Genomic DNA, 71,059 nt, shown 5'->3' with positions numbered 1-71,059 from the left:
AATATCTTCTGTCTCTTGGAGAATCATGATCCACCTTCCTTAATTGATTAAGGCCATGATATGCACGTAAACAGGACAACCATGAATCCCAGTGAAATACAACCATGAGGCCATCTTTGATGCAAAGATCAACCAAGTAAACCACTATTAATTATCAAATATCTTGATTATTAATAGTAAACCGATAAGATCACGATTTGCCTTAATATTACTTAGTCTCCAAGTAGGCTTGATTTAGCCTCTAAATAATATATTCCGAACTTGTCGGAAATAAATAACTTGGGCCACGTATATTGGCCTGGTTTTCTTCAAGTCCCCCTTGCCGGGAAAAAATGTTATTTTGGGCTCAAACACATATGAAGAAAAAACAGATACCTGCATAATCTTTTAGGGATAAGAACTTCAGTTGTTGGAACATTTGTTTTCTTAGGATTCTAAGGTTCCTGCAATCCTAAACTTCTTTATGTGATTAAAATTTTCTTTTAAGTCTTCTTAGATTAAGCAAACAGCAATCAAGAAACAACTATCAATCCAATCACAACAATGTATCACAATAACCAACAACAGAAACACAATCCCATAAATTTGCAGAAAATATCAAATTGAAATCTAAGTTTAGTTTGTGTACCTTAAGCACAGCAACCTGCAATCAAGGTTATGGTTGACAAAATTCGACATCGCATTCATTAATCAAGCAAGGAACAATCGGGTTTTGATTTGAAAAACTTTCCGAGGAAAGGAATTCCTCAGCCTCTCTTTCTTTTGTTGTCAACGGTCAAGAAAAATAAAAACGAAAAACGCAATTTTGCCATTGTTCTTGATTAAGGCTGAGATTTTGGGTTTAAGGTTGATGGTGGGCTTGCGGATTTTTTTGTTTTTTTAATTCTTCACAGACCCAACACAAAAAATCTTTCCTCCCTTTTTTTTTTTTCTTGACAAAAACTTTAGGCATGCTTAAAGATTATTTTGGATGGTTCCTAGGCAAACATGCTAGGGCTCTGATACCAAATGTAAAATAATCCTTTAGACATAGCATATCACCATAAGAACACAAACATAGATATATCAAATAGAGGCCAATGATTCTGCAATACTTACTTGATGAAGAAGATGTCATTGTGTTGATGCCGATAACTTGATCTTCTGCCTTTCTCTAGTACTCTCGATAATGGGGATAGTATATTGCTTGTGTGTATTGTGAAGGCAGGGACCATGTTATTTATAGGAGACAATGCTGAAGGATCCTTTTTAATTGAGGAATCCTAATTGCATATGGTTAGTCTCTAATCTGCAAACATTACCAGATATTATGCTTATGTGAATATTACTTCACATCTTAATTAGATTTCCACACATTACAATATTTATTCACTTTCCTAATTGTAATATGATCCGAATAGTAGTCAATGTACAAACTTTAATTCTTGTTCTTAAGTAACCTTTAAATGCATGTGCTTGATGAATTCTGTGTTATATGCAAGTCCAAATAAAAGCTTACATGTACTACATGCATGGAGAAAGTTGCGAAAGATGAGGACATTCCCAAGAAACTCAGCAGGAATGACATTTTGAAATATCAAGCTCATGTATTCAAGACATTTGTCGAACATAGGCACAGTTGGAACTCTGCAAATTTAGAATTTTAGAAATTTGTTTAAAGCATTAGGATGTAAGTCACTGGACATGTTACTGTTATATTTGTTAGTTCCAGATTACTAAAACAATTAGATTTTTGTATCTTTTCACTGTGTCACTATTATGTTTAGTAGGTCCTTAGTGAAACATCACTTTCATAAATCTTCTGCATTAATTCAAGTTTTATGCATCTTCTAAATTCACCAAGTCAATGTAACTGGCCAGGACACTAGCCAAGTCAATGTCGAAGGCTTAGGTCACTGGTCATGTCATTGTCAAAGACTCAAGTCATTGGCAATGTCACTATCAAAGACAGGAACACTTATGAAATTTGAAAGGCAACATAATGACACATATAATCTCACATACACAACAAAAATTATCCAAAAAAAAAAAAATCAAAGATCCTACTTTCCACATACATAAATTCTAATGACAACATGTCACTGGCCATATCACTGGACATGTCACTGTCAATACCTCAAGTTACTGGCCAAGTCACTGTCAAAGACTCGAGTCACTGGCAAAGTCATTATCAAAGCCTCATGTAACTGGCCAAGCCACTATCAAAGCCTCAAGGTCCCTGACTAGTGAAGTCATTAGTCATGTCACTGTCAAAGACTCAAGTCACTGACCATGTCACTGCGAAAGACTCAAGTCACTGGCCATGTCACTATCAAATACTCAAGTCACTGGCCATGTCAATGTTAACATTAAGTCATTGGCCATGTCACTGTCAAAGACTCAGGTCACTGGCCATGTCACTATTAAAGCCTGTAGACAAGAAAAGTTATGAAATTTAAAAGTCAATACAATAGCACATATAATATCACACACATAATAAAAATGATCCAGAGAAATAATCAAAGATCACACTTGCACATACATACACTATAGAAATACTAAACACAATATGTCACTGGCCATGTCACTGTTAAGGCTCTGTAGACAGAAACACTGGTGCAAGATTTTAAAAGTTAAACACAATCTCATAAAGCCAACAAAACTATCCAATGGGGTAAAAGATCAAATTAGTACAAATCTGCGATATCATCTATAAAAATAACAATGTTAAAACAACTTGTAACAAATCTGCAAACTTCAAACTATATTGGAGCTGTATAGCTCTTCTTGTTGTGACCGGTGTCCATTCCACACCTGCTGCACTTGATAACCCTTGTTGTTTTGCTCCTCTTCTTGAACCTCTTAGTTCTTGGCCTCCCAGGTGGCCTTCTTGTCAAATTTGGCTTCAAAATCATCGGATCCTTGAAAAATCATGTTGCGGCTTGGCAATTGAGGGGACTAGATTGATGGAAAAAGAATAGGTTTCTCTGTGCTTCTCCACTTTATACAGCTCATTCACATAAGAATAGAGGGAAGCACCATGCTGTTGAATAAGAACAAGTGTGTGGGAACATGGAAAGCCATGAACCTTCCATTCCCCACACGAACAAATGCGCATCTCCAAATTAACTATGACAGAATATTTTTGGCACTAGACTTCATACACATCCATATCAGACCTGCTCACTCTCCAATGTCTGCTAACTTCCAAATTCTCTTTTAGCTTCTTTTTCATGATTGGGCACAACTCAGTGAATCATGACTTTACATCTTCCTTCTGATCAGCAATCAAACCCATAGTCTTCACTATAATCCCATCAACAATATTAAGAATCAGAAGAGTACGCAAGGGCAAAACCCAACTGTTGAAGCGCTTTACCAAATTGTTAGTCATCTCACCAAACCTTTCACCACTGAAATACTCAATGAGCCAGTTTTCCTTCTAAAGATCTTTAAGAAATTCATCAATTGGGACACAAACCGTCATTCCTCAAAATTTCCATATTGTACTCATATATCTCCGTTGTCCGAGAATAAGCACAACACATGAATAAGAAAGGAATATTGTGATTGCGAAGGTAAGAACCTCCCAGATATTTATCCATTAAGTTAGCTATCAAGTGTTTGAAACAAAACAACTTCAATAGTGAGAAGAGTTGAGATACTATCTTCATAGTTGTATTCTTATATGCAATTCCAGAAGAAGCGCGAGAGAGAGTGAGTGAGACTCTTGGAGCCTCCGCCGCCTCGACCGAAGATCAAGGATTTCTTGATCAACCGAGACTCCGGCTGCCTCAGCGCTGGCTGTCCGTTCATCCTGACCTCTAAACGAGGGAGGATCCTATTTGGGCGTTGCTTCATCGCGCGTCTACCGCCATCTCGCTACTTGTCGGCGACGTTTTTTTCGAACCGGCGCTTGTCGGTAGAGCAGTCTATCAGTGACGTTTCCGGCTGGTTTTCTCAATTTCGCTGTCTGCACGGCTTTGCTCGACAGGTTACAGCTTCTGTCTTGGTAGATCGCTTCTCTTGAATCCAAGATATTGGTCTGGAATTGTCAGGGCCTCAATAACTTGGAAACACAAGATGCTTTGGTGAATATTGTTCGACAAAGAAACCCCAATTTTATATTTTTATCAGAAACACTAGCTACTCCAAGTTTGGTGAACGCAGTCAGATTGCGTTTGGATTTTGCGGGTTGTGAATGCCAGCCTTGTTCACAGGACTCTCGGGGACTGGCTTTTCTCTGGCGTCAGGGAATTCCGGTATGCATTCGGAATTATTTCAGCAACCATATAGATGTGGAAATTGGTGAAAAGGGCTCCCCAGATGAATTTCGCTTCACCGGTATATACGACTTCGCATCCAATGCAGATCGTGTTAGAACCTGGGATCTCCTGTGCACTTTAGCTTCTCAATCTACTCTGCCTTGGTTGGTTGCAGGAGATTTTAATGAAATTCTCAGCAATGCTGACAAGTCTGGTGGTGCTCGGAGTGCATATGTACCTATGGCACAATTCAGGCAGGCTTTTGTTAATTGTGCTCTTATTGATATGAAGCTTGTTGGCTCTAGATTTACTTGGGCTAACAGATTTACAAAAGAAAGACTAGATCATGCTTGTCACACGGTGGAATGGAGAGATAATTTTCCACATTCTCGGGTTGTTACCCTTCCCCTAAGCCGGTCTGAACACAATCCTCTCCTTGTAGAGGTTAACTCAACAGCAGTTCTTAATCATAGAGCCCCAAAACATTTCCGGTTTGAAGAGATGTGGTCTCAGCATAAAGATTGCCCAAATTTAATACAACAAGGTTGGATGATGCCTTCCACTGGTGATCCAATGTTACAAGTTGGGAGGAAAATTCAAAATACAGGAAAGTTGTTAATGAAATGGCATGTAGGAGTCTTTCAGCAGAGGCATACAGAGATGAGAGTGGTCCAAAATAAACTTGAGCAGCTTATGAGTAAGCCTTATGATCCAGAGCAGTTTGAGGAGCAGAAAGCATTACAATTTAGGCTCAATGAGCTATTGTCTTTAAATGAGACATACTGGAGGCAACGCTCTAGGGTGCAATGGTTAAAAGAAGGTGATAGGAATACAACGATTTTTCATAGGAAGGCTTCCAACCGTAAATGCAGAAACTCTATCAAGGGACTCTCTGATTCTGCAGGTAATTAGCACACTTCTCCTTCTGATATAGCTGCTGTTCTTACTACTCACTATGAGCACATCTTTAAATCAGAGGGCTATGATCCCCTTGCTTCTAATAGATTTTGGAAGCTGTTCAACCTCGAGTTACTTCACAGGTGAACGCAGATTTAGTTGCTCCTTTTATGTTTGATGAAATTAAAGTCGCTCTCTTTCAAATGCATCCCTCTAAGTCCCCGGGCCCTGATGGTATGTCACCTCATTTTTTTCAGAAATATTGGTCTATTGTACATGTTGATGTCTGTCTGGCTGTGAGAACTGTGCTTGTAACCGGTCAATTACCACATGAGTCTAACTTTACTCATTTAGTTCTCATTCCCAAAGTGAAGGATCCAAAGACAGCTTCTAATCTCTGCCCCATTGTCCTGTGCAATGTGGTGTATAAGATTGCATCAAAAGTGTTAGCTAACAAACTGAAAGTGATATTACCTCAGATTATCTCCCCATTACAAAGTGCGTTTGTGCCAGGAAGAATTATTTCTGATAACTCTTTGGTGGCTACAAAGATTACTCACTTTATGAAGAAGCTCCGTACTCAAGCGGAGGGTTTCTTCTCCCTTAAGCTAGACATAAGCAAGGCTTATGATCGTCTTGAATGGACTTTTCTAGAAGCTATTTTGGTAAGGTTGGGTTTCTGTTCTAAATGGGTGGAGGTCGTTTTGTCTTCACTGAAATCTGTGAGTTACTCTCTCATTATTAATGGTGAATCTACTGGTTTCATTACTTCAACTAGGGGAATTTTACAAGGAGACCCTTTATCCCCCTATTTGTTTATACTATGTGCAGAAGGATTTTCATCTTTTATCACTGCTTCAGTTGCTCAAGGCACCCTTAAGGGTTTGTTGATGAATCTTTCAGCTCCCGTTATTCATCATCTGTTATTTGCTGACGATAGCCTTATGTTTGGTGAAGCTTCGGAGCATGAGTGCTTGAGTGTCAAGGCTATTCTGGATATTTATGGACGAGCTTCTGGTCAGCACATAAATCTTCAAAAGAGTAGTGTTGTGTTCAGTTCTAATGTTGGTATGGATTCCCAACTCTTTTTGGCTAGTATCTTGGGTGTTCAAAGAGTTTTTGATCATGGTTAGTACCTTGGCTTACCACTTCATGTAGGGAGATCAAAGGTGGCTGTTTTTGCTTATTTAAAAGAAAGGTTAACAAAGAAGCTTGTCAGTTGGAGGGCTAAAACCCTTAGTATTGGAGGGAAGGAAACATTGATCAAGGCAGTGGCTCAATCAGTGCCTCAGTATGTGATGAATTGCTACTTGCTTCCAAAATCTCTTTGTGATGATCTTCAGCAATTATGTGCACAATTTTTTTGGGGCAGTACGGATGATCAAAAGAAGATTCATTGGCGCTCTTGGGAGCGAATGTGCTTGTCTAAACAGGAGGGTGGTATGGGTTTCAAGAGCTTACATGCACATAACCTTGCCATGCTTGCTAAAAAAGGGTGGCATTTCATGTCTAATCCAGCCTCACTAGTGAGCCGTTTATTCAAATCAATCTACTTTCCCGATGGGAGTTTTTTGACTGCTGATATGGGAGAGAGACCATCCTATGCATGGAGGAGCATCATGGAGGCTAGGCTTGTTATCAAAGCTGGTCTCCTTTGGAACGTTGGAGATGGCAGTCACATTAGTATTTGGGAAGATGATTGGATTCCCTCAATCTCTTCTCACTCTTTATCTAAACCGGCTAATACTATTTTTGATAAAGTTGCAGACCATATTGATATTAGCTCACACTCTTGGAATGTGGCATGTTTTCCCCCTGAAGTTGTGACACAGGTTATGTGCATCCCTCTAAGTCGGAGAAGAGCACTAGATACCATCACATGGAAGCCGGACAAGAAAGGTTTCTTTTCAGTAAAGTCTGCTTATAAAGTTGCTAGAGATTTTACTTTGAGTCATATTATGTCTTCTTCTTCTGGAGGCGACCCATGTGCTCCATTGTGGCTTTGTGGAAAGCTAAAGTTCCAGGTAAGGTTGCAATTTTTGGGTGGAGAGCTTCACACAATTTGTTGCCAACTCATGCTTGTTTATCTTTGAAAGGTTATCTGGGCAATCTTCATTGTTTACATTGTCAGTTTCCTTGGGAAGATTTGGGCCGTATCTTATGTCAATGCCCTATAGCTCATAATATTTGGGGTGCTCACCCTTTCAATCTTGTTCTTGATGTTTCATCTCATTTGGATTTCAAAAACTGGCTACTTGAGAGAGCTACTTCCTTGTCTTCCAGATTGTTTGACAAAATGTTGGTTCTTTTATGGAGCCTATGGAAGAACCGGAATGATAAGTTGTGGAATGAGAAACACAAAGATGGTCCAATTCTTGTAGCCACTGCAATGGGATGGTATGAAGAGTATCTACAAGCCAACGTTCCTTCTGGCTTAGTTCCTTCTACACCAATGAGGCCTGTAGCCAAATCTTGGCTTCCTCCTAGGCCTGAGACTGTGAAGTTGAATATTGATGGGTCTTATCTCCCTCATGTTACTTATGGTGGTGTAGGGGGTGTTCTTCGTAATGATCAAGCTGCTTTCTTGGCGGCCTTTTCTATCAGGAAATCCTTTGTGACTTCTCCTCTTCATGTCGAATTGCTAGCCATAAAACATGGGCTGCTCTTGCTTCTGGGTTTGGGAGTGAACAGTGCAATAATAGAGACTGATTGTTTAGTTGCTGTTCATGCTATTTCATCCCCATGTGAAGATCTATCAGGTTTGAGTAATTTGATAGTAGACATCAAAGATATACTGCAGACTTGGCCCTTATTTATTTTAGTTCATGTCAGTAGACAAGCTAATAGGGTAGCTCATAGGCTAGCAAACATCAGTTTTGATTCTGATATCAAAACTGAATGGTTCAATCATGCTCCGAATTTCTTATCGGATGCCCTCTTGTACGATCTCAATCGTGTTTGATGAATAAAGTCTCTCTTGTTTAAAAAAAAAAGTGTTTGAAACAAAACCCGTGGATTATCTGGAAACACTTTAGGCATAGCACTAAGAAGCCCAACATGACGATCAGAAATGAAAGTGATCCTCCTAGGATATTTCGCCAACTCTTCGGCAAAAATCTCAAGAAACCACCTCCAATTACTCTCACTTTCAACATCCACAATAGCAAAAGCAACTGGATTCAAACCTGAAAAAAATAAATAATAATAATGTCAAACTGTCATGTCACTGGCACTCATTAGCCATGTCACTGGCCTGTAAAACTCATTGGCTAGGTTACTGGCCATGTCACTAATATAACCAAAAATAGAACATAGCAGAAAATAAAGAAAAAAAAAATCAAAAACTAGAATGAAATTCTACCTTGATTTGTGTCCTTTGTTGATGCACCAATAAGCTGCCCCTTGTACGTGTTCTTGATGACTGTAGCATCAATGATAAATTTAGTCTACAATATTGAAAACCCTTCATGCATGCACCGTAGCACACAAACATCCTCTGAAACCTTTGAGTTTCTGGATCAAACTCCAACATAATCCTAGAGTCACTATTTGTCTTCATATGGACTCACAGTACCAAACTAGTTGGCCGTAAGACTCAGCTTCATCACCAAGCACGGCTGCCTTTGCCAACTCCTTACCATACCAAACAGTCCGTTACGCAATATCTAAACCATAATCACTAGTCTTGATCTCATGAGATATATCCATTGCCCTTTTGTTTGGATTGTCACGAATCTTATCAATAGCACAATAAACTTCACAACGTATGAACCCATCATCTGACTCTTTTGCAAACTAATCGCACCATGGCATTAATTTGTGAACATTCATCAAACTGTTAACGTAAAAGATTCCATTATATCTACACAAATAAGCCTTCACACACCAAGAAACCTTAAACATAGCTCTCATCCTCTCGATCAAGAGAATCATCATATTTGATTACTTAACGTAATATTTAAAATTCATATTTTAAGGAACTTTTATTGCAATTTTCATTATTCTTATGATTTTTAAAGCTTTCAAAAGTTATCTAGTTATTTTTTATGTTGGTCAAATATTACTTTTGAGGTTATAAAACAAAGTAGATATTATTCTCAAAAAAAAAAAAAAAGTAGATACAGTTTTGGGAGTGAGATAATTTTTTTAAGTCACATTAGGAAAGAAATAGAAATAATTTGGTTCGATAAGAAAAAAAAAAGTAAAAAACAGAATAGAAATAGCTGTAAATACGCGTGGTAGGTGTAAATACGCGTAGAAAAAATGAAATACGCGTAGACAGACAGAATTCCATACGCGTGTATATATACATAACCAGGCGTACTAGCCGTTTAGATCCACAAAATTCTCTGTCAATTTCTGTTTGCGCGTTTGAAGTCCGATTGCAAATCCCTAGTTCACAGCTTGTTTGGTTTTTGGTAAGTTTGATCTTCATTCATTTCTGTTGTGATTACTTTTGATTTTGATTCAATTCTGCTTGCGTTTTTCTGTTTCCAATTTGGATTGATTGAACGAATGATGGGTTTGAAAAGGAAAAGAAGCAGTGAGTTGGGTGAGTGGGTTTTGGGAGATTTGATTGGCAAGGGGGGTTTTGGGAGTGTGTATAAGGCCTATCCACTTAAGCTCGAGAAAGGGTCTCCCGCTATCATGGCCGTTAAGGTCGCTGAGGTTTCTGATCCACAAAAGGTCGATGCTTTATTGACCGAGGCCAAACTTCTCTCTCAGTTTCAGGACTGCCCTTTTGTTATCAACTCTTTTGGAGAACAGTGGACATATAAGTCTCATCATAATTCTTTCTCTTTCAATCTGCTATTAGAATTTGCGGCCGGAGGCACTATAAGAGATAGGATTCAGAAATCCGCATCCGGCTTGTCCGAATGTGAGATTAAAGAGTTCACCAGGTCAGTTCTTAGTGGTCTCCAGTGCATTCATGACAAAGGTTATGTGCATTGCGACATAAAGCCCGATAACATTCTTCTTGTGCACGACATGACTTCTCATGTCGATTTTGTGGCTAAGATAGGAGACTTTGGATTGACAAAGAGCGCTCAAAATGAGTATTCTCGCCAAGGCACCGCATGGTATTTGCCTCCTGAAACTGTTATCAGTAACATTCAAGGGAAGCCATCAGACATTTGGGCACTAGGATGTTTAGTTCTAGAGATGTTGACTGGAACCTTGTGGCCTTGCAAGACAAGTGAGGACTTAGGCGGTTGGGTTTCAAATCCAATTATTCCTTCACACTTGTCCGAGGAGGCCAAGGATTTTTTGGCAAAATGTCTGCATATAGATGCTTCCAAGAGATTTACGGCTGAGAGGCTCTTGACTCACTCATTTCTTATGAGTAAACAGAGCGTTGAACAAGTAGCTAAAGTGCCCGCATTGTCACAATCTCAGCATTGTGATAATCGGTTGCCTAGTTTTATACCCTTAGGGGACTCTAGCTCCCAAGAGGCACAAAAGAACAAAGAGGGTTCTGGTTTATATGATAATACCATTTTTCCTTTGGCACTCATGTCAAGACCTGCTAGACCTGTGGTTGCAGACACATGGTGCATAAAGCCAACAACTTTTGTTGTAATGGGCGCCGCATAGTTTTTTCCAGAATTTTTGGGGTTCAAACTTCAAATCATAGCATGGAAGCTGTTTATAATCTAAAGATCTCACTATTCTGTTTTACTGTTTAGAGAATTTTGATCTGAATATTGAATATAGCATTGCAGCTGCATTATGTCAAAATTTCAGGTAGAATCTACCTGCTCCCACCGACGAGGTTTGTCCATTGCCACCCCTATTCCTCAGATGTCTTTAATGAAGATTCTCTATGAAATGTAAGGGGTATTAGTGATAATAAAATTTCCTGCTATTTTTACTGAAGAATTTATGGTGGGGCTACTGATGGATTGTTAGTGATAATAACAGAAGAACTTATGGTGCTTGCTAGAAGGTATTAGATTTAAAAACTTTCCTCATATTGTTTGTGATTACATAAGAACTTATGGTGTTATGGGTGCTAGTGATAAAAGATATCCTGGAATTGTTAGTGCTACAGATTAGGTTATGGTTTGTTATGATATGTATAGATATGGGCAGTAAACATGTGTTTTTTCTTTTCTTGTTAAGACGCCATAGTGAATTCACTATAAATATATCCTAGTTGATATTTGAAAATGGTATTTTATTATTGGCCTGTCTTGTTCTTGTATCTGGTACAGAAACAGGTATCCATCTGTTCGTATTGGTCTGTTAGTTTTGCACTGCCCTTTTGTTCCACATATTTGGTCGATTTCATCTGAATGCCCTACTGTGAATTGGAATGTTTTCTTTTTGAATTGGATTGACTCATTTTGAGCCCTTCAAAGTGTGAATTCCAATTATCAGATGAGCAAACGTGATAGATCTGCCATTTTCTGTTCTCCCATGTGTTAACACTGATCAGGCATTAGCAGAGAAAATCAGCAGTGTTTTTGGCCATCCCCTATCTCGGTGTCCCTTTAATTCGAAAGAGAATCCTGAAGAGCACACAGTGAGTAGTGATGTGATTGGCAAAGCTGGCCTCTTGCAAGAGCCAAACTTTGTGATTTGCTGGAAGGTTAACTGTGATCCAAGCCATCATTTCTGCTATTATGGTTTATATAAAGCTGACCTCCGTTTTGACCACCTTGACAAGATGAACAGTAATATCTTGTGGGCGATAGTGCTTCCCATTATACAGTGCATTTAGTGAACTGGATTTGTCTTTGCACACCTTAAGAGGTTTGGAGGTCTTGGTCTCAAAACGTTTATCAAGATGAACCAAGCAGTTTTTGCCAAAGCTAGCTGAAGGATTGTAATACAAGATCATGGTCATTGCCTCATTGGGCTGACACGTTGAGCAAGAAATATTTGAGAGGCACTGCTGATATTGTTTATAGTTCTTGAAAAAGTATAAAGTCTGGTACTGAAACCCTTGATTTAGGTTCAAATGTAGAATGGCAGATGATGGTGTGTGGTTTTGGACCGATGGTGTAGTAAAAGTTCTCTCTGCTTGAACCTTGGTCATGTCTCCTCTGAGGAGATTCACAACTCCTTGTATAGCTATTTTTCTTGATGGAGAGCACTGGAGTATAAAGAAAATTCAAGCACATGTTATCTCAACATTATCAATGTTCCCAATGTTTTTGAAGCTCTCCAATCCCTGACACCTGTATATGGGGTTTTGTCTCCGCATGTAGTCTTTGCAAAATTCTTGATCTCAGCACTGAATCCAAGTGGATCTGCATTTGGAGTTGTAATGGGCGCCGCATAGTTTTTTCCAGAATTTTTGGGGTTCAAACTTCAAATCATAGCATGGAAGCTGTTTATAATCTAAAGAGCTCACTATTCTGTTTTACTGTTTAGAGAATTTTGATCTGAATATTGAATATAGCATTGCAGCTGCATTATGTCAAAATTTCAGGTAGAATCTACCTGCTCCCACCGACGAGGTTAGTCCTTTGCCACCCCTATTCCTCAGATGTCTTTAATGAAGATTCTCTATGAAATGTATGGGGTATTGGTGATAATAAAATTTCCTGGTATTTTTACTGAAGAATTTATGGTGGGGCTACCGATCGATTGTTAGTGATAATAACAGAAGAACTTATGGTGCTAGCTAGAAGGTATTAGTTTTAAAAACTTTCCTCGTATTGTTTGTGATTACATAAGAATCTATGGTGTTATGGGTGCTAGTGATAAAAGATTTCCTGGAATTGTTAGTGCTACAGATGAGGTTATGGTTTGTTATGATATGTATAGATATGGGGGGTAGACGTGTTTTTTCTTTTCTTGTTAAGACGCCAAAGTAAATTCACTAGAAATATATCCTAGTTGATATTTGAAAATGGTGTTTTATTATTGGCCTGTCTTATTCTTGTATCTGGTACAGAAACAGGTATCCATCTGTTCACATTAGTCTGTTAGTTTTGCACTACCCTTTTGTTCCACATATTTGGTCGACTTTATCTGAATCCCTACTTTGAATTGGAACGACTCATTTTGAGCCCTTCAAAGTGTGAATTCCAATTATCAGATGAGCAAATGTGATAGATCTGCCATTTTCTGTTCTCCCAAGTGTTAACACTGATCAGGCATTAGCAGAGAAAATCGGCAGTGTTTGTGGCTATCCCCTATCTCGGTGTCCCTTTAATTCAAAAGAGAATCCTGAAGAGCACACAGTGAGTACTGAGTAGTGATGTGAGTAGCAAAGCTGGCCTCTTGGAAGAGCCAAACTTTGTGATTTGCTGGAAGGTCAACTGATCCAAGCCATCATTTCTGCTACTATGGTTTATATAAAGCTGGCCTCCGTTTTGACCACCTTGACAAGATGAACAGTAATATCTTGTGGGCGATAGTGCTTCCTTAAGAGGTTTTAGTTAATTGGATTATACAGTGCATTTAGTTAATTGGATTTGTCTTTGCAGACCTTAAGAGGTTTGGAGGTCTTGGTCTCAAAACGTTTATTAAGATGAACCAAGCTTTTTGGCCAAAGCTAGCTAAAGGACTGTAAACAAGATCATGGTCATTGCTTCATTGGGCTGACATGTTGAGGAAGAAATATTTGAGAGGCACTCCTGATTCTGTTGATAGTTCTTGAAAAAGTACAAGGTCTGGTACTGAAACCCTTGATTTAGGTCCAAATGTAGAATGGCAGATGATAGTGTGTGGTTTTGGACGGATGAATTGTGTAGTAAAAGTTCTCTCTGCTTGACCTTGTTCATGTCTCTTCTGAGGAGATTCACAATTCCTTGTATAGCTATTTTTCTTGATGGAGAGCACTGGAGTATAAAGAAAATTGAAGCACATGTTGCCTATTCAAAGCTTTCTCAACATTATCAATATTCCTAAAGCTTTTGAAGCTCTCCGATCCCTGACACCTGTATATGGGGTTTTGTCTCCTAATGGCAGTGAAGTCCGCAAAATTCTTGATCTCAGCACTGAATCCAAGTGGATCTGCATTTGGAGTTTGAACCTGCCCCAAAAGATTAGAAATTTTTTTATGGCTGCCGTCTCAGGTAAAAAATATTACCTAATAAACAGAGAGCCAGAAGAAATTTGGCTGATGGCAACAGTCTTGCTCTCTCTGCTTGAGTTTGAAGGTTAATGTTGATGCAGTATGTGATCGCAAAAAGGGGAAGTCTGGAGTAGTGGTGGGAGATGAAGAAGGAAGGCTGAAACTATGTAATCCTTCAGTTCAAGGCTTCAAGCAATCGAAAACCCTTGCATATGGTCTGACTGACATTAGCTGGAGTGAAAACTCAAACTAGTGGAGTTGGAGAGCTATGCAGCCAATGTCATTTAGCCTCTGTTGGGACGAGATTTTCTCGGAGGGAAGCTAGACCACCATGCTTGAAGGCATCTTAGTAGTTGATAGTAGTAGGAACTAGGAAATGAGGAGGCCACTTTTGACCTCTATGATTGTAATTGACCAAGCATAAATTCATCTGATCAATAAAAATAATGCTAATAACAGCCTTCTCTTCATTAGATAATATTATAGATCTCGGATAAAATGCCATTATTTTCAAATTATCAAGTTTCCATACGATGCTGGCAAAATGTTCATTCCATAATTCCCAACCCGAAAATAAGTACATGTCAAACATGTATTCAAGTATTATCACTAATGTTAAAAAAAAAAAAAATTTAAAAAAATAATAATAATAAAATTAAAAAACTACTAAAACTATCACTCTGATATACAATTATGAGATTCAAACTTGGAATTTCATCTCATGTTTATATTGTCAATAGTCTAAAGACTTCCTAACCAGTACACTGGCAAGGGCTGGCTATATATTAATTAGTTGGACAAAATGATGTAATATATCAACAGAAGCTGTACTTTTTCTTCTTCTTTTTTGGTGTGAACAGAAGCTGTAGTTAGATGATCGAATACACAGTGGCAACCTGAAATTTAAATTTATTATTGACAAAAAAAAATTAAATTAAATTTATTACTTTTAAATAAATAAATCATATACTTTTTCGAAATTTTTATATTCCTTTCAATTCTTTTTATGATTTTTAGAACTTTAGAAAATTATTTGATTGTTTAATTGGTCCTAGACCCTATTTCTACGGTTGTAAATTTTTTTTTGAGAGAAAAAATAGTCAACTTGATTGAAGATCATCAAAAATTACACATAATGACCCGCCCTAAAAAATTAGTGAAATTTTTGAACCATGCATTGGTTTAACTCCACTTTCTAGAACCAGAAACTTGTGTTTATGAGTGCCCTCTTTACAACTAGTAATCCAGTTTCAAAAAGATGCCACATTCTGACCAAGGGAGGCTTAGATCAGATTAATTCATGAATAACTATCATGAGGTTATTGGAGTTGCTAACTTTTTATCGCTTTTTTGTAAAGATAGACGGATTTAGATATGTTTCAATGCTTTTGTTCAGTTTAGTTGACTTAATTCTTCTCTCTGTTTGGTCATGTTTTCAGATGAATTTCTACTAATTGCATTTTGTGGAATATTTGAGAATGAACTTTGTGATACTGTCTTAAGAGTAAAAGCGACATACAGAACTAAAGAACTGTAGGAGCTAGAAGATGAATTCGTTTTGCCACTATTCTGCTTCTACCACTCTTATGCTAACTGGTAATATAGTCTTCTTTAATTGTCAGAATCCTGGCTGTCTAGGATCTGTTGCTGTGATCCACATATAATCGTCTCTAAATGCTTCAACATTTATGTATGCTTATCCTTCAGATACATATTCACTGAACTTATCATTAGCCGGACTTGGAATGGGGTGTGACCCAGAAGAGCATATCCCTGCAACAATCCAACAATAGTGCATACCATTTTGCTCATAGAATTGGCTCATCAGTTTCTGCAAGTTTTTGGTACACCTTGTGATTTCTCTATCTATACTACATATGAGACTGCTTTTTACTCTTTAGTGATTTCAATAAACTCGTTAATATTGAATTTAGCAATGCAGCTGCATTAGATCAAAATTTCAGGTAGAAACCACCTGCTCCAGCTGAACACGTTTGTCCTTTGGGCACCCATTTTCCTCAACTGTTTATAATGAAGATTCTCTATGACATGTAAGGGAAAATGAAATAATATATATATATATGCCTGGTAGTGTTGGCGAGTGGAGAAGAATTTTTTTTCGATTAGGAACAAGAAAAGAAGACAACAAGGCAAACCCGCTAGGGCAGCCTGCACATAACTGATATAACAACAAGGCATTAGAAGCAGAAGGGGAAACTTGCAAAAATAAAGTTCTTGTGGGGTGTGTGTCATTGAAAATTCCTTACTAATCTTTAAGTATGCAGACGACAATAGTGATCCGGTTGGTTTTCTTGTGAAGAAATTGAAGGTTTGGAAATTGCCAGATTTCTCTGTTTGGTTTTCTTGTGAAGAAGTATCTTAACTAGTATTCGGTTTTGTGTTTCTTATTACCTCTGCTCTCATAATCATGAATACCAGTCAATTGGATAATTGTCTCCTTTCCAACTTCTACAATCTCATCACTCTGCAGTTAGATGATACTAATTATGTCACTTGGAGATTCATGCTAGAGTCAATGTTGGTAGGGTGTGATCTGAATGGGATATATTGATGGGTTTGTGGCTTGTCCTCCATAATACAAAATCAGAGACTGGTATTACCCTTGAGTTTACACAAGAGTATAAGGATTGGAGTAAGAATGACTCTGCCTTGATCATTAATTTACTAACTGCTACTTTGTCATCGGATGCTCTTTCATTCATTGTTGGAAGTAAAACCTTAAAAGAAATTTCGTTTTTGCTTGAGGAGAGATATGCTAAACTTTCAAAGTTCAAAGCTTTTGAGCTCCAGAACTCTATGCAGAAAACGCAAAAAGGTAATGATAGCATTGATAAGTATATGGAGCGATTTAAAACTATTCGGGACAAACTTTCATTATTAGCTGGAGTTTATATTACTGATGAAGATATAGTTACTCTGATCTTGAATGGATTGCCTGTTGATTTCTCAACCATAAAGATTGTCATCAGAGCAAGTAAGATGTTGATCACTCTAAGCAAGCTTCGCACACTATTATTGGATTTTGAGTCTGAAATTGTTCAAGAATCAAGATCTCTTTCTTCTGCTCCCGTGACTACATCTATTGTTAATCATGAGAACCAATCTCCAATCCTGGTACACATCTTACTACTCAATTTGCTTGTGTACCTCAACATACTATTATGCCTAATAATACCAACTATATCACTACATCTGTTCCTGCTATGCCTATGAATACTGCATATGCTGCTAATGCCATGATGCAAAATGGAAATTATGTCAAGTTATGGCTACATGATGACATTCTCTCCCAGTGCATCTGATTCCATTGTTCATCCTCCTGATGCAAATTTTGTTCACACCTCACCATATTTGCCTACTGGTTTTTTCTCAACATCTTGGTGGCTTTAATCCTGCTAGTTTAGCTATGCCGTTTAATTGCTCTACTCCTGCTAGCACAGACACATATTATATGCCTTCTGTCACTACTGGGGTCTCAAAACTACAGTGCATATAATATGTCTCCTGTTAGCACAAGTTGGATATGCTGCACCACCATCTATGCACTATGGGTACACACAACAACATGACACCCATTCAATATTAGCCCCACAGCAAGGAAGCTTCTCACAAAGAAATACGAGGAATTTCATGTCCCAGCAAGCATGTAGTAATCACAACGTGTACTCTGATGGTGGATATATGCAAGTTCCCTATAGTGGTAGAATATCACAGCCCTACCATGGTCTACAACTTGATTTCTCACAGAAATTTGGGGATCCTTCTGGGAAGTTCAATGAAAGAAGCTATAATAATATTTCAGATAACAACAACAGCAGTTGCTATCCTCAATTTCAATCAACAGGTTTCTCAACTACAACAACAAAAACAATGGCAAAGTGGAGAATTTTTCACCGCGGCAAAATGGTGGTGTCTTTTCATAGCAGCAAAATGGAGGTTTTCCGCAAAATAAAAATATTTTCACACGGTTATCTGTATGAATATCAATTCACACAAATTTCTGTAAGTATTATAAATTAGTTTATTTATAAATAGTTAATTTTTTTATGTTATGTGAATTATGGAAGGACTGCTTTTCATGACAATAAGTTTTCAGTACAGATTTATGTGTAAAATGAGTAACACACAAATATTTGTGTGAAATGTAGACACATATATCTGTGTGAAAAAAAAAACTAGCTACTGAATTCCGTGTGAGAAAGGTGACTAGAGACAGAATTCCATGTAAACAATTGAATGGCAATTATTGGTTATCAAGGTAAATACACACGGATATCAGTTGCAAATGTGTATGTATTTCACACGGATTTCAGAGGCAATTCTACTTATAATTAGCAGACTAATCAAAGTTTGCAATTTCTTCTGTTCTTCTGATCACAGCTTAAACCAGCTGCTGATGCTTTACATATAATTGTTATTGATTCTCTTTTCAGGTTTGTATTTCCACTTCTCTTAATCTCATCATGTATATTGCAAGTAGGTTTGATGGTGTATTCATTTTTATGATATTCATGATAATAATGAAATTCTCTAAAATTTATTGTTTGGATCCTTATATTTGTGTATATAAACTAAAATGATCATAAATAGTTGGTTGTGAAGTGGGTTGATTGAATTGCTAATTTATGATATACATGATTAGATTTTACTACTTCAATGCTTAGAGTAGTTTGGTATAAATTTTTCCCTCCAAACAGCACGATAAATCAATATGTGCATGTACCGTGAATAAAAGCCTTCAGACACTGAAATCCGTGGGAGTAAGTCTTAGATTAAAATATGTGGGTAATTATTGTTTTGTTAGTGGTGGTTATTACTGAACTTCGAAGGCTAGGTGCGATGCCTTGACACTCTTTCATCTCATTTGATTAAAGCTCTATGTTTGTCAGTTTAGTTTAGCTTACTTTTTAGCACTTTAGTTTAATTTAGTTTTACATTAATCAACACAAATTCGACCCACTACTATCATTGTTAATATCATTATTTTAGTGGTGTTGGCTTCCAAAGGGTCTAGATCGTTAATTTGTAAAAATCTAGACTTGCAGGTGTTTTCTAGATTTTGTTTTCGCAGCAATCTAGCTTAGGGTGGAGTTACTCAATCTTTTAGGTACGATACTCTTACTTTTTTTTTTTTCCTAAATCCTAAAAAATAAAATAAAATAAAAAAAGTAAAAGTATCGTATCAAGAGTGTTGGCATCTCATTCACGCATGATATTCAGACCTAAAATCCAATGAGATCATTTTATCAACGATACTCTTACTTTTCCTTTACTAAAACTTGATCTTCTAATCTTGGGAGTTGGTAACATCACACACAATTGCACATAATATAAGTTAGGTGATGCAACCAAAAATGAGCAGAAGGATAAAGATTTCAAAAAGCGAATCGCATTGTTGTTAGCCTTGAGTAGCATTGAAGTTAAAGTTATTCCATATAGGGTCTCTCGGGAAGCATTTTCTAATAAATGTTAAATAGTTATTATCAATGACCAAAATATCGAGTTTCGAGGAAATATTAATGGTCCTGGAAACAGAAATTTCAATGGAAATATCGATTTCGGTAAATATTTGGAAAAAAAACAACGGAAATCTATATAAAAATATGGAAATTAGAAATGAAGCTTTAAGAAATGCTTATTTGATCAATTATCTCTTGTATTTATATCAATAAAATGCTGAGCAAACTCATTGCATATGGATTTGTAGTGAAATAAGATAAATTCATATGCGCTGACAAAATAAAGATTTTTGACATTTAACTTAATGCATCTCAAATTCTCAACTTTTGATGTTATATGGATTGGAACACCATTTGAAACATGAAATTACACCTATAGTCTTTTACACATCCTAGTCTTATGTGTAATATAGTTGAAAATAATTTGCATTTTATTACGTCTATTTACCGAAACATCTTAATGTAAAACTAATCTAATTAGAATGAAAGACATGTTTAATCACACATTTTCATTTATTTTTACAGTGAAAAATAATTGTTCGGCTAATATGGTTTTTATTTTTTGGTCAAAATTTGACCAAGAAATTTGGGTTTTGTTAATTGTTAGAAGATTTAATTAATTTAATTTCGTTTTGGGAATATGGAGTACGAGTGTGATAAGAGCTTAGCTAAGTAAGAAACTAACAGGGTGGTATTGCAAAGAAAGAAAGAGCTTATGGTTTAAATATAATCCAAGGTGCATGCATACTGAGTGTCAGTTTGGTTGGATTGGCAAAGGCTTCCAATTTATTTGGTGCTGGCACAAGTTCGAAACCCAACCTTGAAATTTTGGCTGGATTATTTGCTGAAAAAATGCTAATATCGCGGCAAAGTTCCCGATATTTTCTGGATTTTTGAGATATTGGCGAGATTTTCTTGAAATTATTGGGATTTCGTCGATATTGGCGAGATTTTGGGAAATTTCGATAAAATCTCACGAAACTTAATTGGGAGGTAACTAAAATATCGCCATATGAAAAAAACGAAATTATTGCCAATCAGGGCTGGGCACAGGCCGGGACGGGCCGGTTATTGACTGATACCGAACCCGGTACCGATAATATTTTTTGGGACGGGACTTTGATTTTTCAAAGCTGGTACCGACGGTACTGAAACCGATCGGGATCGGGTCGGGCCCGGGCTCATTTCGGGATTACACCTGTTCTTCATCTCATCAGTTATTCAATTCTGGATTCAATAGCTAGAGGCAAGAAGCTGCTGGTTTTGAGAGGTGAAAGCATAAATTGTTCAATGGGTACCTTAGGAAGAAGGAATTTGAAGAAGTGGTGGAGGGTCAAAGCATGGCGTTTGAGCCTTGAGATCTATGACGCCATTTCTTGATGAATAAAGCAATTTTGAGGAGTTTTGGGGGCGGATTTGAGGAAAAAGTAAGCTGATTCCAGGTGTGACGAATTAAGAATAGGTGTAATCCCGAAATCAAAGAACTGATGGGTGATGAACTGGTGATTTGGCGATGAAGAATAAAGATTTGGTGAGAACTTTAGTGATGATCGCAAGAGATGAATTGGTGATTTGGTGAGACAGATTCGAATCGCAGGAGAGAAATAAAGAATTGGGCACTAGGGTTCTATGGAGAGAATGACTGAAAGAGAGAGAATGGAGGAGATCAGGTTTCGATGTTTAGGATTGAATTTGATCACAATCAAGTGTGGTTGAGTTCACGTTAGACTTGACTAAATGGACCAATTAAACTCAGCCACATAATATAAATAATACAAGATTTTATTTAAATTCGGTACGGGACGGGCCTGCACGGGATTCATTGGGCTGGAACCGATCCCGAGCCCGTTTCTTCATAACGGTACGGGACGGGCCCAAACAGTAAATTTGGATTTTCAAAACCGGCCTGTCCCGCCATTTTTCCGGCCGGGTTCGGTACGGTATCGGGCTTTCGGTTTTGGGTGCCCAGGCCAATATTTCGGCGACATTTTCGATTTTTAAGTCCTTGGTTATTATTGAAATCTGTAAATTGCTTGCCATTAATTGAATTAAATATTGGGTGTTGTCGCTTTATATAAAAACATGTGTTGAATATTGTATTACGAGCGTTGATATTCAAATTGGCATACATAATACATAGAGAGGCATGGGGAGTATGCATTTGAACGTAGTGTTTGTAGAAGGATACGAGCAACATTGGTATCCAGATGAATTAAAAGAAACAAATCCTTTTGTGTAGTTGAGTTTGGAGTCATGAGGCATTCAGGATCTATGATTAGCTCATAAGTGCACAAAATCGGGGAAAGTATGCCCCTTCAACCAAGAGTGTTGATAAAATGATCTCATTGGATTTCAGGTCTGAATATCATGAGCAAACAAGATGACTAACATAGGAGAAAACGTAGTATGAGAACGAGTGGAGCTTGAGTTGGCATCTCATTCACGTATGCATTAAACATTAAATATTTTTTTTGATAATTTATTTGTATTATTTATATAAGCACCCCACTAAGCTAAACCTCATCTTTATAGATATTTACTTTGTTCAGGACGTTCGACATGTTTATCGACAAGACTTAGCGAAAGAACATTTACATTTGTGTGAGACTAAAAAAGGATTATGCAAGATTAGAGCGAGCGGCGTTGTAGATTCTTTTTAATTTCAAATGTTTTATTTTCAACGATTCCGGAAATTCACACTCCCAAATTTACAATCCACACTCCTCATTTCCCCTTTTAGAAAGGAATTCACAATTCCAATTTTTTTTTTTTTTTTTTTTTTGCAAAATTACAAATTTTTATTGCAATTTTCATTATTCTTGTGATTTTTAAAGCTTTCAAAAGTTATTTAATTATAATTTTTTTTATATTGGTCAAATATTACTTTTGAGGTTATTGAAATAAAGTATCTATTTACACAAGGTATTCTCAGTTGCGTCTTCTTCTCCGAACTCTATAAAAGAACGTCAAAACTTTTTGGGAATCGAACGACATCTTCTTCGAAAATTACTTTAGAGAAACACAAGTGAAGTTCGCCAGGTTTCAAGGCATCCGTGCAAGGCCTTAGAACGAGAGTTATATCCTGCATGGCAGACATCTACAATCAACCACAGCATCGGTGTGTGGACGAATTTCTGTCTTAGGACATTGCGCTGCATACGCGAGCCTCTCTCACAAGATCAAGTCAGTGAATTCTAATCTACTTAGTTGTATTTATTTGCGTATTGCTTTACATATATATATATATTTTATATCCCCACTTGTTTAACATGACATACCCACAGAATCCTCAATGGCAGATGAGATGTTTGGGTCAATTGATGATTTTATTTGTCTTGATCCTGATGTTCTCAATAATGGGTTAGCTACTGTTCTTGGCCATTCTTCTGATATTGATCAAATTCTAAATACTAAGAGTGTGACCTCCCTAGAATTTGAGATATGGTCGCCTACTCCTGACTACTCTGGTTTTGAGGCAGCCGAATATTTGCTTAATTTCTTGACACCGGTTGAGGAGGACGAGAACAATATCAACCCTTCTTTGCCAAACCGGGAGGAACCCTGATGATACTTTTGTCACATATTGAAGGCAACTCAAGATGAGTCTTCCTAACCCTTTTTTTTTCTTCTTTTTTTTCTTCTATGTCAATTTAATTAGAGCAGAAAGTTGTTATTCTAAAAAAAAACCAAAAAAATTAATGAAGAAATGCTATGGTTGTGTTTGAAGCATGCATTGGTTTAACTCCACTTTCTAGAACCAGAAACTTGTGTTAATGAGGTGCCTGTTTTACAACTAGTAATGCAGTTTTAAAAAGATGCCACAATAGAACAAAAGCAGGTGACCTACACAAAATTAGTGCTCAATTTAAAACCCTATCAATGTAGTAAGAATAAGTAGGGATCGTTCTCAACCGGGAATTAGGGCCTAATTAATTCCTGAAAAATAAAATGTTAGACCAACAAAACTATATAATATAGACAATATTTTCGAAAAATACAAGTAAGGGGATTTAGAGTTTATTTAATTTAACAACTAAGTAAATATATACATGTGTGACACATCAAAACCAGAATCAAGTAGAATTAAATGAATGGAACGAATTTAGATGTAATTAATTACTACTAACACATTGGCAAGGTTTCAAGCATCAAATCACGAATCAAAATATGTCTAAGCATAGAATCAATCAAGAACAAAGATGAACGCATACAAAGTTCTTTTTACTTCCCTTAATTAAATTAACTAGATGAATGCACCATAGTTAACCCTATTAAGCATGCAATTACTAGTGGTAGCTAATCACTAACAAAAACACTTTCAACGCATTAAGAATCATGAAAGTTTGATCAATTCAAGTCAAGAACACAAGTTAGAACGCTAATCAAGTATGCAAGACTCATTGTTAATTTACCTAAGTAATTTTAGGTTTTTCAACCGAAATTATTAAAGCCTAGAACGCTAGCACCTTAATATGGATTCAATTACATGTTTATCAACCTAAGTATGCATCCAAAGATCAATTAACACATAAAAGATGGAATTGAAGCTCGAAATTAACAATCATGCAAGAACATAATGAAATCGCAATTTTTCAATTAGAAAACCTAAAACCTAAAACATGCTTCATAGTATTCGAAAATCACATAACTAAAATCAACACTTCATCATCACAAGAAATCGCAAATTATAAATCCAAAACAGAAAATTAAAATCGAAATTCATAGAAATCCGAAATAACTTACTTATACAAAACCGAAAACAAAAGATGGTGTTCATGGTTACACTTTTTGATCTTCAAGGATGCAAGAAGCTTCAAAAGGTGGTGGAATGGATGATGGCTACGGCAAGGATGCTTGAATGGAGAGGATGATGCTTCACGGCCTTGAACTTGGAACTTCTGGAAATTGCCGAAACTTGGAAGAGAAGGGGAAGTGTTTGTGGCTTTTGATTCTGAATTTTGTGGTGTGTAGAGGAGCTTCACAAACCTCCTTTATATAGTGAACGGCAAGGGCTAGGGTTCTCTTGAATTTCTCTTTAATTGCATCACTCGACCAATAAGAAAATTGCATGAGAAGTAGAGAGCAAGTAACTTTTCTTTGGCCGAAATCTTCCATGTACTTAGACCTTATTTCGGCCTCCTTGGAATTAGGAATCATATTTCAATACTTATTCCTATATTTTCTAGGAATTATATTTCAATACTTATTCCTATATTTTCTTCTCAAAAATTCCCTAGAAATTCGAAAATAATCCCAAAATATATTTGCCGAAATTCCTTGATATTCTCCTTTATTTTTCACGGCAAAAAGCAATTAGAATGGGCCAATGACTCCTCCAAGACGTCAAGAAGGATCTAGAGACTCATGTGCAAGTCACATGCTTCAAACTTCGGGCCAGACTCTCCCAAATTGGGCCAATTCGAAATCCATATACATTGTTGCCGAAATTCTTCATAAATCTATAACATTCTTGAACTATCTTGAGTCATCTTCAAGACACAGCATCTCCTAGTCTCACCAGGTCTCCTAGCAGCATCAGGACTCCTAGTGTCATCAGGTTTCCTAGTCCAACTGGGACACTGTCAATTCTTCATTTCCGAACATCATTTTTCCGAGCTCTCTCCTAGTTGACTTAGGATTCCTACTTCAACTGGGATTCCTTTTCCTGGTAGGATTAGGAAAGCTTCATTTCTCCATTTCTTTCCCATTTCTGCGCATATAACTCCTTGCCTTCCATTTCCAGACTCAAAACTACCTAAAAACACAAAACAAGTTAGAAATGACATTGTTAAGGAAACAACTAAGCAAAATGTAGAGAGAAATGTACTAAAAATGTAGTAGAAATTAGTCTCAACAGCAGGTTTAGATCAGATTTTATCATGAATGTTATATCATGAGGTTATTAGAGTTGCTAACCTTTTATCGCTTTTTAGGAAAGATAAGTTTAGTTGGCTTAGTTCTTCTCGTATTTAGTCATGTTTTCAGATGAATTTCTACTAATTGCATTTTGTGGAATATTTGAGATGAACTTTGTGATACTGTCTTAGGAGTAAAAGCAACATACAGAATTAAAGAGCTGTAGGAGATAGAAGATGATCGAATTCATTTTGCCACTATTCTGCTTCAACTACCCTTATGCTAACTAGTACTGTAGTCTTCTTTAATTGTCAGACTCCTGGCTGTCTAGGCTCTTTTGTTGTGATGCACATATAATCATCTGTAATTGCTTCAACATTTATCTATGCTTATCCCTCAGATACATATTTACTGAATTTATCATTAGGGGGGCTTGGAATGTGGACTGACCCAGAAGAGCATATCCCTGCAACAATCCAACAATAGCGATACAATTTTGCTCATAGAATTGGCTCATTAGTTTCTGCAAGTCTTTGGTACACCTTGTGATTTTTCTATCTATATTACATATCTGACTGCTTTTTACTCTTTAGTGATTTCAATAAACTAGTGAATGTTGAATATAGCAATGCAGCTGCATTAGATCAAAATTTCAGGTAGAAACCACCTGCTCCAGCTGACCAGGTTTGTTCTTTGGGCACCCATTTTCCTCGACTGTTTATAATGAAAATTCTCTATGACATGTAAGGGAAAATGAAATTTAAAAAAAAAAAATGCCTGGTAGTGTTAGCGAGTGGAGAAGAATTTTTTTTCGATTAGGAACAAGAAAAGAAGACAATAAAGCAAACCCGCTAGGGCAGCCTGCACCTAGCTGATATAACAACAGAACATTAGAAGCAGAAGGGGAAACTTGCAAAAATAGAAGTTCTTGTGGGCCGTGTGTCATTGGAAATTCCTTACTAATCTTTAAGTATGCAGATGACAATAGTGATCCTATTAGTGCTGGATGGAAGTTGCACACTGAACCTTCAGACCATTTATTACACTGATGTGATTCTTCAAAGTTGGAGCAGGCTTACTTGTAATTTTTATTATAGCTGCTAATCTGAAAGCTGAAGTTCACATTTCTACATCTACTCATTGGTTTTTCACTTTTTGTGGTCTATTTGGCAGTGGCAATGTGAAGTTGTGTTTTATGTTGCTTCTGTAGTTCTATCCTCCTAAATAGGCTGCAGTGCAGTATTATTGAGTATGCAAAATAATTGGTCCAAGGAAAACTGTCTGTTGGTTTAAAATGGTGCCCTCCTCCTATTCATACTTTTGAAGCTCAACACCAATGGAAGTAAGAATTCAGGGAATGATTTTTCTACTAATGTCGGGATTCCTTCTGTGCTTTAACGAGGTAATTTAGCCTGGAGAAGCGGTATTCATGCTCTTTATGTTGAATGTGATATGGACGTATGGTTGAGTTATTAAACCATCCATGCTTATGGTGCAAAGCTGCAAGACTTCAATTTATGGTGATTGATCTTGTAGTTTATCCCAACGAAAATAGCGAGCGAAAGGAGGTGGCTGAATGCTGATTGCTTTCCCTGGTTAGGACTTAGGCATGATGCTAAACTGGGTGTTCATGTTTGGGAATGATGCTCTTGGGTTTATGTACTCTGGCAATTTTGTAGATGAGTTGTAGTTTGTAGGCTTTGGCCATCTACCGTACCAAGATTCGAAAAGAAAGTCCTCTGTATGAACTTTTTTCTTTTTCTTTAATAAAGATTTCATTTTTAATACAGCGAGCGATAATTCCACTTTGATCTTTTATGTTTCTGTTTGTTCCTTTTAAGGTATATGCAACCTCTGTTTTCTTTTTCTTTTTTTGGGGCAACCAAAGATTTATTGAATGCATGAAAAGAGAGATGACAAGTAATTGTCGTCTAAAAGAAATGTTTTTTTATTTTTCGATAGTAAAAATAAAATTACAAAACAAATTCCCTAAAACAACCTACTTCTTGAAAGTCAAAATTGAAAACGCTAGGAGTATTTTGATCATTATTAGGAGAGCAACAGGTGACAGACTTATCGAAGCTGACTTTTATCAGATAAATCACAAAAAAGATCCAAACATTTCTTTAAAACCATAGCTTGATGGCAGCTAGCTTCTAGCCAAAAAAAAAAAAAAAACATAAAAATAATAATAATAAAATAAAATGAGATTATCTGCAAAATACAAATGAGAAATGAAGGGGCCAGAGCCTGAAGCTCTTGCTGTCTTCTACTGACCAACTTCCCCAGCAGAGGGCAGAGGTTATCAAATGAGACAGATTTTCCACATAGAACAAATAAATAAGGGATAGAGGATTCCCTTATCTTATCCCTCTAGAAGCAGTCAAGGACTGTCAATTCCCCATTTAGACAATCCTAAGAGCTAGTAGTTGTTACACAATTCATAATAAGCTTAATTATCTCAATAGGAATTTGAATCGGCATCTTCAATAAATTTCCAATTCAATCCATTATAGGCTTTGGAAAGATCAATTCCCCAGTTTTCTTTTGTTCTTTTTTGGTTAGAACAGGGTATCCCCCACCCGTAGACAAGGACTAATCCCTCGAGCCGGGTCGGACCCCATTTTGGAGGGAAGCGCTCCCAACGCTGGCTGCTCCATTCACAAGGCTCGAACTCGAGACCTTGCTTAAGGGGAACAAGCTCTTTACCACTGGAACCACCAAGCGTCAGTGATTTTCTTTTGTTCCCTCGGTATTAGGCATATGCAAGTGCAATATTATATGTATAAAATTCAATTTTATTGGGCTAAACACGGCAAATTTCTTTGTATTATCACATTATTAAATTTGGCACCTATGAATATGCTGCATTTGGCGCCTGTGAAATGCTTTTGGTTTTGTAAAGGGTCAAATTCTAAACTCAAATCTCCACGTTTTTTGTCAACTTACCCAATAAACTTTCACTTTGGTAGAAAACTATTGCTATTGTATCCAACCTCTCACAGAGCAAATATTCCATTTGGATTGAAACATTTTATCCAAACATGTTGTGACAGGTCATTTCGTATTCAATTGGCCGATCTAGTTCATGTCAATAGAGGGAATAGAAAATGATGCTAATATTATACGTCCCCCTTACATATGTATATGTTGGAACAATTCAAGTTGAATGTAGATATATAACAACATACCAACAAGATAAAGAGTCAGCAATTACAGTCACTACTGTAGCTAAAGCCTCAATTTGCATTATTTGAAATGCCATTCTACAACTGTATTTGAAAAAAAAAAAAAAAAAAGAACTCCAAATAAATGACATCTGCTAAAACTGGCTTAAATGATGGAAGCCTGTGACAATAGTTTAACTCGGAAGCAAAAATTAATAGATATTATCTTGCCGGCAAGAATGACGAAACAGCGTTGGTCCTCCAAATTCACTTACTCTCCAACAGTCAATCCAAACCCAAATTTGTAGTCTTTCTTTCTATGATCAATCTGCATGGCATATATTACATTAGTACTTGTCAACAGAGAATCCACAATGTAGGGTACTTTATTAAAAGGAAATGTGCCTAGAGTCTAAGTGCACCAACCTAAAGAAACCAATCAAGAACGTGGAGGGATGATTAATAAACAACTAAAATTTTCATAAATGTCAATATTTCCACTATTCATGGAAATGCATCTAGGTGAGTTGAGTAAACATGTCCGAAAAACAGAAGGAAAAAAGGTAATTGAGTGAAGCATGTTTGCCTCATCTGAAGAGAGAAAAAATACACTAGACCTCACCTCTGCAGAAAGAATAAAATTAAGACCCATATTTAGTCGCTCTTCCAAAAAGGCAGCAGCTACACCATTGGAATCAATCTTTCCTCTAAGACGACACTGCAACAGTAAAAAAAATATTAAGATGAATTAACATAACTTGAAAAAAAATCCACATGAACATTTAGGAACAGAACCCAGATTCCAGCTCTGATTATTAATATCATAACAAGAGCTTTGAATTAATACAAAAGGTTTTATTGACCGGCTTTTGTATCACTATTATACAAAACCTATAAATATCATGCTCAGACCATGAACCATATCATTGATTTTAAGAAACCAGAATTGAAAAGAAATAACAGATGCATTTAATCTGTTGAGAACTATATATTGGTTGCAATAGGAACCATATTCAGAATATCGTTTTGTTGTTTGACTATCAGTCATGAGTCATGACCACATATTCAGACATGAATCCACCAGATCAGTGTCTTAATTGCTAGTAGCAATATAACCTGCCTACTTTCTGGCAAGATAATATTTAACAAAGAATGAGCAAGTAGTGTTGCCTAGCAAGATTCCACTCAATGTGGGATCAAATCGAGTCAACATACTACCAAGAGGCCACATAGTCCACTGACTATAGGAACCTGATACAACACCTCCTAGGTGGTAAAACCCCAACAGCTGTCAGATTCACTGATTGTGTACCTTGCCACGGACTAGTGTGTATAGTGAGATTACAGAGGATGACAGAACAAGAACATATATTTATTGCAGAGAAATAAGAACCATTGAATTATATATATCACAGGGAAAAAATTAAAAAGGCATAAGGACAATGTTTACTCAAGAATCTCTTGGTTTTTATTTTAAATTTTTGTAACAACAAAACCTTGTTTGATTAGTAAACAAAAACAACGGTGTTTCCTTTTTCTTTTTTTTTATAACACTAGTCGTAAGATTTTGAATATTCAGAAGCAAAAGCTACCTGTCGCAGAATGTAATCATAACCGAAGCTAGCTGTCACGTCTCTTGATAAGTAGTTGTACATGAAATCTGATGCTAGAGAAACCTACAAGAAAGAATGAAATTAACATTAGGGAAACCATGAAAAAGAAACAGCATCAAGCTATTCAAACAATCTCCAAAGACTAAACCTAGTGATGCACATTTTGGTCCGGAAGATATTTAATCATAGATCTCCTTTACTCACCTTATCAGACACCTTCTGAACATAGCTCATAGCAACAACTCCAGTACTAGCAACCTGCCCTGTGGCAACCTGAGGGGTAAAAAAAAAACTAGATCAGGGTATTAATCACAATAGTTACACATTAATCACAACACAGAACCACACAAGCACCGGAATAAGAGTCACTCTAAAAGATACTACATTACAAGAAGAATAAAGCAGAAGTCACACCACAGCCAAGATAAGAACCAGAAATCGAAGCACACAAGAAAAGCAGTAAACAACCCTATCCCGCAACACCTCCAGATCCATGCCTCTGTGCTCTTTAAAGCTACTTTTGTGCCTTTCCATCTAAATAATCCAAATAATTAGCCAAGACATCTCCATACAACGAACAGGATTTTACTCCCACAAAAGCATAATACCACAATTGTTGGAAGCTGCTAAGCAATGAATAAGAACCTAATTTGGTATCCTTTCTGGACCAAATAACATGTATTGAGCTTTGATGAGCGGCAATCCAGGCTGACTTCGACCTGGTTTGCTTTCCAAATCACTTCCGCTGGTTCAAACCTTGGTATAGTAGCATCATGGAGAACCGGGGGAAGACCCCGCAGTTAGCCTCAATAATGTTGAGACTGATCTGCAACTACAAACCAACTGCTTGAAAAATTCTTGATATTGAAGATAACTCCACCTCAAATCATTCAGATTCGTTTTCAAACCCAAATTCAAACTCATCATGGACTTTGCAACCACTGCTATATCTGCAGTCTTTAAACACCTACGGTGATTTGACCAAATGCATAGCCTAATAATCCAGCGATCCTGTACCATATGACATCACCAACTTGAAGAATTGCAGAAAATCCGTAGTTATAATGTTTATTTTTTATTGATTTTTTATTCACCATATCTGTGTATGTGTGGGTCTAGATTAGTTTATTTTGCACAAATCTGAGAGCATATTCCTAGATAGTAAATACCCTACATCTTGGATATTGCATTTTTTTATCTTTTAATCGGGGGAGGACATGGGCAAGACCAAGACTGGGATCTCTACATAGGTGTGGAGGTAAAGTGCTCTACCATTGGAGCTAGAAGGCATCGCTGCTATGAGTTTCCACTAATCCAGCCCCTTTAGAAAGATCAGATACCATATATCAGAAGGCTCATGATTTGCTTTACCCCTAAAACTGTGAGATTATTTTACCATGAAGAGGTAGTCAAAAACAGAAACAAAGGTGTACGCATACAGTTAAGTTCTGATATACTTTCTAGGCATATATAAATCCCAATGCATAACATCTCTGGTGCAAGAAGGCAACAAATTGATGATCATTTGTGTGAAACAGAAATATTGCATTACATCGATAGTAGAAAGAAAAATTAAGTATATGATATCAGGATGTTATAATTAAGGGTTCGAGGAGTCATACCATCTTGTCTGTATTGTATCGAGCAGCATAGCCAATACCAGACTTCCGATGCTGACCAGCCCAAAACACTTCACCACCCACGGACAGATTGGGGGTTACACTCTGAAAATCAACCAGCACTTAAGTATTGGATAAACATGCTTATAACTAGTTAGATTGATGGAAAATATGGATCTACTAAGAGAAGCATGCACAGCATTGGCATGAAGACAACAAAACATAGTTAATCACTAAGAAGACAAAATTGATCAAATATAATGAACATCCAAATGAATAGATAAAATGCAGTTCAAAAACATCATAAATATCTCAGAAGTTAAACATACGCATCATATCGAAAGAAACTGAAAGGAATCCGACATAAGCCAAAAAGCCAAGCTTACGAGGAAAATTTAGAAACTTGACTTGAATTGTGAACTCCATGGTGGCGTCACATTAAATTCAATTCAAATAGCTTTCTGGTTGAAACTCAAGTGATAAGAGAACTGAACTTTCTAGGGGTTCTAATATTTACCAGTTGAGAGTATCCTAGGTTAGACAGAAATTTTGATTACTTGCTTTACTCGCAGCAAGTTTGAAAATGAACCTCCCAGCTGCTTCTTAAAACTGCTGCTAGTGGCAACAAAATTCTGAAATAAGCACCTTTGATGGCACGACAATCCCAAACTAAGCCCTAGTATGTTATACATACTATCAAAGTTCTTCTCTTTTTGTACTGAGCTCTTTTCAGAGAGTACTGATGTGACATCACAAACATATGTAGATGCGACAATGTTTACTCTAAATCATACTTGAATATAAAAGTTTAAATAGAATATCCAAAGAATTCACCTGAATATAGTTTGCACCAAACAATGCACCATTCCCTAGTTGAAACTGTGACCGGAAATCCTTACCCTGTACAAAAGTATAGAAAAAGGATTTATAATATTATAGAAAAAGAATTTATAATATTAATAACACAGTGCTTCGCTCAAGATACATATAAAAGATCAATAAAAAAATGTCATTTGAAAGATATAGAAGATAATTCACTCAATTACACTTCCCAAATATAAAACATCACTTTCCTTGGGTGGGAAATTGCAACACATGTGCATTATCTCTGGGATTCAGTTGTTGAAATAGAGGAAAAAGTTAGATGGGTGGACAGAAGTTAGTCTTGAATTACAACAATGATCTAGCCCTTCGAAAACTAATCCACTTAATGTCCAAACTCAAGTGTGTACAAAATTTGCAGCATATTAGTTGAAGTACAAAAGCACAAGAACATTTAACACAAACAGGACATACCTGTTTTTTTTTTAATTCCCCTCCTTAAGAAGTCCAAACACGAGAAAATTAATAACCCTACCTAGTATTTCACCGGATAAATCTAGGTCAGGTGCCTCGTGTTTTCACTCTTCTCTGATTCTACATTGTTTCTTCTTCTGAATCTCTTAAGACACTTTTGAACCAGATCAGTTCAACTAATCCTGATAGCCTATCCTCTTATTTCGAACACCATCAGTAATTTAGCCATCCTAATTTTAGTATAGTCCAAGGGTATCAACTATCCAGGAGGTGATTTATAATTACATTTACAGGGTTAACTTTGTCAATTTTTGAAAAGAAAATGATTAAACAATGATAATGGATCCAGCAGAAGATTCTTATTTATGTTTGTGTGAACAAGCTATAGATGGCGTGAATCAAAAAGCACATTGTCTTTAAGTTCAGCTGAACATTGTGATAGAAACAGAAAAGTACATAACATGTAGAGGTTGAAGTAGCTACAGTTTTTACTTAATAAATGGCATGTACAAATTTTTTTCAGAGAGAGAGTTGCATACAGAGGCACAAAAGAAACAAATTTAATGCCAGAACACTATACCTTGTAATCAAAACTGGCCATGCCATGTGACATGTGTGGCTCGTTGGTAAGCTGTAAATACACACACAGACGTTACCAACTAGCTTATACATTTAAATCCGTAAAACGCAAAAAAAGGGGAAAAAGTCATTTAACGGCGTTGCAAATCACCTGAGAATTAGCCTTCAAAGAAAGATTCTCGGTTAAATCACACTTTACTCTCGCATTGAGCCTCCCATCAGTCAATACTCTCCCGACAAGCATCAGCTGCATAACACCAATTTTTTAACAGGGCAGAGTCACGATTAAAACAAGTGTTGTTGAAAGATATCCATCCCGAAATGAGCAGTTGAAATAAGAGGACTAGAGTCACCTTTGGGTCCAAAAAATTGGCACCAAACTCATACTGAGCAGTGGGAATTTTAATAGTTTCAGTAGACTGGGAAGGAACCTCTGTAGGTCCCATGGTCACACTGTCGACAAAGAAAAGAAAAGAAAAGGGAGTCAGATCAGAATCCGAAATAAACAGCTAGAACATTGATGCAGCAAAGGATTGTGTGATCCAACCTGTGACTGAGTGAGAACTTCTGATTGAGACCTTTGGTAAAGTCGATTCGCATCCCCTCGAAAAGCTCTGGCTTTAAAGACACTGCATATCATCCCATACAACTAATTTCACACTTCAACTAGAGTACACACAGTTCCAGACTCCAACACGAATCACAAAATTGTCTATTTCACAGCGAATTCATATACTTGCAATATGTACAGAAACAAAGTAAAATAAATTGAAAATCCGAGAACAAAAATCGTAGAGTTTCCACAGATATAGAGAGAGCAAAGCAGGAAGCATATAATCAATCGCAGAGTGAGAGTGAGAGAGGGACTGACTGTAAGCTTCGCGGGAGATCTCGTCGTAGGGAATAGGGCAAGGGAGATTGAGGTAATCGACTCTCTCATTCTGTTTGGGAGTATCAGGAGCAGCAGTGGGTGGAGGAGGAACGAGGCCCGCCATTGTTGAAAGCTTCGACTATGAAGAAGAAGAAGAAGAAGACGAAGCAAGAGTTGAGAGTGGTTTAGGGGAGATCGAGGGAGAGAGTCTGCTCTCTCTTTCTAATGTCAAAACCTCCGGACTCTAAAACCCTAGTATCGGCTGTTTTGGGTTAAAACTTGCGAGGAATCAAATGGGCCGTTGATACCTTTTGCTTTTGTAGCCTTCTAGGTAAAGTAATTTTCAAGCAAGATGAAAATAAATACCAATATCACTACATATCCAAAATTAAAGAAAAATGTTTCTAGTCATCTTTTGCTTTTCTAGACTAATAGGGAAGCAAAATTTAAAGCTTTATAATACATAAATTATATGGAAGCTGTTGGAGTTGCTCTAAAAGAACTATAATATAAAGTGGTTCCAATAATCAAAAAATTCAATGGAAATATCGAGAAAATTCTAATGTTAGTAAATGTTGTAAACAAACAGTAAAAAGTTAGAAGAATATATGGAATTTTAAATGAAGTTATTTGAGATATTTATTTAGTCAATTATCCACTGTATTTTTAGAAAGAAAATATGTTAAACAAATTATATGGAATCAATTTGAACTAATGTTTTTAACAATCCGTTGACAACCTTGTTAGTAAAACCATGCTCTCTCTTTCTCTCGAGAGCAAAACCCTAAGACCGCAACATGCCTTACTGGGCGGCGGCGGCTCTGCAAATGTCTTGACTCTCGAAAGAGAGGTTGTCCGGCCGCGTGGTGGCTTGGTAATTTGGAGTTGGAAGGGTGGCGGCGCTCGTCTTTCTTCTCCCCTATTTGGCAGCGTCAGCGATGGGCTTCGACGTTGTCCCATGATGGCGGTCGGTTTGGCTGCGAAAACTCGAGATTTCATTTCGCCGGCGTTAAGCGGTGCTGGGCCTTTCGCTCTGGGGGAGGTAGGATGGGGTTTCGTTGATGGCTGGGGTCAAGGCTATCTGGTTTCAGATCCGAGAGGGGGTTCTCCGGAAGTGATGGATTGCTGGGATCGAGCAGTCTCTGACGGGGTTGTGCGTTATCCCGGAGGCTGTGCTAGATCGGGTTCGGGTTCAGGCCGAGGAATTACTGTGGACACGGCTGTGTTCGGTAGTCTTTGTGGGGAGGATGAAGATGATGGAGCGGCGGCTCTAACGGCGAAGGTCGACGGCAGTGCGACTGATGGAGTTAGGCTGAAAAGACACATGTGGGCTCAATGGGTTACGGATTTGGTTTACCCTACTCATTGGGCCTACATCTGGAGTGGAGGGGCTTCTTGGGTCTTGATCTGGTCGGTGGGCTTCAGCTTTGGGCTCACCGATCTAGTGTTTCAAGTGGGACGGCTTATCTTTTTGCCATGGGATTGGATTGGTTCGGTCTCACTGGCATATTACTTTTTAAATTTTGTTTGGACCGCAAAAACCAGTGCCTTAGTTGTTACCATTTATGCCTGGTGGATGGTTGTCATCCGCTGCTTCGAGGTGTCTGGTTTTTGTTAGAATAATGGTGCTTGGACTTCCTAAAAGGTGGGTGTACTCGGGATTTTTTGGGATTTTATTCTTCTAGAATAGGGTGTCATGAGGTTCTAAGGAACGATTGCTTTCTGTCGACCCCATTGGGGTGTTTCGTTTTTGTACTGCTCGCTGAATCTAATGAAAGGGCTGACCTATTTCGTTCAAAAAAAAAATGTTTATTGTAATTTGGATTAAATTACGCCGACAAATATCAATTACTATTCACTTAACATATCTCAATTTTCCAATGTTCTCCGACCTCTCTCTTCTCCATTCCTGCAACAGGATCACCTTATGCGTGTATTCGGACCGAAGAGATTTGTGATGATCAAACCAGCGGAAGAGCGTCAAGCCGTGATGATCGAGGAGAGACTATGGATTGCGGGTGTTCGGCAAAGCCGGGAGGATGATATGGGGATGGACCCCAAAATGAAGCCAATTTACATTGGAACTGGTTCTGTCAACTTTGATTACGAAGGATCTTAGGCTAACTTGGCATGAAGATGGGTTGGTGCAGCTACAATTAATGGTGATGGTGACAAGGGAAGAGAAGAGAGGTGAATGGTTACGAAATCGGGATATCAACCCTTGTGTGAATGGTTACGATCCAGTTAAAGCTCTAGTCTACCTGCCAATTTATTCATGGAGGTAACTGCATGGTCTTGTGTAAGAATTCATTTGTCGAGCCGTAGCTCGGTACGTTGTCCTGTACAAAACAGTACATCATAAATAATCGAACGGAAGACTCAAAATAAATTACAATAATTACACCGAAACTCGATATCGTCGACCCTCCGAAACCTAAAAATTCCAAAACTCCTCGAAGTCGAACCAAACTTTACCAACATCATCGTTTCATCAATTCTAGCTTTCTAGAACAAAAATGAAGGAAATCGAACAGTTGGATTTTCATAAATCAACATCCAAAATTCTAAATGTCAGAAATCTCCTATCAATAGCAAACCTTCACCAAAATCTACCATATTCATATATGCAAGTCCATAACAACATGTACTACCTAACTAGCCAAAATAGAAGGCCAAAAGTCAACCCCCGATTCGAGTATCAATACCTATGCCAAAATCTTCCTCTCAACAACCCATTCCATTCTTAAAACTACAACGAAGCCCAAAAATGACTAGAATGGCCAGAATTTACCTTGAAAGAAAATGGGTTCGATTTTCTCCAAAAACTTCTGAAGCTCGACTCACCCTCCTCCCTCACTTCGAATCGTCCCAAGCCATTAGGAGGGTTTGATGTGTGTCCCATAGGTTCTAAAACCCAACAAGAATCGTCGCCTGAGGTGGTCGAAAAATGAAGCTTTGGCCAGGTACTCGAAATAGCGCTACTGCAGTGTTCTTCCCCTTACTGCATCTTCTACACCTTGAATCGAGTCACCATACCACCACAGATCGATAGAGAAAGGAAAGAGCTTTCAAACGGCACTAGTGGAGTCTAGATTGGTCGCCGGACGACGGAGTTCGGGCCAGTTTTCGGCCTCGTGTCAGGTTCGTTGTGTGGGTCAGCGTGGAAAGAAAAGGGTTAGGGTTTGCTGACGAAAATAGAAAGTTTCCATTTTCATCATGCTATTTATAGAAACTTCCCAAAATAATAACTTTTACATTTTTGACCATAACTTCTTCATACGAACTCCGATTTAAGCGTGCCATATGTCCACGAACTCGGTTTAATATCCTCTACAACTTTTGTGAAGGAAGTTTCCTTGAAAACTGAACCGAAGAAAATGTCAACTTTTGGTCCCCCTAAAAGATCGAAATGAAGGTAAAAGTAAAGAGTTTTGATCGTTTACCGTTCGAAGAGATTATGAATGGGTTATGAATTTCTTGATGATGAGGATGATTTGATGCTTCATTTGATTAACTTGGGGTGGTAATGATGAAGAAGTGGTGCTGGTGATGTAGTTTATAGTAGTTGCGTTGGTGGTGATGGAGGTTGAGGAGTATGAATTTGGATTTTTTGCTTGGTTACAATAACATGCAGAAAAAGTTACATGCAAATGAACCTAAGTCGCTCACCATGTGAAATATAGTGAAAGATACTTTTCCACGTTCCTTTTGTTCTACATCGCTATCTTTGAAACTTCTCCTTGAAGTTATGAACATTATGTTCATATTTGCCACACTTGCCTTTCTCCTCCTTTGCCGAACTATAAAAATCCCAGAGTATTAAGATAGCTTTGTATTTCCTTTTACAATACAAACCCATTTATTTCTAATTTTTGTAAGAAAAAAAGGATGACTACTTATTATATGCCATGCATGGCTGGCCATCTTCTTGTCTGTCACCATTTGTGGCTTCAATTCGGCCCAGAAATCAACTTGTATGAAATTAAAACATGGCACCACACAAGTTGTTTGCTATAATATATCGGACACAAAGTCACAAAGTAATCAAAAGCTCCAAGTCTGCTGTCCTTTTCTCAAAACTATTGGTACCTGAAAGGGAAATGATTTGCGGTCTCAATGAGGCCTAAGATTTGTGGCCTTAATCCTATGTGTCATGCCATATCACCTACACACATCACTTATTTGTCAAATCATGTCAGGGAAGTCTTGAGTAAAAAGACTATCTTAAAAGGGTGAGGGAAAGAGACCCAGAAAGGAGATGAACGCAGAAGGGGGAGAGAGAGATAAGAAAGAAAAGAAAGTGGGAGCCTGGGAGAGAGAAAGATGATAAGTATATAAATATATACACTTCGGTATGGCCCGGGCCTTTATGAGATTCCAACTAGCCGAATCGAAGCCCGTCCCGTTTAAACGGAACGGGCCCAAATAGTGAAATTTGAAGTTTTTAAACCATTCTGTCTTGTCTATTTTTGGTACGGGCCCGGTTCGGGTTCGGGTTCGGGTTCTGGTTCGGTTTTTCGGTTTCAGGTGCCCAGCCCTTAAAATTCCAGTTTGATGTCTGACTTGACCTTGGTCCTCGACACCTAGAACAAGTGGCCCAAACTCAATAGCCAAGATCCCATATACTATATCTGCACCATAAGGCCACTACCGAACCAATGGCTTAGCTCCATGTCAGCCTTCACGTTATCGTACGCACTAGGTTCACTCACACCGTCTTTCTATGCCGAGATGATATACACACCCTCCTCCTCTCCCTCCTCTTCTTACAAACACATTCAGACCCACCTATGTCACCCGCCGTCAAATTCTTTGATAGCCTCCCATTCACTTTAATCCATTCTTTCTTTGATTTTTCATCCATTTGGGTTCTCAAATTCATGAGCTTTTTCATCATCGGGTATGTTTTTGATTAGGGGTGGGCATTTTGTACCGAAAATGCGGTTACCGACCCGAACCGCACCGAACTAAAACGGTTTCGTTTTATGATCACACCGCACCGAACCGTATAAAAGCGGTTCGGTTGCGGTTTCGGGTCATAAACCGACCGATTTAAACCGACCCACACCGAATTTATTTTAATTACATTTTATTTATTTATTATTTCTCTATTGATGGAAATGTTGGTTTTCAATATATAAGAAATCCATTTTTGATTAGGTTTTCAGTTTGTAATAAGTTGCTATGTTTGCTTGATCATTGATATATAAGTTGGATGTGTGTGTGTGTGTAATAAGTTGCTATGGTCTTTCTGCAAGTTGCTTGATATTTGGGTGACATTTGCCGATTTGTGTGGACTCTAAATGCATTCAAAATTTATTTATGTCTTATTGAAATTGTTAGGTAAAAATAAGCCTGATTTTAGCCCTCTCTTTCTAGTTGAAATTAATAAATCGCTCCAAACTGAAACTGACCCGCACCGCACTGAAAAATAGTGTAACCGAAATAATCGGTTCAGCCCTTTTGTAATGCGGTTGCGGTTTGATATATAGGCCAACCGAAAAAAGTGATTTGGTTGCGGTTTGGGCCTCAAACCGAACCGAACCGCACCGCACCGCGCCCACCCCTATTTTTGATGTAAAGTTTATCACTTTTGTTTGTGTTATCATCTACAAACCACTGGCGGATCCAGATACATGAGTGGGAGGACTCAAGCCCACCCAAGAATTTTGGGCTTAAAAAAAAAAAAAAAAAAACTAGATGTATACTATTTTTTATTTTTTTTTCTCTGTAATTGTAAATTGGCATTGTCAAGCGTCAAGCCAACCCGAAGTCCCAAACTTGAAACTCAAGAACTCTCAGTCGAACTCTTCGGTTATCTGTCTCACGTTCTCTCAGAGACTCAGACCTTAGTCCGTCAATCTCTTCGTCTTCTAATCTTCTTCTTCCAAAAGAGCCTCAATTCCAGATGCATATGCCAAGCCTTGGGCACAGGCAATCATAATTGTTTCTTCAATCGCACCTCAAGAGGTAAACTCCTCTTTTTCTTTGGGATTTTCTTTTATTACTTGGGTTCTGCAGTTCTGCTGCGTTTTTTCTTTTGTTACTTTGTTGGTTTGATACTTTGATTAATTGATAAGAAACTGCATTGGAGTTGCTATTGAGATTGTGATTGTTATAAGGCTTTTCCTTTTTCTTCCTTAATTCTTCATATAGTCGTGAATTTTTTTTTTTTTTTTTTTGGTGGCGCTCTGTTATTCTTTTGATTAGAAGATGTCTTAGGCTCCGAGCTGTTAGTTGGTTTGATACTTTGATCAATTGATTATAGTTTGATTTATTAGATTAGAACATGTCTGAGCTTGGTTTGATTAAATGGAGTTAGTTATTGAGTTCTGAGAAGCCTGAGGAAGAGAGAAACAGGTATGGAACTGGTGTTGGGAGCAATGATGGGAGAAAGAGCTTTGACTTCAAAATTCCCGAAGGGGAGGGTCCATGGAGGACCGCTCATGTCACTATTCTGTTTGTGGGTATTGTTTTTTTTTTTTTTTTGCTGGAGTTGTTGGGTTTGCATGGTTTTTTGGATCATCTGAATGATGGGTTTGATTGTTTGAGCTTAATGTTTGTGTTGAAGGTGATTTTCGGTTTCAAAATATGTTCTTTGGCCTGATGCTTATGGGTTGGTATTCAGTGTTGAGTTTTAGTTTGTTGTGTGATGTAGGTTTATCTTGTTTTGTTTGGATGGATGTTTGGAATTTATTTGAGAGTGTTTGATTTAACTTTGAACTTGTGGGTAATCGGGGTTTTGCTTGAACTGATAATCATAATGTTGCAGCTTTTGGAAATTAAGGGGATTGATTCATGGATGCTAGGGTAGCTACAGTTGGATTGAGTTAAGTTTTGAATGTATATTGTGTCTGTCGAAATCAAGTTGCAATGCAGACTCCTGAATCAATTGAAATATGTCGTCTGTATCATAATGCTGCCATGGAAGTGTTAAGCATTGATAATGATAATATATGAGTATGCTAAAGGTTTTAGTTTATAAGTTAGAAATGGGTTGTTACTTTTGTCTGTCTATGTTTTTTTTTTTTCTTGGAAATCTGCAATCAACTCTGTTCACACTCAATGCAGATGACAAGACTTTTTGTTCCAGTGAGGACATTATCTCTTACATATGGATGCTCAAGTAAATTTTTTAGGCTGAGCATCTGAAGTTAAGAACAAACTGAAATAGTTATCAGAAGATAACTTTTTTATTTTTGTCAACTTCTCAGGTTGGAGTTATAGACTATATATGTGTGTATATATATACACACACACTCTTTTCTTGGACGAATTATATATATACCCACACTCTTTTTGATTATGCTTTCAGCCTCCCGGTTTGATTGAAGTCCAAATCTTATTGTCACAAAAACTTTACTGCATGATAATACAGTATAATTTGTTCTTATTTTTCTCTTATTTTAGTTCATGTCTATTCTATTTAGATCAAATAACGAATTTACAACTAGGGGGAGTACATGAGTAAATGTCAATATGATTCATATTTTAAGTAGGAATCTCCAAGCGCATGTAAATTTTATGCTTGCAACAGTTTTGTGACTTTTTGATATATTGTCCTACTAAAGAGATCAGGTAGGAAATGTATTTTATATCATTTCAATTTCAACTAGGTTTTGCTCTTAAAATAGTGATATCCTTAAGATATTCGAGAAAACTAAGTTTTACATTTACTGTCTTTCAGTAGAAAAAAAAAGTCTTGCGAGTACATGGTATTTCACCCAAGGTCCTAACTGATCCTGTAACCAAACCGGTCTAGGGTTCGAACCCCGATCCCCTGAAACAAAGAGTAAAAGATAAACTCTTCGTCAAAGAAGAAGAGAGAGAGATATGAATGAAGAGGAAGTGGAACCTCCACTCGGGGTTCTATTGGGTCGAAAGCGCAGGAAAACGAAGTCCGCCAAGAGAGCAAGCCAAGCAACACCGCACAGCACAGAGCCACTTCAAATCGAACCAGAGCCCGTCCCGATCGATGCGGAGCCAATTCAAATTGAGCCGGAGCCAGTTGCAATTAAGCCAGAGAACTCAAGGAATGGTGCTAGGGTTACTGTTTCGATGTTCGATGACTCGGTGGAGAATCACTTCAGAGTCATGCACACGATTTCCGAGCTCTGTGGCGACGCTGAAGACGAGCCACTCCCGGTGAGCGACATTCAACGCTTATCATCCTCCACCACTTTCTTGAGGTAAATTAGAAGAACAGACTTTCTTCATTTTTTGGTGAATTTTTGTGATCACATTGTGAAGAAACGTTGAATTTGTTATGTTGCTAATGCGTGTGGAAATAGAGCTTATGAAATTGAGTGTGATTGTTGAAGGGAATGGGCAGATTTTAAGTATGAACCTAGAGATGTTCGATTCGCTTGCGAAGCAGAAAGCTCTGATGAGGAGGATGTTGTCAGTAGGATAAACTTGCGGCAGTTTTCTTCTGCAACTGTTCCACAGGTTACATCTTTGGTGACTTTGTATATTGGACTATTCGCAATTTTAGAATGAAGTGTTGGAATGGCTCTTTTGATCTAACTAGTTGGTTCACATATTAATGCAGAACGAGGCGGGGAACACATCTTCTCCAGAGTTGAGGTACTTGATTGAGCTTAGCATTCAGTACTATAGTTAGAACTGATTTAGTTATTTGCTTTTATGTGGGTTACTGTGACACATGACATTTATAAGGATGCCTCAAACTTATGCTTTGTTTGAGACTTTATGCATTAAGCATGTTCTGTATGGCTTGGATGTTGAGTGGTGTGATATGTTATGTAGGAAGAATATAACATGACATAGTCTAAATGGTAGTAGTCCTTGAAAAATCCTATTGAAGACTGCAAATTTTACTGATGATATTATCTTCTGCAAAGAAATCACAAGACTTTACATTTACTGAAAAAAAAAAAAAAAAAGTTTTATGAGATGTTTCTGACATTGCATCCTGGGTGTTCTTATAAATTCTTTAGGTGAACTTATTTGTCAAGGGTGATGGTATATTCATGTGACTCAATTAAACAGAGTTGAGGGAGGTTCGAAGAGCAGACAATGATCGTCTTTAGTAGTGTATGTTTGATCAACTCATCTCCTGCTTAGATCTGGGATGTTCCGGGTTCATGAGTCGGTCTGTAAACATGCTCTTTATAGTTCCTCATTAAAATTTTCGTACCCAACTAGGAGGAAACTTCAGTGTTAAAATGAACAGCAAAATTGCTAAGTTAAGCAGTGTTAGGATGATGAAGCATTTAGAAAACTTGTATGACCTTTGTCCTTTCTCCAAATTTGCTCGCATTTCTTATTTTGATACTTATCTGGTAGTCCCTCCAATTTTCACTGTCCTAGTATGTTTTTGCCCTTTTTTTTTGGCAAGGTTTCTGTTTATTTATGCTCCTGATATCCAGGGCTTTCTCAATTGTATTCATTCTTTTGCATGTTGGTACTCGACTGTGCAAAGAAATTTTTGATTGTGGATTTGGCACTCGTTAATATTTGTCATCTTACCTGTAGTTTCTTCAAAGATATAGTCTAACTTGTAATTTGTGGCATCATTAATATTATGATATAGGGAGACAATGAATTGCATATGGGGATAGTTTATATGTTTCTATGTTTCAGTTTATTGTTTCTGCTTTTCGGGAGATGGTTGCTCTGTTAGTCTTGTATAAATTTTTTTCTTTCAGTATTACCTAAAAATATGGTGATACGTGCCTTAAAATGTTTATTCTGTGCTTTCCTGCAGACAAGACTATGTGATGTATGTTGGAGGGCCTGTTTGGGCATTGGATTGGTGTCCTAGAGTTCATGAAAGTCACGACCGTCATGCAAAGTGCGAGGTATGTGATTTTCAATCTTCTTCCTTATTTTGCTAGTAGCTATGTCTTTTAATTTAGTTTACTTCTCACCAAAGAGTCTTATTCAATAGGCTTATATATTTGCTTATGATTTAAACAATGAATCTGACAAAGAAAAAAATTAAACAATGAATACTGAAAGTTTGTAAAAAATGTATCCAAATTTCATGTGGGAGATCATTCCATTTCCTCTTTTCCAATATATATATATATGTGTGTGTGTGTGAAACTTAGGTACTCTCTTTTATCTTGGGTCTATAAGTGGGATTACTGTTGATTTTCACTAATCAAATACATATCTAGAAACTATGTTCTATATTAATAAGCTGACCTTTGTTTTTAGCTTTTCATTATACATGAGGCATTTGCTTTTATCAATATAGTTGAAAGTTTCAGTGATTGCTTTTGTTATTTTGAGTAAGATCTGTGAAATTTGTGCGGTGGTACTAGCTTGAGAAGTTTTCCATATTACAATTATTTCATCGTTTTATGACATCTGCCTCCTACTTTTCAGTTTATTGCCATTGCTGCTCATCCCCCTGGATCTTCTTATCACAAGTTAGGTGAGCCACTTACTGGCAGAGGTGCCATTCAGATATGGTGTCTTCTAAATGCTAGTGTAAATGATGAAGGTGTTCCTATAGGAGACAAACCAAAAGGAGGAAATAAAAGGAGTGGAGCCACAGAAAAATGCACTGAACAAAAAAGGGGAAGACCCAGAAAGAAGCCATTAGAAGAATCTGTTGGCAAAGAGGCCGCAGAAGAAAAACTGTCTGAGCCAAAAAGGCCGAGAGGAAGACCTAGAAAGAAGCCAATAGAAGAATCTATTGACAAAGAGGCCAAAGAAGAGAAATCAACTCAACCAAAGAGGCCTAGAGGAAGACCTAGAAATAAATCAATAGAAGAATCTGTTGACAACTTGGATGGGAGAACCAATTGTGATGAGGTTCTTGCTATTGATTATCCAAAGGAATCATCTGAGTTGCATTCTATGGATTGTCTTCCTGCAAATACTCAAGGAAATTTTGTACAAGAATATCATGGCAAAAAGCAACTAAGTTATGGGCAGAGTCAACCAAAGAAGCCTAGAGGAAGACCCAGAAAGAAGCCAATAAAAGAACCTGTTGACAATTTAGATGGGGGCAACAATAATTTTGAGGTTCTTGCTATTGAATACCAAAAGGAATCACTGGAGTTGCATTCTACGGATTGTCTTCTTGCAAATACTCAAGTGGACGCTGTACAAGAAACAAGTTACAAGCAGACTCAATCAAAGAGGTCTAGAGGAATACATGGAAAGAAGCCAATAGAAGAATCTGTTGAAAACTTGGATGACAGCAGCAATACGGGTGAGGCTCTTGATGATCAATATCCAAAGGAATTATTGGAGTTGGAGGGCAGGGATTGCGCTCCTGAAAATACTCGAGGAGATGAGGTACAAGATGATAGTGGTAAGAAAAGAAAAACAAACAGAAAGACTCGAGCAAAGATTCCTAGAGAAAAACCTGGGGAGAAGCTAGTAGAATATTCTGTTGATAACTTGCATGGGAGCAGCCATTATGCGGAGGCTCTTGGAGTCCAATATCTCAAGGAAACATCAGAGTTGCATGCTATGGATTGTGTTCCTGCATTTACTCAGGCGCATGATGTACAAGAAGCTCTTAATGAAAAACTTGAAAGTTCCGGACCGGGTCCTCAAACAAATAATAATGTTTCAAATAATGGTTATGCTGAAATTGGCTCAATTAGGTGTTCAGTTCCAAAGGATGTAGCATTGCCAAGAATCATATTCTGCCTAGCTCACCATGGAAAGGTTGCTTGGGATGTGAAATGGCGTCCTCTTAATGAACATGATTCCAGATGCAAGCATCGAATGGGCTATCTTGCTGTTCTGTTGGGGAACGGGTCTCTGGAAGTGTAAGACATATGACTACTTCTTCAGACATGATTTCCTTTGTTTTCCAGACCTTAGGTTCCTTTATCTACTCTCTCTTTAGACTCTTTGGCCTATGTCTATCAGATTCTCTTCTCTTCTTACGTTCCATTATTTTATTTCCTTATTTTCATTTGCAGTTCATTTCTTTTCTTAGAGAAAATTTGAGTTGGTAACATGGGTTTAAATGCTTGAAAATGCATTATGGACATGATTTTCTTGCATCTTCGAATGAGTTGTGATTAATGATTGTTTGTCAAGTGTATTATGTGATTGACATGGAAGGGATTAGGTAAGCATCTGGCGTACTAAGCCAAGTTTCAAGTTTCTTTTACAGTCAACTCTTCAAAGTGGGAGCCAAAACTCAGGGTTTCAATGTGTGAAACATACTTATCGACATTCCTTCTTTTTCTATTTGAAAAAGAAAATGCTGAAATAGATGAACGCTGAGTTATGGTAGTATGAATGAGACGTTTGAATAATGAATTTTGATGAGGAGCAGGCAAATTGGGCAATATGAGCTATAGTACTTAGTATCAAGATATAGTAAATCTGGAGCACTTAAATAAATCTACTTGCAGGCTGAAGTATGCTATACATATGTAGTATAAAATGTGTTTGATATTCATACGTTTGTGGGGTTCACACTTTAAGCTGCTATACTGACAATTGTTTTTGTGTTCTACTATCTGGTGATACTTATCTTGAACTGATCAACTGCAGGTGGGAGGTTCCTGTTCCTCGTGCAATTGAAGTTATTTATTCTTCTTCATCTGGAGAGGGCACTGATCCTCGCTTTGTAAAATTGGCACCAGTATTTAGATGCTCAATGTTGAAGTCTGGTGACAAAAAAAGGTACACAGGATTACTGGATATATTCTACTTTTTGACAATGATTTGGAAGCATACTGATATGGGAAAAAAAATGGGTTGACCTGCAATTAAAAGCATCATTTACAAGTTTTTGATATCATACAAAAGCTTCCCGAACATCATAAAAGGAGAAGGAAATTCACACTCCCTAATTTGCAATCCACATTCCTTTCCTTTTTTGGTTGAAGTTCTTACCAAAACACAAAATTTTAAGTTACTAAAAAAATGCAGTGTGGATTGTAAATGAGGTGTGTGAATTTCACTCCCCTCATGAAAAGGGGTTCCCAAAGGCATGATATAATGGAGATTTTTTCATTTGATTTGTACGCTGAATTCATGCGGCCAATCTTGTTGAATTGTCATTGCACTGGTCTCTCTTCTGACCATGTAATGTACTTTATATCTTTCATTGGTCAATTAAAATTCCATTGTTTTGTTGAACAGCATCCCTCTTACTGTTGAATGGTCAGCTTCACCACCTCACGATTACTTAATTGCCGGATGCCATGATGGAACTGTAACTCTTCCTGCTCCTTGTCATTGTTGTTCAATGTGCTTCTCGAATATTTAGCATGCTTTTGTAGAGTTTCCAATAATGATTTATGTTGAATTCATAAAGGGTTTTGATAGAACGATAGACTCAATGTTCAACAAATTTCTATATTATGCAGTCTCTGCTTCAGCCCATTAAGTTGGAAGAATTATTCTTGTTTCTTTTTGTTTTCCCCATTATTTTATTTCCTTATTTTCATTTGTGGTATCATAGCTAAAGAAGTGTGCCATTAATTCAGGTTGCTATGTGGAAGTTTTCTGCTAGTAATGTATCTCAAGGTAATGCTAACGTGGCACCTTTTTTTTTCTTTTTTTTTTTTTGAATATGAAAACAAAAAATAATATAGATGGCTTGGAGTTATGCTATAAAATTGATAAACAAGTAAATAAAGAAGGCAGCTTTCTTCTTCTACAGATACAAGGCCTTTACTTTGTTTCAGCGCAGATACAAATCCTATTAGGGCGCTTTCTTGGGCCCCAGCTCAAAGGTTAGCTATGTTAAAAGTCAAATTTGTCTTTCTTCCTATGGTCGGCCCATAATACTCTGGTTTTTTAGATTGGGGCACAGATTTATCATGCAGTCAAAGATATGACTACTTGAGATGTTCTCATTGGTTTTATTAATTTTCTCATTAAAGCAACTATCTGTAACTTTCAGCAATTCAGACAATGCAAATGTTATAGCTACTGCTGGACATGGAGGCCTAAAATTTTGGGACCTACGGTAAGTATTATGGTTTGTTTTTGCTTCCATCATTTTCTACATTCTGCTCCTTTACTTTTGGCTTACTAGGGTTTGAGTAAACACATAATTAAAATTGGAAGATGTTCCACACTAAAATTTCTGAATATTTCTACCAAAAGAAAAAGCTTGAATCATTAGGTTATGCAGACTGCAATGGGGTTCACATGACAGTAGAGGAGAGAAAAGTACCTCAGTTTCTTAGTGTGTGTGTGCGCGCGCTTTTTTTTCCCCCTCGTGAGAAGCATCATAAAAATAAGGCATTCCTCATTTGTTTTGATATTTTCAAACAATGGGCCATTAAAATTGCATTTCATACTAAGAACTATAACTTTTGGTGTTGCAGTGATCCATTCCGTCCCTTGTGGGACATCGATCATATACCAAGGTTCATATATAGTCTGGATTGGATTCCAGATCCAAGGTACTCCATGATCTTAGTGTTGTTGGCATAAATTTTGTTGGTTTTGTGTGTGTGTCTGTGTGTGTGTCAAGTGTCAACTCAGTGAAAGTTTGTGTTTTTTTTTTCAGGTGTGTTCTTCTCTCCTTTGATGATGGAACAATGAGACTTCTCAGCTTGACAAAGGCTGCCTCTGATGCCCCTGTAACAGGAAAACCCTTTGCTGGAACAAAACAACAGGGCCTGCACAATCTTGGTTGTTTGCCTTTTGCTATCTGGAGTGTTCAAGTATCAAGACTAACAGGTCTTACTTCCTACTTACTTCTGCTTAGTTATGTGCTGTGGTAATTCAGCTGATCAAATATGTGTGCACATATATTGGCTTAAATCAGAGTTAACATTTGAGTGTAAATATCATTATAGCCTAATGGCAAATGGCTTTACCATCTCATACCTGGTGCTGAGATCAGTTGAAAGAGGCGACTATGAAACACTACCTAGTACACTTGGCTTTTCCATCTCGAAACAAACTACGTCCTTTTTTTTTTCAAAAAAAAAGAAAAGAAAAATGAAATAGAATAGTATCTGAATAGGTTATAGTATTTAAGGGCTTCAGTCTCTTGACTGCTGCTTCACATAACATTGCTGTATATATGGAGTAGTGTGGTTCTATTTTTGAATACCTAAAAATCTCCTCAACTGATTGGCCTCTTGCCAAACCCTACAATCTTCAGGAGTCAGGAAACTCTAGCAAATAGCTAGGTAGGTTCCATGAGGGGTCTGAACCTCAAACCACATGGAAACGCTACCTGCTACTCCCCCTCATTGGTCTTGTGAGGTACTGTGTGGTCCTTTGTTCTGCATCTCCTTGCTTGGACTTATTCCTCTTGTGCTTTAAACTGTATAGGCATGCAAATTGTTACTTTGTTTCTGAAATTGTGTATTATGAAGTTTCCTCTTTATAATCCAGCCACCTGTCAACGAAGAATTATAAATTATGACCTTAAATTTCTGTACTTGGGTGATATACCTGTATAACATCTCAGACCACATTTTTCAATATACATTAAATGAAAAACTCCACCGTCATATTGTAGGTATGGTTGCATATTGTGGTGCAGATGGAACTGTTCTGCGCTTCCAAGTGAGTTTTTAACTTCATTTACTGATATCACTATATCAGATTTCTTCTTTTCATATTGGTTGTTGATACACTTTTAAAGTTACTTTTCATTGCCCAGTAAGAAATTTTGATTTCTAGATATATAGTAACACCAATAGGCATTATGGTTGGAGGATAGGGCCATCAAGCAATTTTTCTAGGTTTTTTTTTTTTTTTTTGGCAAAGATTTTTCTAGGTTTTTCAACCAAAAGGTTTACTAAATTTTGTTGTGGAGAGTGGGGATATTTTTGGAATATATGAATGGAGCTTTTCCATTGATGTGGTCATGATATTTCCTTGGATCTTAATAGTGAGTCACATTAACAATGAATTAAGCAGGCATTCATAACTTGAGGCCTCCTTTATAAATGAGACTCATTCGGATATGATACACAAGAACTGCATGCTGTTTATGTTTTAATTTTGATGCGTTGATACTCAGCTTACGTCCAATGCTGTGGAGAAAGATGCTACACGAAACCGGGCCCCACATTTTCTGTGCGTGTCACTAACTGAAGAGGACTCTGTTGTGACCATCAATACCCCAGTACCACATAATCCTTTCCCGTTGAAAACATCTCGTAAAGCTGAGCCAAACAAAGTGAAGAGAGAACATGATAAGATGACAACTACATCACAAGATCAAGTTTTAGGTAAAGCTTTGTTAGTGACGTGAGCCCACATTTCCTTTAGCCGCCATATGTTCTTTCTTATCTTTCTTTAACAATGATCATTAAATTGTCTCTTGTTGCAGCTCTTTGTTACGGTGATGATCCGGGTATTGAATTAGAATCTGGGAAAGAAGCAGCATCTCTTGGAAGCAAAACACTCAAATCTGCGGATGACCAAGCATTAGTATGCATGGATCAAGAGCCATTTAATACCCAAGACGAAGAAATTGGAGAAAAGGGTACATCTCTTAAAGGCATTGTAAAACAGAAATCCAAGTCTAGTAAGAAAAATACAGAGGATGAACAAGAACTGGAAGGCAGAGATGAAGAGCTGATTAATACGCAGAGAGAAAAAACTGGGACCGAGTATGAAGTTTTTCCTTCCAAGCAAGTAGCAATGCACCGAGTGAGATGGAACATGAACAAGGGTAGTGAGAGATGGTTATGCTATGGAGGGGCAGCTGGAATAGTACGTTGTCAAGAGATTGTTTTGTCTGACATTGATATGAAATGGGCAAGGAAGAAATGAGAAACCATGTTTTCTGTAGCTTCTTGATTCTTCTGACACCATGACGACAGAGTTAATTGGGGATGTATATAGATTAGAATTGCGTGTTGATATTAACTTCCTGCATGTGTGTAAATGAATGTAGATTTGTAATTCTGTCTTGTTGGAAAGCTATACTCATTTTTAGGATTTTAGCGGCCACATGTGATATAGAAGGCCTACCACCGGCGGTATGAAACTAAAGGTAAGGTAGTTTTATCACTTCATGACTCTTTGATCTTCTTTTTGTTTACAAAATAGAAATAAAAGAAATGATTCTAATACACGACTTCTCTTGTGTCTACGTTAGTATCATCGACATATTCAACTTGGGTTGGTTGGTTTGTTTGTTTGTTTTTTTTTTCAGCAAAAACGAGATCACTATATTATTTTAGACCTACAACATTACGAAGAAACTTGTCATGTTGTGGCCTTTAAAATAAGCTCCCCACACATAAATCACAAGTGTTAAGTCATTCAAATCATAAGTTTTAATCATTTCAATATTCTACTTGGATATTGAAATAACAAAAACTTATGATTTATTTTGAAAGCTGTAAGTCATTTTGAAAACACGGCAGCATTTATGAACGGGTCGCTAGTTATGTAATAGATTCGAAGATCCAAAATCCTGGCCACCAGACTCTCAGCCTTGACTTGGACTAAAGACTTAAAACAGTCGAAGAAAGTATCATCACTGTTGGTTATACGTGTAGCTAGCTCTTTCCTTTACTTATATCAGTGCAACAAGCCATTCACTTATGTTTTTTGTATATTGCAATACAATGTGGATCTTACAATATCTAGTGCTTCAGATAAAAAAAAAAAAAACAATATCTAGTGCTAGTATTGGTATCCAGTACTTGTGTTGTAGCCACAGTGGCTCATGGAACAAACGAGGATGGTTCTGGTGTTAGGAAGGTACGTCCGATGCCCAATACCATAAATTTTATGGTCCTTTCGCACGCTCACCATCTTTTTGTGCAAATAAGATAATGTTCTATTGTCAAGACTGTGGATTGAGATCATATGACATTCAAGTAGTTTTAATTGACGGTCTAACAATATAATATGTTAGATTAGTTTGCAATAGATTGTTGTTATCCATCTTACACTATGTTAATTGTTATTGACAAGAGTGATATGACATTGTACAACTACAGCCTTACATTGTGTACATGGGAGAACTGCCGGAACCCGGATCCTCCACCATGGTCATGACCACAGCCGGCCATGATAACTTGCTCAAGACAGCAATTGGAGAGTAATGACCAGTTTCTTCCTACCAGTATCTATCAATATTTCAGCGAATGCAGTTAACAAACAGTACATTCCAGTGATACAAATCTTATTGTAGTTGACAAACCCTTTTCTCTAAAATCGCAGTGCCGACTTAGCCAGAGTATCCAAAATTTATACTTATGGAAGGAGCTTCAATGGCTCCGTAGCCAGATTGTTGCCGCATGAAGCAAAGAAACTATCAGGTGTAATATTACTGAACTATCTGATATATGCTACTGTTCATAATACCTGAACACTTCAAGGCTGAGAATTTTAAACTCTTTCTGTCCTTTGTAGATGATGATCGGGTTGTTTCAGTGTTTCCAAACGCCAAGCTCAAATTACATACAACAAGGTCATGGGATTTCCTAGGATTGCCAGGAAATACGAAGAAACGAAACTTCAGTGTTAAAATGAACAGCAAAATTGCTAAGTTAAGCAGTGTTAGGATGATGAAGCATTTAGAAAACTTGTATGACCTTCGTCCTTTCTCCAAATTTGCTCGCATTTCTTATTTTGATACTTATCTGATATTCCCTCCAATTTTCACTGTCCTAGTATGTTTTTGCCCTTTTTTTTGGCAAGGTTTCAGTTTATTTATGCTCCTGATATCCAGGGCTTTCTCAATTGTATTCATTCTTTTGCATGTTGGTACTCGACTGTGCAAAGAAATTTTTTATTGTGGATTTGGCACTCGTTAATATTTGTCATCTTACCTGTAGTTTCTTCAAAGATATAGTCTAACTTGTAATTTGTGGCATCATTAATATTATGATATAGGGAGACAATGAATTGCATATGGGGATAGTTTATATGTTTCTATGTTTCAGTTTATTGTTTCTGCTTTTCGGGAGATGGTTACTCTGTTAGTCTTGTATACATTTTTTTCTTTCAGTATTACGTAAAAATATGGTGATACGTGCCTTAAAATGTTTATTCTATGCTTCCTGCAGACAAGACTATGTGATGTATGTTGGAGGGCCTGTTTGGGCATTGGATTGGTGTCGGATTAATATCAAAAATCAATCTTACAAGGTGATTGAGACCAATGAATCTCATAATAGGTCTGATACAAGCAACCAATCTTAGCAAAAATCAAACCATAATAGAATTGATACAATCAATCCTAGAAGAGGATTGCTACTAGCAACCAATCTTAGAAGAATTAGTTCATTCTCTCAATTTATGTTCTTAGAACATCACTAAATACTAGAAAGTGAAGATTACAAAAATCCAAATAGATGTTAAAATAGATTAACACATAATAGTTGTCGTTAATTTGATACGAATTAACACAGATCCCAAAAACACATTATTATCAAAAGAACACAAAATATTGTTTATCATAGCAATCACTTAAGTTAATCTATTTCACAAAAGTTGCGCCAAAATTTATAGTTTCCAATTATTCAAGGCCCTCCACTTCTTCCCATATTTGTTGAAGTTTCAATAAGTGATTTTGGTCTTAATGTGTAATCTTGGCGTGCTTATGAGTCAGCAATAGGTTCTCTTGGCCTTTTTGGAGCCCGTTCCATTTTAATTTAAATATTCAAGCATTATACATCTACAAATTTGTCAAGAAGAGTATAGGACGTGCGGTTTGCACCAAGCTAAAGTGAGTTACCGTAACCTATAGTTTTTGCACATTAACGGTTATTAGCCCACTTAGTTTAAAAAAATTTAATAAAAAAGAATAATACACATGTATTTTTGGACCCAAAATCAAAAGAAGAACTTGACAAAAAAGTTGCAAGCTACACAACCAAGAAGACCAATAGTTATTGCAAGTAAAACCAATATCAACTGGACACCTGACAAGCTTCTTTGCACACCCAAGTTTGGAACAACGAAAAGATTTTAAATGGAAGTGAGCTGCTATAGTCCTCAATTGCTACTTGCGTGTTTATTCATTTATTTATATCTAGTTTTTGAAAGAAAAGTTTGCTCCCAAGCTGATGGTATCATTTGCTTTTACAATGTGTTAACCCCATTTGGAATGTTCATGATTTAATTATTGTAATTTCTCATTGATTATTGGTTATAGACCAATTAGTTTGAGTACAATTCTTTATACGGCTAGAATGCAGGTATTATTCTTGGATTGATGGAGGAGTTTGCCAATATTGGGTGCAGGTTCTAGGGGAATTTGTTAAAGCTTGACAGTTTCTAGACATGATTTATGTTACAAATCAACTGCAAAATGGATTTGTGGTTCAAATACTTAAGTTTGAAAAAACCTATGGTTTAGATTTTGAAATCGTTTGTTAGGTGTTGGTACAAGTTTTTTGTCATATTGGCATTCCCATACAAAATAGGGTCCTTGACCAAAAGCCCCAAAATGAGCCAAAGTTATCCCACTTACCCAATTTGAAGAAAAATGACAATTTTACCCTTAATCAAATTAATAAACCCCTTCATCTCTCTCATCTCTCTCATCCCTCTCCGATTTCTGTCAGATCTCTCTCTCTCTACCTTGCAAAGTTCCAACGCCAACTCTGCCTACTACTAGACTCCGGCCGCCCACCACGGCGTCGTCACCAGCGACTGGCTCGCCTAGGCTCAGACCGCCGTGGCCGAAACCCCGACGAACAAGGGTCGGTTGTCGCCGCCGTTAACCTCGACTACTGTCGCCGTCGACTGCATCTGTCTCTCTCTCTCCTCCCTCTCGCCGTCGTCGTTACGCGGTCTTAGTTTCAGTAACAGCATCCTCGGGTTTTCCAGAAACAGCTATGGATCTTCCTCTGCCTTCTGCTTGTTGTTCGTGCTCGCTGCTTTTACCTCCCTGTGTCGCTTTACAGAGAGAGAGCTTCGAATTACAGAGAGCATGGCCTCCAAGACCTCTACAAGATCGAGCTCAGCGACCTATTCGTACATACAGAGCTTGATTAGTTTGACTTCCAAGATTGATATGAAAGCGTGCTTTCCAAAATAAACACCGAATAGTCCAGTATTGGACGCCGGAACGGTAAATTTCACTGGATTTTGTATCGGTTTTGTTTTACCCATGGCTAATTGTATCGAATTGGTCTCTATTAAGTTCATTTACTGGCTCTACTGTGGTGTAGATTAGAAGTTGTGGTAATTGTGAACCTGCTATTGGAATTTGACTGTCAGTAAATTTGAAAAGATTGTACAGTGTTTGTGATTATGGTTCAATCTCAGAGTTTTGTAATTGCAATACTTTGATTTTCGGTTCACTGTCAGTTCTTTTTTTTTTTCTTTTTTTTTTTTGTAAAATGATGACTATTGGGGGGCAATAGACGTCTACTGGGGGGCAATACATGGCTGATAGTCGTCTATTGGGGGGCAATACATGGCCAATAGTCGTCTATTGGGGGGCAATAGACGTCTACTGGGGGGCAATACATGGCTGATAGTCGTCTATTGGGGGGCAATACATGGCCAATAGTCGTCTATTGGGGGGCAATACATGGCCAATAGTCGTCTATTGGGGGGCAATAGGAGGCAATAGAGGTCTATTGGGGGGCAATAGATGTCTATTGGGGGCCAAAAAACCTTTCCGGTGAGATTTTCAACAAATTCCGGTGACCGGAATCCGGCGACCGGTGGCCGGTGACCGGATTCCGGCGAAAGTTGGCCGGATTCCGGCGGCCGGTGACCGGATTCCGGCCTCCGGTGACGGGCTCCGGCGAAGTCACCTATGGTTTCTCTCTCTTCCATTTTCTCTCTCTCTCTCTCTAAGTAACAAAGGGGTGAGGGGTAAAATGGTATTAAAAAAAAATTAAAAACAAAAAAAAAATCTTAATGGGGTATTAGGGAAGACTCCCTTAGAGTGTATTGGGTAAGAGGGAATTAAAAAAACTTAATGGGGTAAGTGGGAAAAAAATCCCTAGAAATGGGGTAAATGGACAAAACCCCAAATAATATGTTGTTAAGGGAAAATATCTTGGTTCAATGCTTATTTATTTAGAAAAGATATTCCCTTGGTTGTTAACGTGGTGTATTGTAATCCTAAGTTTTCTAGGACTTGATATTTTATTTGGTCAATATTCAATCACCAAGATCCTTTCCTATTAGGAGTCTATTAGGGTTGTTTCTGTTTTGTTTGAGTGGTGGCCGCTGGTTATATATAAATTGCAGGAATATACTCGGCAATAGATAGCACTTGATACACGCAAGAATTTTTGGTTTGAGTCTTGCTTGAGATTGTATTGTGATAAGAGTCCTAAACACTTGTTCCTTGTTTAAGTGTGATAGGTCAGTTGCTCATGTGCATGGAATTGCTTGTGATCTGAAGAGTTGCTGTGAAGTAAGAAAAGAAAAAGTCGAAGAACAATCAAGTGAAGAAGGAGTTCGAGATTGAAGACAAACTGCATATTAGTTTTGTCTATTCATTGTAGCCGCGCTAGTGCTATTTGAAGTTGTAAAGAACATATCCTTCATCATAATTCAATTGTTCTTATTTTGGGTTCTCAAGAGTAAGAGCCCCGTAGTGTTTTTAATCTCATATTTGAGATTTTCACTGCTATAACCAAAAATCTGGAGTTTGGTTCGTGATCTCTGATTTCTGCCCAGTAGGGATTGATCCGTATACTGCAATCCCCATTTTCCAGAAAACGTATTCTGTCCTTGTATTTTCACTTGGCATCAGAGCAGGTTCTAAAGCTTTTTAGTTGATCCGTGGTCAAGGATGGAACGTGAATATAACAGAGCCTCCAGTTCGATAAATTACCCTCCTTTGTTTGATGGTGAAGATTACTCACAATGGAAGATCATGATGAGGGCTTTTCTCTACTCTCAAGATGAAAACATGTGGAATATAGTTGAGAATGGATGGGAACACCCAACCAAGGCAGAAGAATCAAAGAAAGTAGAAGGGTCCTCAGCAAGGGTTCTCAAACCTAGGAAGGAATGGACAGAAGAGGAAGTTCGTGATAGAACTTGTGACTTTAAGGCAAGGAATTCATTATTCACAGCTTTGTCCAAGAAGGAGAGGATGAGAATTAGCCACTGTGACACAGCCAAACAAGCTTGGGATCCACTTCAGGTTACTTATGAGGGAAACAAGAAGGTTAGAGGTCAGAAGCTTCAAAGACTCGTATTGGAATTTGAGACCATGACCATGGGGGAAGATGAATCAATTGATGATTTTCACGCTCGACTTCTCAATGTGACAAACCAATGCCGTAGTCTTGATGATCCATTTGAGGAGCATCGAATAGTCAAGAAATTTCTCAGGGCTCTTCCTTCAAAATTTCAAGCCAAGCAAATTGCTATAGAGGAGACTCAAGACCTGGACACCTATTCTCTTGACGAACTGATAGGTAATCTCAAAACCTTTGAGATGAGGATCAAGCCCGAGAAAAAGGTAAAAAATATTGCTTTCTCTTATGTTAAAAAGAATGATGATTATCTGGATTTATTGTTGTTGACAAAAGAGTTCAAAAATTTTCTGAAAAACAAAAAATCCTTTGGAAACTCTTCGAAAATTTTGCCTAACAAACCTAAATGCTTTGAGTGTGGTGGAATTGGTCACCTTGCTGCCGATTGTGGCAATAAAAGGTATAATTTGCGTGGAAACAAGGCTCTAAAATCTACTTGGAGTGATAGTGATGAAGGCTCTCAATCAGATGGTGAAGAGGTAAATCTTGATCTTACTTCCTCTCTTAATATTGTTGTATCTGATGATTCTGACTTAGAAGATGATACCCTTGATGAAGAAACAAATGTCAAGTGTAAGCAATTATATCATGCTTCGAAAATTGTTCTTCGGAAAAATTATACACTTGAAAAAGAAATTGATTCTTTAAGAGAAGAAAAAGAGAAAATTGAGCTACAATTTGAAACTTCTGTAAAAGAATGGAATGTTGAGCGTACTAACCTTGTTGATAAGATAAAAGTTTTGCAGGATGAGGTTAAGTCTGAAGTTGGGGACAAGGAACATGGTGATCTCATTAATAAAATTAAAATTTTGCAGGTTGAAGTCAAGGCTCAATCCACTTTAAATGTTTTACTAACCCTTGAAAATGAGAAATTGCAGAATGAGTTGCTTAAAGTCAAGGAAAGCTTCAACAAGTTCTCCATAGGGTCTGAAAAGGTCTCCAAGATGATAGGATTTGGTAAAACTCACGGCAACAAAGAAGGGTTAGGGTTTGAAGGTGAGTCGTGCAAGCCTTTGACCTTTGTAAAAGGTGTGGAAGGTGAAAATTCGCTGGGTCAATCACATGCTTCAGAAGACATTGATTCTGGTCCCAAATTGCCCAAAAGACTAGAACGTAAATTGGACCTTCAAACCTATAAAAAAAGTTGCTCAGGTAAGTCCTGACAAACTTTGTCAGCCCAGGTATATTCACAACTCCAAAAACTTTGTTCCTACTTGTCATTATTGTGGAAAATTAGGACACATACATCCTAGGTGCAATATGCTTCGCAGGGTTACTCAAAATCAGAGGAAAACGATGGGTATTAACTCACATGCCTCGCTGTAAGCTGAGTTGAAAGAGGGTCTGAATCTGATCGCCAGAATTGCAAAGCTGACTTCAATCCCCGTGGATCTGGAAACAAAAACGAAGCAGAAGCAAATCTGGATTAAAAAAGGTTCAAATAATCGTTTTTCTACTCATATGGATAATCTTGATAATATGCTTGAGCATGCTTTTGTTCCTACTGATCACAAATTGGCTAATTCGTTTACTAGGCCTTTAGACATAAATCAATTTGAATCACTTAGAAGCACCGTTGGTGGATGCTCTAAGTATTGATACTCTCACTTCATGTAATACCCCGGAAAATCCCAATTAAATTCCATGGTTTTTTAGAAATGATTTCACGATAGTAGGAGCGAGTACGAAGCTTGGAAAAGTTGTGGAATTAGTTCGAACGATTTTATTTTCGAAAACGAACGTTTTTAGGGGGTCAACAAAGTTGACTTTTTATACGTTCAAAATTTGGGAAAACTTCCTTCATAAAAGTTGTAGAGCTCGTCGATATGATCGCGTGCATATGTCGAACGAAATTTTTGGAGTTCGTACGATTATGTTACGAATTTTGGAAATATGAGATTCTTTTTTTATAATCTCTTTTCCTCGGATTCTCTTTTTTTTTCTTTTCTTTTTCTTCCTTTTCCTTTTCCTTTTCCTTTCCTCTGGGTCTCCTTCCTTCTTTTTCTTTTTCTCTTTTTTCTTCTTCTTTCTCTCTCTCTCGTTCTCCCTCGCATCCGAAACGAAGAAAAAAAACAGAGCAGCAGCTCTTCGATCAATAGCTCCTCCCTTAGTCCACCAAACGGCGTCGGACCACCGCCATTAGTTTCGCCTCAACCTTGCGCAGATGCTGGAGGCAGCCTTGCGCGGCGGTACGACCGGAAACGACGGCGGAGGCACGAGTCCGATTCAGCCCAGTTTTGGTTCGAAGCTTGATATCTCGAGCTACAAGCCACCAAAGCTCATCAAACTTCACCCACGAGCTCACCTCAACTTCCTGAAGCTCCCAGAAGTAACCTTGCACGGCGGCGTGGCTTGTGGTGGCGACTGGAAGCTCAACCCGACCTAGATCGAAACCGGACTGTGGAGCTCGATATCTCGAGTTGTGGAGGTTCGTTTTGAGTGATTCTTGAACTGGAGAGCTCACCTTGAACTTCTGAACAAATATCCAGAAGGGATCGAAGCCATTGGAGGACCTTTTTACGTCAAACTGGAGCTCGCCGGTTTCTGCAGATTTTCCGGCCAACTCGACTGTTTTGGTATTTTTCAACCTCTTCCCATTAATTTCTGATCTTGTGCTAGTTATGAATATTGACCAGCATGTAAAAATAAAGAACTTTCATGTTGGAAGTTTTGGCTAATTTTGACTTTGAATGGGTGGCGGTGCCGCCACTGTGATGGTGGTTTCCGGCGACCTCCGGCCACCCCAAGGACAGTTTCTGTCCATTTTTGTGTTCTACATGTCGATACGATCATTTCGATATATTATACGCAATTTTTGGATATCGTATGATTTAGTTATGAATTTTATGATTTCGATTAATTTCGATCGTTCGATTAATGTTTCTTGAAGATCGGACAGTCCGATGGACTTGTAGTTTTGATATGTTGATCGTATGACTGTTCTGATGACTTTGAGAGGTCACGGACGAAGATCCGACCGTTGGATCTTCGTATAATTGTGAAATAGTGTTTCGGAAGGCGATTCGTGAGAATCCGACCGTCGGATTTCCATAAAAATTTGTGGAGATGTTTGTAAGGACGATTCAGGAAGATCCGACCGTTGGATCTTCGTGATAATTTTGGAGGATGATCCTAAGGGCGATCCGTGAGGATCCGACCGTTGGATCATCATATAAATTCGATCTGACCGTTGGATCATCATTAAATTAGAATCCGACCGTTGGATTTCCGTATATGTGTGGTTTATGAATGATTGCTAAGTTAAGATCGTATCTGACTAGGTGATTGACGGTTTGAGTTGGTGGACGATTGTGGATCGTATTTTGAGCTGAATTGAAGACGCAGCGGGATTATCGAGGTGAGTAAACCTCACGTGGTTCATATTACGAACCCAATACAATTAATTGCTTATTTTGTTGCAATCATATGAACTATTGTTGGTGTTACTAGACATTCCTGTGTGAATGTCTATATATATATTATTTACGTGAAATAATATGTATTGTTGGAGTTGTGTTGAGTTATTGTTGAGAAACAATACAGTGTGAGAGGTATTGAGTTTATTGTTGAGAAACAATATATTGTGAGAGGTGTTGAGTTTTATTGTTGAGGAACAATAAATTGTTGTGATCTGTGGAGATCACTAGGTCACGAGGTGACCATGGCATCTATTAGTGAATCACGCTCTCGTACCGGGCTGGTGGTTATTAATAGTATTAAATCGTAATCACGTCTGTGGCCGGACGAGTGGTTACGTTCAGTTAGAGCTCTAGTCTGTCTGCCAAATGTGGAGTGACCTTATGAGTGAAATTGAGAGTAACTCATAAGTGTCAATATATATATGGTAACCTTATGAGGGAAATTGAGAGTAACTCATAAGGGTCTATATATATATATGAGTCTGTCTACCAAATGTTGGGAAATCTTATGAGCGAATTTGAGAGTAACTCATAAGTGTCTATATATATATATGAGAGTGAGTGATCTTATGAGCTAAATTGAGAGTAACTCATAAGTGTCTACATATATATATGAGAGTGAGAAAGTAACGTGGGTTTGTGGTAGTCTTGAAATCTAATAAATCAACAGTTCTTTCTTGTTTACTCATACTGGCTGTAAAAAGCTTACCGGGTTTTGTGTTGTTGCAACTCCCGGTACACTATTCAAATTGTGTAGCGGGTAATCCTACAGGACAGGAGAACCAGGACGGTGATCGTGCGGTTAGAGCAATTGTTAGAGTTTTACAACAATTGTAAGTTGTGAGGTGTGTTATGCTCATTTGAGCTTTATAATATATTGTGAGAGTGAATTGTAATAATGAACTCGAAGTTTCGAGATTTGGTTTTTTGTAATTGTAATTATTCAGGTTTCGGATTTGAATTTATCATTCAAAATTCGGGGCGTGACAGTTTGGTATCAGAGCGTAAGGTGCATATTTGGTGATGTGTCAATACCTTCCGAGTGATGGCCCGTCTGCAGCGGATCCCCATCGTGTGCTCTTCGGTATTGGCTAAGTCATTGGGTATGCGTGAGTGTTGGGAGTTGTTTAGGCCGCTAGGTCGTTTAGGGAACGTGAATACCTTCCCTATAGTATTGACTTGGTTAATATGAATTTGTATTTGACTTATACTGTGTTTTAAGTGTTATACATGTCTTAGCCAAGCATACTATACTCCTTAGGTGATGGAGATTCGAAGGGGTTGTACTTAGAACCTTACAGTTGTCTTGTAGGTTCGTATTGGAATAAGTTCAGTGGCCGCGAGTTACAATCCTTGAGGAATAGGAACCTCTTGATTCAACTCTGTTAAGTCAACGAGGATTGTTTTATGGAAATGAGGTTCTTTTGATTGTTGAAGTGTTTGGTTGAAGACATGGTGTGGACCTATGCACGTACCTAGTGTGGATACGAGTATGAATTGTTATAAATTTTGTCTTCTTAAGTTGGACGTACAGATGTTTAGATGAGGTGTACGTATCAAGGATTAGATATCTTGTTTTATAAAGAGACGTCTTAGTGGAGTTTTGGTAATTGACATGTGATACGTGATTAAAGTGACTCTGAGGCAATTATGCTGACCTTGTGTGAGATTGAATTCTTAGTGTAGACTAAGAAGGTTGTGTGGTGATTTTATATACACTACGTGATGAACTTTTAGAAGGAAAAGTTATGAGTAAAAGTATGGGTTTTTCCCTGATGTCTATAGCAGACTTGTGAATATAGTTTTGTTCAAGTGAATGAAATTGAATTTTGAGGCCTATGTATGGTGCAGGAAGAAGCATGGAGGACATGTTAGAGTCAGGCAAGGGTTTGCCTTTGGTGATTGATTTTAGGTGATATAGTTAAACGCAATTTCAGATATTGATTTTAGTGACTTTGTTAGGTATCCATAGTGGTTCAAGTGAATTACTATGTGATATGGAGTTTGATTCGATTTCTGAATCGCTAAATGTTAGGGATTGAATTGTGGTGAGTTTTTGTTGAAGCAATTGATAGATGAAATTATCGAGATTCTATAAGAGTTGTAAGAGTAACTCTAAAGACGTGGGTTTTTCCTAGCTAACTCAGGATGTGTTTAGCTTTATAAATCCCTAATCCTATCGATGAAATTGTTGTGTTTGGTTTGACTCAGAGGATACTAGCTAGACCTCGATGCGACTTAATTGATTGTTGGATTCTTTTTGAGTGATTGTTTTTATTGCATCATTATGAAAGATGTGTGCAGTAGAGTTGTTTATGGTTTTGAAAATAGTATTGGGTGACCAAGGTTCGATCCTTGGTGTTGTTGTTGGTTAAACAAAAAGAAAAGAAAACATGCACACCATCTTATTGATTTTATATTACAAAAAAAAAAAAAAAAAAAAACGAGGACTATGCTATACTAAGCCTAGTCAGCAGCTCCGGATGGATTTAGGCTGAGCTCAAGAGAAACGTTTGAGCCACTGTGGTAACCGCCTGAGCCACCAGAATAGTAACCAAAAGCGCTACCTTCCTCGGAAGTAGCCTTCAGGTTACCAAAGACGTCCTCGCCGTGCACGGGGAACAGAGGAAGAGTTTGAACCTCCTGGTGATCTCCTCCTCGTTGTTGCAGGGATGTTTGTCCTCCTGTTGTGCCAAAAGAGTTGTACTGGTATTAGTGTTGAAGTGTGAGGAAGAATACGAAACAAAATTTAAGTAAATAAATCCTTCATTACCAGTAGAATAGGTGGAACCAAAGTTGAGATCAATGGATCTACCATCATCAGTAGAACTAGTGGACCCAAAATTGATGTCAATGGATCCACCAGCTGGCCCAAAATTGATGTCGATGGATCCACCAGCACCAGTAGAACCAGTGGACCCAAAATTGAGATCAATGGATCTACCAGTACCAAGAGAACTAGTTCTCATGGGCACTGGAGCAGCCTGATTACACCTATTCATCTGCTTCTCTCGAGCCCTGACGTTCTGGAACCAAAAGTAAATGTTCTTACCCTCAACATACCCATACTGGTTCAGTTGGAGACAGATCTCGTGAATCTGCTCTGTAGTTGGGCACTTAAATCCCTTGACATAGTAAAGATCCTTGAGGATTCTTATTTGTTCTGGAGTAGGAATCCACCTGGTACGGCTTCGCCAGAAATCCATGTTGGCACTACTTCCAGCTGCTTGGGTGTTTCCTCCCTCCTCTGTTGGTTGCTGTTGTTGTGGTTCCATTTGTTGCGGGGTTTGGAGCTCCATTAGTTGCAGAGTTCGTGGCTCTTGGGTCATGGGGTGAGAGGATGTGGAAATCGAGGAATACATGGTTTAGTGTTTGAGGGAGATTTTGTTAGAAGGATTGGAGTTGTTGAACTGGTGATTGGAGATCTGAGATTCTCAGAGGAAAGATGAGATCGAATCTTCAAATGGAAGAAAAGATCTGAGAAAGAAGGATTGAAGATTTGGAGGAAAAGATTGAAGATCTGAAAGTTCAGAGGAAAGATGGGATTGAATCAACTAGATGGGAGAGAAGATCAGAAGAGAAGGATTGAAATTGATGAAGAAAGGATTTGAGTTTCGAGAGGAAGGCTGCAGAGTTCGAGAGAGAATGGCTGGGGAAAATTTCTTTTCTTTGGTGTGAACAGTTTTTCTCCAGGATGCACCTATTTATAGAACGAGGTGAGCAGATCTCCACCGTTGGATGGACGATCTCTGAGATTCAATCCACGCGTTGGATTAAAGTCGCCCCGAAACCCGGAAAAGCTGTTGGCGCGTGGAGAGCGTGTAAGGGGACCGAGGGAATCTCGAGGCGCTGTGGCAGACAGCTGTAGCCGAAAGCAGATTTGACTGCCGTAAATCACGGAAGGGATAAGCCGTGACACAAGTGGGCCGTACTTGGGCCTGTCTCGGATCAAGGCATCACTGTAGCTGTGGGTGGAGGCCTGATGGGCCGAGTTTCAGAAACAGTTTTGGACATGATGGGCCGAGTTTCTGAAACAGTTTTGGATGAGTTGGGCCGGATTTCTGTAACAGTTTTGGATACGTTGGGCTGGGTTTCTGCAACAGTTTTGGATGTTTTGGGCCGAATTGTTGAAACAGTTGAAACAGTTGGTTTAAATAAAAGGATTGGTATGGATAATAACGTGAGCAGCCGTGCTCGAGTGGTTGAGTGTACAGTTCGTGTACAAGAGGTCTGAGGTTCGAACCTCGCCTCTCGTTTATTTTTATTATGTTCGTTTATGACATAATAAGTATAAAATTTGTACACATTATATTAAGCACAGCTTGTGCTCCAGTGGTTGGGGGACAAAGGTTTCGTGCGGCAGGTTGAGGTTTCGAACCTTGCCTCCCCCGTTATTTTATTTATGTCACTGATGACATAATAAATATAACACGTGAGCATATATTAATGAAGGCAGCTCTTGCTTCAGTGGTTGGGAGCAAAACCTTCGTGTTCGAGGTCGGGAGTTCGAACCTTACCTCTTACAAATATTTTTGGATCTCGTATATGCTTGATATACGGACGTATATACGGTATGTACGGTATACATACGTATATACGGTCTGTACGGTATGCATACGTATATACAGTTGTACGGTATGCATACGTATATACGGTCTGTACGGTATGCATACGTATATACAGTTGTACGGTATGCATACGTATATACGGTCTGTACGGTATGTATACGTATATACGGTATGTACAATTTCATACCGTAGCCGAGCTGGAAGTTGGTGGGCCGATTGGTAGGCCCAAATAGTAAGCCCAAATGGTAAGCCCAATTGTTCGGCCCGAATAGTAGGCCCAAATGTTAAACCCAAAGTGGTTTGGGCCGGTTCGAAATGTGGATGGTCCGATTTCTTCAGGCCCAATTGGCCAGCCCTAGTGCTTAGTCCAAGGATTGAGCAAGCCCAAGTCATCATCATTGGGTGACATAATTTATTGGCGTGCTTTTGGGGATGATTTGTTTTGAGTGATGCATCTCTATGGTTGTGAAGAGTGGTGCATGCTTAAGTTTTACTATGGAGATTTACCGTGATGCTAATTGAGTAGCGAAACACTTTGTGGGAGTGTTTACTGTGCTTGTATGCCAGTACAGAGTGATGATCTATGTGAAGATCTATGTGATGATCTATGTGAAGATCTATGTGAGGATCTATGAGATGATCCATGTGACGATTTTGTGTATGTGATGTGGAGTGTTGTTGAGCAGTTGTTGTGTGAGTTTACGTTTGTGATGAAAGGATTTAGTGGCCATAGGAATGTATTTTTATACAAGGGCTGTGGCTTTGTAGATTACTACAGATTTGGAAAAGATGGAGATCCTATAGTTAGGTCAACCTTAATCGAGAGGAATTGACTTACGCTTAAATTTCGGGACGAAATTTCTTTAAGGAGGGTAGACTGTAATACCCCGGAAAATCCCAATTAAATTCCATGGTTTTTTAGAAATGATTTCACGATAGTAGGAGCGAGTACGAAGCTTGGAAAAGTTGTGGAATTAGTTCGAACGATTTTATTTTCGAAAACGAACGTTTTTAGGGGGTCAACAAAGTTGACTTTTTATACGTTCAAAATTTGGGAAAACTTCCTTCATAAAAGTTGTAGAGCTCGTCGATATGATCGCGTGCATATGTCGAACGAAATTTTTGGAGTTCGTACGATTATGTTACGAATTTTGGAAATATGAGATTCTTTTTTTATAATCTCTTTTCCTCGGATTCTCTTTTTTTTTCTTTTCTTTTTCTTCCTTTTCCTTTTCCTTTTCCTTTCCTCCGGGTCTCCTTCCTTCTTTTTCTTTTTCTCTTTTTTCTTCTTCTTTCTCTCTCTCTCGTTCTCCCTCGCATCCGAAACGAAGAAAAAAAACAGAGCAGCAGCTCTTCGATCAATAGCTCCTCCCTTAGTCCACCAAACGGCGTCGGACCACCGCCATTAGTTTCGCCTCAACCTTGCGCAGATGCTGGAGGCAGCCTTGCGCGGCGGTACGACCGGAAACGACGGCGGAGGCACGAGTCCGATTCAGCCCAGTTTTGGTTCGAAGCTTGATATCTCGAGCTACAAGCCACCAAAGCTCATCAAACTTCACCCACGAGCTCACCTCAACTTCCTGAAGCTCCCAGAAGTAACCTTGCACGGCGGCGTGGCTTGTGGTGGCGACTGGAAGCTCAACCCGACCTAGATCGAAACCGGACTGTGGAGCTCGATATCTCGAGTTGTGGAGGTTCGTTTTGAGTGATTCTTGAACTGGAGAGCTCACCTTGAACTTCTGAACAAATATCCAGAAGGGATCGAAGCCATTGGAGGACCTTTTTACGTCAAACTGGAGCTCGCCGGTTTCTGCAGATTTTCCGGCCAACTCGACTGTTTTGGTATTTTTCAACCTCTTCCCATTAATTTCTGATCTTGTGCTAGTTATGAATATTGACCAGCATGTAAAAATAAAGAACTTTCATGTTGGAAGTTTTGGCTAATTTTGACTTTGAATGGGTGGCGGTGCCGCCACTGTGATGGTGGTTTCCGGCGACCTCCGGCCACCCCAAGGACAGTTTCTGTCCATTTTTGTGTTCTACATGTCGATACGATCATTTCGATATATTATACGCAATTTTTGGATATCGTATGATTTAGTTATGAATTTTATGATTTCGATTAATTTCGATCGTTCGATTAATGTTTCTTGAAGATCGGACAGTCCGATGGACTTGTAGTTTTGATATGTTGATCGTATGACTGTTCTGATGACTTTGAGAGGTCACGGACGAAGATCCGACCGTTGGATCTTCGTATAATTGTGAAATAGTGTTTCGGAAGGCGATTCGTGAGAATCCGACCGTCGGATTTCCATAAAAATTTGTGGAGATGTTTGTAAGGACGATTCAGGAAGATCCGACCGTTGGATCTTCGTGATAATTTTGGAGGATGATCCTAAGGGCGATCCGTGAGGATCCGACCGTTGGATCATCATATAAATTCGATCTGACCGTTGGATCATCATTAAATTAGAATCCGACCGTTGGATTTCCGTATATGTGTGGTTTATGAATGATTGCTAAGTTAAGATCGTATCTGACTAGGTGATTGACGGTTTGAGTTGGTGGACGATTGTGGATCGTATTTTGAGCTGAATTGAAGACGCAGCGGGATTATCGAGGTGAGTAAACCTCACGTGGTTCATATTACGAACCCAATACAATTAATTGCTTATTTTGTTGCAATCATATGAACTATTGTTGGTGTTACTAGACATTCCTGTGTGAATGTCTATATATATATTATTTACGTGAAATAATATGTATTGTTGGAGTTGTGTTGAGTTATTGTTGAGAAACAATACAGTGTGAGAGGTATTGAGTTTATTGTTGAGAAACAATATATTGTGAGAGGTGTTGAGTTTTATTGTTGAGGAACAATAAATTGTTGTGATCTGTGGAGATCACTAGGTCACGAGGTGACCATGGCATCTATTAGTGAATCACGCTCTCGTACCGGGCTGGTGGTTATTAATAGTATTAAATCGTAATCACGTCTGTGGCCGGACGAGTGGTTACGTTCAGTTAGAGCTCTAGTCTGTCTGCCAAATGTGGAGTGACCTTATGAGTGAAATTGAGAGTAACTCATAAGTGTCAATATATATATGGTAACCTTATGAGGGAAATTGAGAGTAACTCATAAGGGTCTATATATATATATGAGTCTGTCTACCAAATGTTGGGAAATCTTATGAGCGAATTTGAGAGTAACTCATAAGTGTCTATATATATATATGAGAGTGAGTGATCTTATGAGCTAAATTGAGAGTAACTCATAAGTGTCTACATATATATATGAGAGTGAGAAAGTAACGTGGGTTTGTGGTAGTCTTGAAATCTAATAAATCAACAGTTCTTTCTTGTTTACTCATACTGGCTGTAAAAAGCTTACCGGGTTTTGTGTTGTTGCAACTCCCGGTACACTATTCAAATTGTGTAGCGGGTAATCCTACAGGACAGGAGAACCAGGACGGTGATCGTGCGGTTAGAGCAATTGTTAGAGTTTTACAACAATTGTAAGTTGTGAGGTGTGTTATGCTCATTTGAGCTTTATAATATATTGTGAGAGTGAATTGTAATAATGAACTCGAAGTTTCGAGATTTGGTTTTTTGTAATTGTAATTATTCAGGTTTCGGATTTGAATTTATCATTCAAAATTCGGGGCGTGACACTTCATTTGATCCATTTTGCATGCATTCATGGTGTATGTCTTCATGATAGTATAGGTGCATTTTCTTTACGTTTCTGCATTGTTAGGTTCAGTTTCTGGAAATTTAGGATTGAAAAATAGTGGTTTGTATCCCCGAGTGTCTGACAGATTATTTTGAACTTAGATTGACAAGGGCCATACTCTTTTCTTTAAATATGTGTGCAATAAGGTGCCTAGCACGTTTTGAACTTGTACTTACGTCACTCTGTAATTGTGAGCTTGACCAACATATTCTTTACAATCTTGAAACCTCACATGCACACATACTCTAAGTGGTGGTAAGTCTTAATTGATGGTTGGCTTGTTCTCATTGCTCATGTACGAAATTACTCTTGTTGGTTGCTCCTTGATAAAATAAAAAAATTAAAAAAAATTATTGGTTTATAGAGCATGGCCAGGCTATTCCCAAAGTAAACAGGCCTCGGTCGTGACGAACGATATGAGGATTGGGAAGAAACAGGAATGGTTTGGTCACCCCGGTGGATTGTGAAACTATTGACTCGAGTAGATGTGCTCTTTGGGATGTCCTTGTTACATCTAGTACCCTAAAGTCATCTGACTTGGGAGCAGCTAGCATAATACTCGTTACATGGGTCGTAGTCTTCTTGAGCAAAAATGTTACTTTGTGTGAAAGGTAAAAAGAAAAAATTCAAAATCATGCCCACACGGTGTTATAAGGGGGAATAAAGTTTATGTGCTTAGATGTGTTTCGTATGTGAGCTTTGCTTTTCAGGTTTCCACAAATATTACACACCCCATCTTGAGATATGTTCACTCTACACATCAAGAGGTATAGAATACTCGATCATTCTCTCTCTTACCCTGTGGTTGTCGGAATCGATTCGCATGTGTGAACTTATTTTGTTGCACTCTTGTTTATGGTTAAGTGGTATTGCTCTTGTTGGAAAAGCTATGCGAATTAAATCTGTTCTTAGCTTTTGGATTCAAACCCACTCATTGTGTGTTTTCATTTCATTCTTGCTTCTTTCATAACATGATCACACTTAGGGGGAGTATTAATACTTGGACTATCTTCCTCTGATTGATTCGACTGGGGCTAGTGTCTACTGTGCCCCATCTATTTATGATCCTCCTTCTACATTGCTTCCGCTACATAAGTTGCCTTTGTCATTCCTATTCCAAAAGGGGGAGAAATATGATGTTCAATGTGTTGTGTGATCTGTTGGATTTACATGCTTTGTTTAATCAGTGGTATCATTATTCCTTATCTTGTGTATTTTCACAATGTGTGTGATAAGTGTTTCAGGATTGACAGGTGTGTTCACAAGGGAAAGTTGTGTTCTCAAAGGGAGTTCTCAAGTACCTGTTGAGGGGGAGTTTTCATACGGTAAAGTTGTTTTGTATAGGAATGCCAAAGGGGGAGATTGTTGGTACAAGTTTTTTGTCATATTGGCATTCCCATACAAAATAATATGTTGTTAAGGGAAAATATCTTGGTTCAATGCTTATTTATTTAGAAAAGATATTCCCTTGGTTGTTAACGTGGTGTATTGTAATCCTAAGTTTTCTACTTGATATTTTATTTGGTCAATATTCAATCACCAAGATCCTTTCCTATT

General features: G+C 38.0%; 4 protein-coding genes and 1 long non-coding RNA gene across 8 annotated transcripts; 4 read left to right on the top strand and 1 right to left on the bottom strand.

Annotated features, from left to right (window-relative positions):
- Nucleotides 1-9,488: 9,488 nt before the first annotated feature.
- On the top strand, nt 9,489-14,642 carry LOC133708929 (mitogen-activated protein kinase kinase kinase 20-like). The gene has a single exon (XM_062134517.1). The coding sequence runs from the start codon at nt 9,657-9,659 to the stop codon at nt 10,734-10,736; it is 1,080 nt and encodes a 359-aa protein (XP_061990501.1). The 5' UTR covers nt 9,489-9,656; the 3' UTR covers nt 10,737-14,642.
- Nucleotides 14,643-25,756: 11,114 nt separating this feature from the next.
- Nucleotides 25,757-27,267, top strand: LOC133712806 (uncharacterized). Its single transcript, XR_009847614.1, has 2 exons — nt 25,757-26,910; nt 27,045-27,267. It is a non-coding gene; the product is annotated as an uncharacterized LOC133712806 (long non-coding RNA).
- A 1,336-nt stretch (nt 27,268-28,603) lies between these two features.
- On the bottom strand, nt 28,604-34,939 carry LOC133712359 (mitochondrial import receptor subunit TOM40-1-like). The gene is made up of 11 exons (XM_062138470.1): nt 34,654-34,939; nt 34,330-34,411; nt 34,136-34,235; nt 33,934-34,029; nt 33,784-33,834; nt 32,742-32,807; nt 31,911-32,012; nt 30,493-30,561; nt 30,268-30,351; nt 29,298-29,393; nt 28,604-29,003 (listed from the first exon to the last, which is right to left on the bottom strand). The coding sequence occupies exons 1-11, from the start codon at nt 34,775-34,777 to the stop codon at nt 28,947-28,949; spliced, it is 927 nt and encodes a 308-aa protein (XP_061994454.1). The 5' UTR covers nt 34,778-34,939; the 3' UTR covers nt 28,604-28,946.
- A 5,461-nt stretch (nt 34,940-40,400) lies between these two features.
- On the top strand, nt 40,401-51,659 carry LOC133708567 (uncharacterized). Of its 4 annotated transcripts, none has more exons than XR_009845893.1 (16): nt 40,401-40,623; nt 42,341-42,842; nt 42,975-43,101; nt 43,205-43,239; nt 44,384-44,477; nt 45,010-46,412; nt 47,152-47,283; nt 47,746-47,818; nt 48,093-48,132; nt 48,269-48,341; nt 48,512-48,577; nt 48,942-49,019; nt 49,127-49,299; nt 49,730-49,833; nt 50,093-50,139; nt 50,600-50,691. XR_009845893.1 is itself a non-coding variant. In XM_062134044.1 (16 exons), the coding sequence occupies exons 2-16, from the start codon at nt 42,487-42,489 to the stop codon at nt 51,355-51,357; spliced, it is 3,354 nt and encodes a 1,117-aa protein (XP_061990028.1). In that variant the 5' UTR covers nt 40,401-40,623; nt 42,344-42,486; the 3' UTR covers nt 51,358-51,659. The 4 variants fall into 4 exon arrangements, 3 of the variants coding, with proteins under 3 accessions (XP_061990028.1, XP_061990027.1, XP_061990029.1); XM_062134044.1 differs by lacking the exon at nt 49,730-49,833 and adding an exon at nt 50,912-51,659 and having other exon boundaries at nt 42,344-42,842; nt 50,600-50,810; XM_062134043.1 differs by lacking the exon at nt 49,730-49,833 and adding an exon at nt 50,912-51,659 and having other exon boundaries at nt 50,600-50,810.
- A 501-nt stretch (nt 51,660-52,160) lies between these two features.
- Nucleotides 52,161-53,745, top strand: LOC133711519 (uncharacterized). Its single transcript, XM_062137627.1, has 6 exons — nt 52,161-52,296; nt 52,539-52,639; nt 52,762-52,859; nt 52,954-53,303; nt 53,487-53,521; nt 53,610-53,745. Exons 2-6 carry the CDS (start codon nt 52,554-52,556, stop codon nt 53,743-53,745), a joined length of 705 nt encoding a protein of 234 aa, XP_061993611.1. The 5' UTR covers nt 52,161-52,296; nt 52,539-52,553.
- Nucleotides 53,746-71,059: the final 17,314 nt, after the last annotated feature.

Source organism: Rosa rugosa, chromosome 5 (assembly GCF_958449725.1).
Source record: "Rosa rugosa chromosome 5, drRosRugo1.1, whole genome shotgun sequence".
Taxonomy (NCBI): Eukaryota; Viridiplantae; Streptophyta; class Magnoliopsida; order Rosales; family Rosaceae; genus Rosa; species Rosa rugosa.
The sequence above is the reverse complement of the archived record's forward strand: the minus strand, read 5'-3'. Positions and strand labels throughout refer to the sequence as shown.

What these genes read in the sequence shown, in the direction of transcription:
- LOC133708929 (XM_062134517.1), top strand. Translation starts at nt 9,657, where the DNA reads ATGATGGGTTTGAAAAGGAAAAGAAGCAGTGAGTTGGGTGAGTGGGTT.
- LOC133712359 (XM_062138470.1), bottom strand. Translation starts at nt 34,777, where the DNA reads ATGGCGGGCCTCGTTCCTCCTCCACCCACTGCTGCTCCTGATACTCCC. An exon ending in TTGGTGCAAACTATATTCAG is followed by an intron (nt 32,013 to 32,741) that starts GTGAATTCTTTG and finishes GTTGATTTTCAG; the next exon opens with AGTGTAACCCCCAATCTGTC. An exon ending in GATACAATACAGACAAGATG is followed by an intron (nt 30,562 to 31,910) that starts GTATGACTCCTC and finishes TTTACCCCTCAG; the next exon opens with GTTGCCACAGGGCAGGTTGC.
- LOC133711519 (XM_062137627.1), top strand. Translation starts at nt 52,554, where the DNA reads ATGGGAGAACTGCCGGAACCCGGATCCTCCACCATGGTCATGACCACA. An exon ending in TTGTATTCATTCTTTTGCAT is followed by an intron (nt 53,304 to 53,486) that starts GTTGGTACTCGA and finishes TCTATGTTTCAG; the next exon opens with TTTATTGTTTCTGCTTTTCG. An exon ending in TTTCGGGAGATGGTTACTCT is followed by an intron (nt 53,522 to 53,609) that starts GTTAGTCTTGTA and finishes TGCTTCCTGCAG; the next exon opens with ACAAGACTATGTGATGTATG.
- LOC133708567 (XM_062134044.1), top strand. Translation starts at nt 42,487, where the DNA reads ATGAATGAAGAGGAAGTGGAACCTCCACTCGGGGTTCTATTGGGTCGA. An exon ending in AAGTCTGGTGACAAAAAAAG is followed by an intron (nt 47,284 to 47,745) that starts GTACACAGGATT and finishes TTTGTTGAACAG; the next exon opens with CATCCCTCTTACTGTTGAAT. An exon ending in TCTTGGGCCCCAGCTCAAAG is followed by an intron (nt 48,342 to 48,511) that starts GTTAGCTATGTT and finishes TGTAACTTTCAG; the next exon opens with CAATTCAGACAATGCAAATG.